General features: G+C 40.2%; 2 protein-coding genes across 2 annotated transcripts; both read left to right on the forward strand.

Annotated features, from left to right (window-relative positions):
• The first annotated feature begins 7,307 nt into the window (after positions 1 to 7,307).
• On the forward strand, positions 7,308 to 9,496 carry LOC122045330 (pentatricopeptide repeat-containing protein At3g61520, mitochondrial-like). The gene has a single exon (XM_042605508.1). It carries the CDS (start codon positions 7,387 to 7,389, stop codon positions 9,376 to 9,378), a length of 1,992 nt encoding a protein of 663 aa, XP_042461442.1. The 5' UTR covers positions 7,308 to 7,386; the 3' UTR covers positions 9,379 to 9,496.
• An 11,317-nt stretch (positions 9,497 to 20,813) lies between these two features.
• Positions 20,814 to 21,853, forward strand: LOC122048158. Its single transcript, XM_042609756.1, has 3 exons — positions 20,814 to 20,856; positions 20,910 to 21,400; positions 21,782 to 21,853. The coding sequence occupies exons 1-3, from the start codon at positions 20,814 to 20,816 to the stop codon at positions 21,851 to 21,853; spliced, it is 606 nt and encodes a 201-aa protein (XP_042465690.1).
• The last annotated feature ends 50,236 nt before the right edge of the window (positions 21,854 to 72,089 follow it).

Here is a 72,089-nt window from a genome sequence, read left to right on the forward strand (position 1 = left end):
CGCCTTCATTTCTTCAACCGGTCGGTGGGAGAAGTTGTGATACTTCTGGCATGAAAGGCATGTAGATACTGTCCGAGCGGCATCTGTTTGTAAAGTTGGCCAAAAGTATCCGGCCAAGATGATCTTCTTGGCCAATGAGCGCCCGCCCGGATGACCCCCGCATGATCCTTGATGTACTTCCTGGAGGATGTAAGCTAAGTCCTCCGAGCTTACACATTTCAGCAACGGGCGCGAGAAAGCTTTCTTGTAAAGCTGATCTCCGATGAGTGTAAACCGACCGGCTCTTCTTCTAAGGAGCCGGGCTGCATATTCATCGGAGGGTGTGGTGCCCGAACGGATAAATTCTATAATAGGTGTCCTCCAGTCGCTTGGAAACGTGAGGCCTTGCATCCGATCAACATGCGCCACCAGCAGTACTTTTTCAATTGGTTGCTGAATGGCAACTGGTGTTATTGAACTCGCGAGTTTGGCTAACTCGTCTGCTGCCTGGTTCTCCGTTCGGGGGATCTTCTGTATAAGAACCTCTCGGAAAGTGACTTTGAGTTTTTCAAAGGCCTCAACGTAGAGTTTAAGCCGAACACTGTTAATTTCAAAGGTGCCAGAAAGTTGTTGAGCGGCCAACTGCGAATCCGAATAGAGAGTCACCCGACCGGCACCCACATGCCGGGCTGCCTGCAATCCGGCTATAAGGGCCTCATACTCTGCTTCGTTGTTGGTTGCTTTGTAATCCAGTTGGACGGATAAGTGCATCTTCTCTTCTTGAGGTGAGAGCAGCACTATTCCAATCCCACTTCCGAGCCGAGTGGAGGACCCATCTACATATATTCTCCACATTGCTTCCGGCTCTGGCCTTTGCACTTCAGTCACAAAATCAGCCAAGGATTGCGCTTTGATCGCCGAGCGGGGTTGATATTGGATGTCAAATTCACTTAATTCTGTCGTCCACTTGATGAGCCGTCCGGACGCTTCTGGATTCAACAGTACTCTTCCGAGTGGACTGTTTGTCCGAACAATGATGGTGTGCGCCAAGAAATACGGTCGAAGGCGTCGAGCGGCTAAAACCAAAGCAAAGGCCAACTTCTCAAGCCCGGTGTAACGAGATTCAGCATCTTTTAAAATGTGGCTTAGAAAATACACCGGCTGCTCTTCACCGCTTGCCCTCACAAGTGCTGAGCCTACAGCATGCTCAGTCGATGACAAATAAATATAAAGTGACTCACCCCCGATCGGCTTGGCTAACACTGGCAGAGAATTAAGATATGTCTACAATTCTTCGAACGCTTGGTCACATTCTTCATCCCACTGGAACTTAGTAGCCTTGCGCAGGATCTTGAAGAATGGAAGGCTCCGGTCGGCGGTTTTGGAGATGAATCTGGACAAAGCAGTTATCCGACCGGTCAACCTCTGCACTTCTCTTGTATTTCTTGGGGGCGGCATGTCTTGCAGAGCTTTCACTTTGCTTGGATTTGCTTCGATTCCCCGCTCGGTCACTATGTACCCCAAGAAACGCCCTCCTTTTGCTCCGAACAGGAACTTCTGGGGATTTAGCTTGACTCCATATTTGCGCAGCGTTCGGAAGGTTTCTTCCATATCCTTGACAAGATCGGTCGCTCGGACGGATTTGATAAGAATGTCGTCCACATAGACTTCCAGATTACGCCCGATCTGCTCCTTGAACACCTTGTTCATCAAGCGTTGATAGGTGGCCCCGACATTCTTCAATCTGAACGGCATCACATTATAGCAATATGTGCCGTCGGCCGTTACGAAGCTTACTTTTTCTTGATCTTCCCGGGCGAGCGGCACTTGATGATATCCTTGATAGGCGTCAAGCATGCAAATTAATTCGCAGCCGGCCGTAGAGTCCACCAGCTGATCTATCCGGGGCAGAGGATAGAAGTCCTTGGGGCATGCTTTGTTTAAGTCCCGAAAGTCGATGCAGACTCTCCACTTGCCGCCCGGCTTGGAGACTAATACTACGTTAGCCAGCCAGCTCGGGAACTGCACTTCGCGTATGTGGCCGGCCTCCAGAAGTTTTTCTACTTCCGCCCGGATGATGGCGTTCTGCTCGGCACTGAAATCCCTTTTCCTCTGCTTCACTGGTCGAGCGTCCGGTCGGACATGCAATTCATGCTGCGCCAGGCTCGACGAAATTCCGGGCAACTCATGTGTCGACCAGACGAAGACATCATGATTTCGTTGGAGGCATTGGATCAGTTCCTCCTTCTGCTCCTCCTCCAGATCAGAGGCGATAAAAGTCGTGGCCTCCGATCGGGTCGGATGGATCTGAACCTCCTCCTTTTCATCATAAATTAAAGCAGGAGGTTTCTCGATGATAGCATTTACCTCGATTCGAGGCGCCTTCCGAGCAGAGTTGGATTCTGCTCGGACCATCTCGATATAGCATCGCCGAGCTGCTAACTGATCCCCCCGTACTTCTCCCACTTTGTCTTCGACGGGGAACCTCATCTTCTGGTGGAAGGTTGAGACGACTGCTCGGAATTCGCTAAGCGCTGGTCGTCCCAAAATGACGTTGTAGGACGAAAGAGAGTCGACCACCACGAAGTTTATTGTCCTGGTCCTCCTGAGCGGCTCTTCTCCCAATGAGGTAGCCAGCCGAATTTGTCCGACCGGTTGTAGAGGGGGGTCGTCATGGGCTGCAGCTCGGCTCGATCAATTTGCAGCTGGTCGAACGCCTTTTTGAATATGATGTTGACCGAGCTCCCTGTGTCAACAAACACGCGGTGAATAGTATAATTTGCTATTACCGCTTTAATGAGTAGAGCATCATCGTGGGGCACTTCAACTCCTTCTAAGTCCCCGGGTCCGAAGGTGATTTCCGGTCCACTTGCCCGCTCCTGGCTGCAACCGACCGCGTGGATCTGGAGCTGCCGGACGCCCGCCTTTCTGGCTCGGTTGGAGTCTCCTCCGGTCGGCCCACCAGCAATAACGTTGATCTCGCCTCGGGAAGTATTGCTTCTATTTTCCTCTTCCCGCGCGGACGGCCGGGATCGTTCTCTTGACGCTCGGCGATTCTCCTGCCTTGGGGATCGGTGCCAATCGGGTGTCTGTTGATGTCGCCTTTCGGTGCGGGTCCGGTCAGCTTCATGGGTCCTTGGTCTCCTGCCGATGGGAGGAGACCGTCGTTCGGCATTCCTGGGAATGGGATTGGCCACGAAAGGAAGACTTCGACAATCCTTCGTGTTGTGCGTATCCGTCTGGTGGAAGGAGCAGAACATAGGGGTCCACCTCTTTTTTGGCTTGGGCCGAGCGGCAGCCACTTCTTGTACGTGCGACCTGGCGTGGGGGGATCGGATTTCTTCGGCCCTTGGTCCTCTAGGTGGCGGCGTGCTATTTCCGCTCGGCATGAATAGGTGCCCGCTCGGTAGGAGTTTCCTTTTTCCGGGCGGCTTGTGCTTCTTCCACGTTTATGTATTCGTTGGCCCGATGTAGCATATGATCATAATCTCGGGGCGGCTTTCGGATGAGCGACCGGAAGAAGTCCCCATCCACAAGGCCCTGCGTGAAGGCATTCATCATCGTCTCCGATGTGGCCGTTGGGATATCCATCGCCACTTGGTTGAATCGCTGGATGTAAGCTCGAAGCGATTCTCTCGACTCTTGCTTGATGGCAAACAAGCTGACACTTGTCTTCTGATAACGCCGACTGCTAGCGAAGTGGTGGAGGAAGGCCGTTCGGAAGTCCTTGAAGCTAGTGATGGATCCGTCCGGCAGCCTCCGAAACCACCGTTGAGCCGATCCCGAGAGAGTTGTAAGGAAGACGCGGCACTTTACTCCATCTGTATATTGATGGAGTGTAGCTGTGTTATCAAACTTACCCAGATGATCATCCGGGTCCGTTGTTCCGTTGTACTCGCCGATCGTCGGAGGCACGTAGTGCTTGGGTAGAGGGTCTCTAAGAATAGCCTCCAAGAATTGGCGATTGATCCGCTCGGGAGATGAGTCCGCCCGGGGAGCTTTCCCTTTTCTGTCATCCCGCCTTGGCATCTCGTCTGAAGAAGATCCCCTATCTCTTCGAGCTGGTACGGCTTCAGGGGTGCGAAACAAGGCTCGATGGAATGCGACGGTGGCTGGAGGTGCTTCCACTCGGCCACCTGACGCAGATGTTGCTTGTTGCTCAGGCCGCTCGGCTGCTGCTTTCTGTTTTTGTTCCACAAGTTTGGCGGCCCTTATCTCGACCAGAGCTTCGAGTTCTTCCGTCGGAAGCGCCACCGTGTGTTGTCGTCTAGCCTCATCCATTGTTTCCAGTCGGATGCAGGAGCGTTCCCACAGACGGCGCCAATTTGATCCTGTCCAAACCAGGAGTCAACGGACACTGGGCACGTGGCGCTCCCTGCTGAATCCTCGAGCGCTCCGGCGAACCTGCAGCAAAACCGAGCCGGGAGGGGTGTCCCGGCGACGGCCCTCCGACGCTCAAGTCAGGCGAGGAATCAAGAATAGGTGGCCTCAAGATGAAGACTTTTTTTCATACCTCCGGTGAAGAAATGGAGATCTTATATAAACCTCTCGAAGAAGCCTGGGCGCGCCAGTCAAAGCAACCACCTGCCTTTGACCATGCCCAGGTATGGGTCTGTCAGAAGGGCCATGCCCAGATATGGATCTGTCAGGAAGACGTCCATGAGGCCATACTGCTACTGTATCAACCTTCCCATGATGTGACGGCAAGATCCTCCATCGTGTGATCTTGTGTACGGCCTAATCATCAGACATGCTTCTGCTGATATCCCATAACCCGAGCCGAGCGCATAGGCCGCTCGACCACCTTTGTACCCTCGCCCCTATCCTGGCCGAACGGACCACCCGATCGGCCCTTCGGTCCCAGCCGAGCGGACTTCCGCTCGGCCCTTCGATCTTCCTGCCTTGGCGTCGGAAACCCAAGCCCATGGATGGGTTATCTCTAGCTCCGCTCGGACCATTACCCGCTTGGCCAGCCCTCCATCCGTCCTTAGGTTGGGACCCTTCAGAAGGTGGGCCCCCCATTCTTACCGCCGGATCAACTGGATAATCAATTGTAGATATTTGAACATGTTTCAATTTGATATATTATGAGTCTCGTGATTTAACCTAAGTCAAAAGTTATTACTTCTAAAACTTTGAATCGATTCTACCGATTCTACGAATCTTGCTATGATTCCACTACAAAAAATGATTATGCATAATCCATGATTGATTCAGTGTTCTGGATCATAGGATTGTACGATCCTACGATCTAGGATCAGGATTTTGCAAACCATGGTCTTATCTGAGCATATAATTTTCCATTTTTTTTTTGATAATTTAGGTATCCAGTTATTATGATCCAATTAATCCTGAAGTTGACCAACTCGGCCCCATAACCATCAAAGTAAATTGGGAAGTACAGATGTGTTATGACGAATAGCTCAATGTGATAATTTTTTCAAACTCCCCCGATGTAATATACCTTGAGTGAGATTTGAACTCTCATTGCCTAGGGAGCTCATCCCAACTATCACCATCGCACTATAGTCAAAGGGAGGATGCCCCCACGACAATAGCTGAGGTGGTAAGTAGATGAAGATTTGCCACTGAGGTTGAGGGGTAGAATTTTGGGACTGACAGAATGTAAATTCCTACACTCCCTCTAACTTACCCTCTCATCTACTTATCTTTTCAGTCACTATGATTTATCTTCTCCATGTTGATCCTAGGGAAAATTGGTGGGGCACTAGAGGCGAGCGCTTTGTTGTTGCCACTATAGTCCTGATGACATAATATATCTTTTCGTGATTGAACAAGTAATTGTTGGAGTTTCTTTGTTGTGATTTACTCAATGATCAAATTCCCTTGGAAAGAAGAAACAAACAAGTTGCTAGTTAATTCTTATGGTTGCACTTGCCCCTCGGCCATGATCCAGTTGTAAGAGAAGGATGATTCACATACAATGAGGGATTCAAATTTCACGTTGGATATTTTTTAATATCCATAAAGTACGAATCACTGATGATGATGAGGTGTCAGGTCAGGATTTACCTATATTTTTCAGATTTACCTAGTGATTGATCAATGGGGTTGATTGTCCATTTTCAAGATTAATTTTATCATAAGAATTGAATACTTGGTTAAAAAAAAACATACAGTTATATTTACATATATAAAAATGCCCTAGGCATCACATGTCATTGTAAAATTCATCATTGTATATTCCTGCTATTTAAGTTTGGTTTAAAAGAAATAAGAACAAAGTTAAGAGAAGAAAATTTAAATTTCTCGTGCACAGTATTGACTGTGCGCGTCATGAGCTTTATTTTTTTTTTCTTTTTAATTATTTTTTAAATTTTGAATTAAAAATAATTAAAATAATTCATGCTTCTCAATTAATTTATAATTTATAAATTATTTTTTTTAATTAAGTCTATAGGATTCAGACTTTCCAATTGAATTATATTATTTAATAAAAAAAATTAAAAATAAAATAAATTTAAATATTTATGAAATATTATAATATATTTAAGGGATATATTTATGAATTAAGGATTTATATATGAAAATATTGATTTTTTAAAATTCAAAATCTAAAAAAATAATAGATATCATCTATTATTATTTTTTTTAAAATTTGAATTAAAAAAATTGATTAAAATATTTTTTAAAATTTTATTTTAGATTGAGATTTCTCAATTGGATTATAATTTTTAAATTATTTTTTTAAGATTTATCTCTTAAATTAGACTTTCCAATTGAATTATATATGTATGCTTTGTGAAGATCCGCGGGGTAAATATTGTTCCCTTGCCCAAACGGGTTAATCACGTTCATTGCTCGAATCTAATGGCAGTATGGACGTTGACGACGCCTTCCAACGGATTCCTTTTCGAGTATAAGAGCATCGAAGGAGCTCCCACTGTGAATGTGACAGTACGAAAGAAGCTCCCTCCCATAGTGGGAGGGAGCTTCTTCCCCATTTGGCAAGGAGCGGCTCCATACAGATAGAGCCGCTCCTTCACCATTTTTTATTTTTTTAATTAAAATAAGTTTTTTTAATTTAAATATAATATTAGAGGTGTTTTTTTAATTAGGAAAAAATATATATGATTTGGAGGTTTAAAAAATATGGGATCATGAAGTTTCATGTTAGTAGTTTAAAATTTTAAATTTTATAAAAATTTAATAGTGTATAATATAAAAATATGAAAAAAAATAGAAATTATATATAATGAAAAATGTAGGATTCATAAAAAAAAATTATTGAGAGATTTTTTGATAATAAAAATAGATATGAAATTTTTAACTTTGATATGGCTCAAGGAGCTTTCAAGCTCAAACTATTGTGGATGCCCTAAGAATCCAGGTTGTTGCGAATCCAGGTTGTTGCTAACGCAGCCGCGTCGAGTGGCCAAACGGAAGATGAAGCTGGTGAAGAATCCGTGTTTGCGTTTGATGGCTCTCCGCCTCCGCCACGCCGCCTCCTCTTCTACCGCCGTCTATTGCGATGGTGGCGTAGGCACACGGAGCGACGTGAAGCACCTCTTAACTGAGAAACCCTCTCACAATGCCTCACTTCGGCACCCTAACTACCAGCTCCGCTCCCTGCTCGGCTCCGCTTCTCCCGGCCGCCTCTCCGCCGCCTTGTCGATCCTCCGCGGCATGCTTTCCCCCGACTCCGCTTCCCCGCCTAACGCCGCCACTCGGTCGATCGTTTTCACCAGCCTGACCACGCGAAGCCAGCCCCTGGACGAGGAGTCCCTCGCCCTCCTCGTCGAGATAGCCAAGATGGGATTTTTTCCGCACGACGCCATCCTGTTCACTCAGTTCATCGACAAGCTGTGCCGCGGCGGCGCCACCTCCGGGGCCTGGGATTTCTTCCACGCGGTAAAGGATGCTGGCGGCTCGATCGAGGCCCCTGTGTGCAACGCCCTCTTGACTGGCGTCGCTACAATTCGAGACTTCGGAAGGATGAATCTTCTGTTTTCAGAGATGAAAAGCTTGGGCGTGCGCCCCAGCATAGTCACCTTTGGTATACTCATCAATCGCCTCTGCAAATCCCGTTTCCTCGACGATGCACTGAACGTGCTTGACGCAATGTCAAGCCCAGATTCGGGAGTGTCCCCTGACACAGTCATTTTTAACACTCTCATCGATGGGCTCTGCAAGGCAGGAAGGCTTCAGGATGGTCTCTCCTTGCTTGATAGGATGAAATCAAGCCATGCTTGTGATCCTGACTGTGTGACTTACAGCAGCTTGATCAATGCCTTCTGCAAGGCTGCAGAGTTGGACATGGCTCATGAATTGCTTACCAGGATGGAGAAGGAAAGGGTGGCTGTTAATGTGGTTACGCTGAATACATTTGTAACTGGAATGTGCAGGCATGGGATGATCGGAAATGCCCTTGATTTCTTTCAAAAGAAAAAGGTCGAGTGGCCAGAAGTTAAAGGCAATGCTGTCACCTATATCACCCTTATTAGTGCTTTCCTTCATTCCAACAATGTAGGAAAGGCGACGACATTGTTTGATGAGATGATCAAGGAAGGAGTTTCCCCAGATTCTACGACATACTTCACTCTCATCTCTGGGTTGACTAAAGTTGGTAAACTGGATGATGCTTATTCGAATGTGTTGTTCATGAGAAAGAATGGTTTTAGAGTAGACATAAAGAGCTATAACACTTTGATCAGTGGGTTTTGCAAGAAGAAGAGGTTGGATAAGGCATTCGAGATACACAACGAAATGTGCGAGGCAGGTCTTACTCCTGATATCTGGACATACAATACTTTGATCAGTGGGTTTTGCAAGAAGAAGAGATTGGATAAGGCATTCGAGATACACGACGAAATGTGCAAGACAGGGCTCAGGCCTGATATCTTCACATACAATAGTTTGATTGATGGTTTCTGCAAGGCTGGTGATTTTTCGAAGGCTAATAAATTCCTCAATAAAATGGTCGACGATGGATGCAAACCTGATGTTGTCACTTACAGAACTCTGGTCAATGGTTTCTGCAAAGCTGGTGATCCTGACCAGGCCATGAAGATCTTCAGGAGCATGGATGTGTCAGTGGTGCCGGCTAACACTGTTATTTATAACATCCTCATTGATTCTTATTGTAAGAATCAAAAAGTTGATGCCGCAATAGACCTTTTCGACGAGATGCAGAAACAAGATATATTGCCCGACGCCATGACCTACACCTCCATTTTCAAGGGTCTTAAGGACCATAACATGTCTGATAAAGCCTTAGAGTTTATGGACAAGATGAGTTCACAGGGATGCAAACCAAACTATGTGACAATGGATGTTCTCATGGACTGGTTAACTACGATTGGTGAGATCGAGAGACTGAGACTATTTGTGCAACGGACAACATCTTCTGATATGAACTCTGGCAATCCTGATGTTTAATCTTATAGATGCTTCTTATTTAATGTTGAGTTGTACCATACATGAACAAATGAAACGAGAGATTTTTTAGTCGCAGAATTTATTATTCGGTATGCAAAAGTTATGCATAAGCTTCTACACAGTATGATTTCTGAAGCTCATTTTCATAATTCAAACAATAACCTGAATCTACAAAGAAAATTAGGTGGAAATTGGATTTAGGAATTCTGTTGCAGTTTTTTGTTGGACAAAATCTTTGTATAATTGCACATTTTAATTTGTAATCTCAAAACTGTTTAGTTCCATAAGTGTTTCCTTTTCTCATCCTAATCATTTTCTGCCCTTCAAAGATTTCATAAAGTTCAATGTCCCAAGTTGCAGTTTTTCTGTGCTGTCTGTAGAACGGTATTAGTGCGAAGAGTTCGATTAGGACACTTCACATCTACCTGGAAGTTAGATTTTCTGTAGATTTTCCTTTGAATAGAAGTGCCATATTATAGCCTATTTCGATCGAGTCATCTAACCGCAACGATCCTATCATCTTTCTTCTCAGGCATTCAATTCTTGCTCGTCTCTAGGGCTTTCTTGTTTTTTTCTTTTCTTTCACCACATGACCAACGATATTTGACGTAGATAGCACTAAATCTATTATGGTCAGATCGATATCTGATCAAATATGCTTTTCGGGAATGTGTTCCTATAGTAAGCTAGCTTGGGCAAAATATGAGGGATCATAACTAGGAGTGCAATTTGAAGTTCATCGAGGTTGCACTAAAGGTCATGATGGTGTCCTTCACCTGCACGGGCTCCTCCTCTCCTTCCTTTGGAGCTATCGCAATTTTGTTGTCCGGTTGGTCCGCTCCAGGTGTTTTGTGATTCAAAGTGTCAACTAGGGGTTGGCATTGCGTAACCCCTCCGATGGTCAAGTTAGCACTGGGCCGAGATGTCAAGCTCACTTGTGTGTGCAAGAAAGTAAAAGAGGTCAAAGAAGAAGAAAATAACCTTCATACCTTCGCTTACCTTTGTGGAGCCTTATACATCCGCGGAGGTAAAAGGTCCATGTAGGCTACCATGCGAGCCTTATGCCAACTATGTGGACGACCACACAAGCAGAGTGTCGCCTGCTAACCAACCACACTCATGGTAAGGGCGGCAGTGGTTGGCTCGTATCGTTGATACTATTGGGCTATTAGCTAGGTGTCACCCTTTGGGCAAGCAACCTCGCTAGGGCTAGCCTCGTGTTAGGGGATGTGGAAGGTTGAGGTCGAAGAGAACCCTCTCAGCAAGAATCCTTCATTGTCCGAGAACCATCCTTTCCTTACCTTGAAAGTGCATTTATCTGGGTTAAGCTTCATTTGGTACTTCTACAGAGTCATGAAGGTCTCATCTAAGTCGTGCACCAGGTTATTGATAAACATGATTTTGTTGTGAAATGAGTGCAAATAAAATACTGAAACCTCTCTCTATACTAATATAGCATAGAGAATGATCCGAATTATTTCTCAAAGAATGTACACGGCATGTGATAAATCTTAAGATCAAGTTATTTAGAAATAGAGTTTGGATTTTGTAAAGCAAAAGCCTGAAAGTAAAACAATAATTAAAAAGGATGAATGTAACTAATGGGCAACCAAATAGAGTTAAACGATGAATGCAAACAACTCATGGAAATGAAAACAAAGCAATCTAATAACCTAATCTATATGCATCATCTTATCCAACTGAATAATAACAACTAAACAACCCTATGAAGCAAGAGTTAAAGAAATCCAACTACAATGAGCAATTGAGCTAATGGAACATGAACTTAAAGAAATCAAGATCTACCCTATTGCAACAAATAAGGAACCAATAGTGATCTAAAACACGAAAGCAATGAATCCTATCCATCTAACCCCATTCTACTTACTCCTAACATCAATGGAAATAATGGAGGAATCAAATAACAAGCGACCAATAATCCAAAGTAAATAACAAGTATAGGAATGAAATCAATAGATCCAACTTCAATTGCATGAGGGAATTGATCTCAATGTATTTCGACAAACAAACAGATCAAGTAGAAGTAGAAAAAACTATAGATCAATCTATAATGTGTTCCCTAGATTGGAATTTTGCTCACAAACCAAGATAGGATTTTCTCTTAACTTGTATCAGTTGGTACGACTGATGGATGGTGAAGAAGAAGACTCTGATGATGCTATGTTGAAGATCCGATTGCTGATGGAGATTATTTGATGCTAAGCTATGAAGAAGGATGGAATTATGGTTTCGGCTAAGCTGGAAAAGCCCAAGAACTTGGTAGCCCAACGATGGTTGGCGTTAGGATGAATGAAGAGATGGCAGGACTTTGATTGGCAGCTTGGAGGTTGAATCTGAGAAGTAAGAGACCTTGAACCTCTTGGTAATAGATCTGGTGGAATCAGATCCGAAAATGGTGTTGGCAGCTAGTTTGCATCGGAAATAGTGGCAGAGAAGTGGAAGTCGAGTTGGAAAGGATCAAGGATAGCTGGAGCTTCAATGGAGGTGGCGATAAGTGAGGGTGAGGAAGGAAAAACCCTTGACTTTGGTGGTGAGAAGGAAGGTGGAGAGCTCCCCTATTCCCGCGCATTCTTTTCCCCTTGTAGTGATTGACAATCTCTAACTTCTCATTTAAATCTTCCAGATCTGAATCAATGGTCTAGAATTCTCTAGATCTTGATCAATAACTGGGTTAATTTAGATCTGAATCAAAAGCTTCAGATCTAGATCAGTGGTCCTGATCTACTATATCCTTGAGTTGGATGGACTAGATCATAATGGAAGACTTAGATTCCTTCGGATCCTAGATGAACAGTCTAGATTGATCCAAGTTTGTCCTTCTCCTTGATCGCCTACCAAATCAATTTCACAAATTAGCACATAATTCCAAAATTAAGATAAATCGTATCAAAACTCTAAATGAATTAAACTCATGAAATATGATATAAATACAAATTTAAACACACAATCAACTCAAAAATATTACTATATGATCCTAAATAATGGGATAAAATGATAATTATTAGTCATCAGCCAGCAAGGATTTGACCAAGATATCATTAACATACACCTCAACATTACGTTCCAACAACTTGATAAAGACTCGATCCATGAGTCTTTGATATGTTACCCCGACATTCTTCAATCTGAACAGCATAACGACATAACAAAAAGTGTCGTCTGCAGTGATGAAGCTAACTTTGCTCTAATCAACTTTGGCCAAGGGGATTTGATGGTGTCCTTGATAAGCTTCCATCGTTGACATGAACTAGTGGTCTGCATTGGAGTCTACTAGCTGATGAATGCACAACATGGGATATCAATTTTTATTGCAAGTTTTGTTCAAATCTTGGAAGTCGACATATGTGTCATTTCTCGGATGGTTTAGTTACCAATAGTATATTTGACAACCAGTTCGAGTATTATACCTCCCGCACATGCCCAGATTCTAGTAGTTTTTGCACGTCATCGTGTATGACCTTGTCCTTTTCTAGGCCAAAATGATGTTTCTTCTATTTGAACGACTCAACATTCTCCCTTACATGCAAATGATGTTCCATTACCCACTAATGGACTCCTATCAAGTTTTTTGGGGACCAATCAAAGATGTCTTGATTCCACATAAAACAATTGATAAAGGTCTCTCTCTTCTCGGGTGAGAGATCTTGAGAAATGTGAATGGTCCATTCTGAACAGGATGGAACCACTCTAACTACTTCAGTTTTCTATTTAGATAAAAAAAAGAGGGCTCTCCCTCATGCACGACATATACTTCATCCATAAGCTGTCTTATATTGCTCATTATCTTTTGGTTTGCTCATATCATCTCCACATGACACTTTCAACCAGCCTGTTGATCTCCCCTAACCTCACCAACTTCGTTCTCAACAGAGAATTTGATCTTCTAGTGATAAGGGGAGGTCACTTCCTGTAAGGCATTGAGTGTCAGTCGATAAAATATGATATTGTAGGACAAAGAGGCATCCACTATAATGAAAGTGGCCAAAGTGGTCCACTATATAGGCTGTATTCCTAAGGAGAGTAACAGTTTAATTTTTCCAAGTAGCTAAACTGCATGTCTAGAGAACCCAAATATAGGAGTATTAACGTCCTATAAATCTTCCATGGTTATGCCCATTTACTCTACAACCACCCAAAAAAGAATATTGACTGAGCTACCTATATAAAAAAAATCGAGTAACATTAAAATTAGTGACCATTTCTTGAATTACCAAGGTGTTGTTATGAGGGGTGAGGATGCCTTCCAAATCTCTTGGCCGAAATCCCGATACGGGTCCAGACTCAATGATGACATAGTGATGACCATATATTCTGCTTAGCTATGTTGGAGTCATTATCAATCCTTTAGAAATCATATTGATGACTCCCCTGATAGGTGGATTATCCTAAGCTAGTGTTCCGTATTTTTTTAGCTCTCGGGTTTGTAAGGGATCGGTGGCCGGCTTGAAGGGGGGTTGGATAGACGGCACCCCCAAATCGAATGCTTCCTACACTATGTTAGCTTGCACAGCGGAATAATACAAATAAAATAAACAAGCTAAACTAAAACTAAGACAAGAAATGGAATGCAAACCAATACACATCCGTTTAACGTGGTTCGGAGATTAGGGCTCCTACTCCACGGTTGTCTGTAAGGTGGACGATCCCGATCCTTCGGTGGATTACTCCCCGGCAAACTCCGGCTAGCTCACATAGCTCCTTATGGGTGAAGAAACCTCACCACAATTCTCACAAGAACTCTTTTGACGCTAGGGCACAGGTAGACTACTAATAGAGATTAACCACATCTATTTTGTCAACTATAATCAAGCTCCCAAGGCTTGGTTATATAGGCCACGGGTTGGAAACCCCGCCTACCAGTCGACTGTCAAAACATGCAGTCGACTGCCCTCTGTGGAAATTTGACCGTTACATCCTAACGGCTCGATACCAGTCGACTGCTAAAACTACCAGTCGACTGCTCCACACTGACCGAATGAACAAAAATATTCTATTCACTCCCAGTCGACTGCACGGTTGACTGCACCAGTCGACTGCTAAAACATGCAGTCGACTGCTACAGTAACGTTATAGTACTGCTATAGTAATGCTACAGTACTGCTACAGTAAAATCCTAAAACTAGGATTTTACTCCGAGTACAATCTCTCGTGCACTCGTACCCTCACCCTTATGACTCACTTGACGCTCCTTTGTAGCCTTGACCTCTTGCCTTCAAGCCTACTTCCTTTGGCTCTCGTCCCTCGGATGCATTCAAGCCCGCAACTCGTCCCCAATGCCATCCTTCGCGTATGCCTCGAAGTCTCTTCCCTTGGCCTTTGTCCTCGCTGCTTTGTCCACGGTCCCTCGGATGCTCCATCCTTCACCGGACCCGAAGCCATCAACCTGAGTCACATGTGTATCCTGCAAACCTGCACAACTCAAGTACATATATCAAATATAAGGGTGAGCCTAACTTAAACCATTTTCCCAAACACCAAAACACATGGTCGCACGGACCATTGGGATTGCTCCAACAGGGTTATCATTGTTGGAGTAATTTGGGTACCATAGGTTTTGATATTTGGGCAAAAGTTAAGTTAGGTTTATTATTATACTTGATATGCATTATGAGTGTGCAGGATATAGGTACAATAAGTAGAGTCCAAGTGTGATCTTGACAAAGGAGAAAAGTCCAAGGGTGAGTCGACGGTGTAAGTCCAAGTCTGTAGTCTTGGCAATATAAGTCCAAGTGTAACTTGGCAATGGATGAAGTCCCGGAGGCACAGCCTCTTGGCAAAGGAAGACCCGACAATAATGACAAGACCGATGGAAGCTCTACAAGGCAAGGTGTGAAGAATGGGGAGGAATCCGAGGGATGCGAGACTGATGGAGGAGACTAGAAGTCTAGGTCTAGGTTGTGTGGGTAAGGATGAGTGTATGAGAGACTATATTCAGGGTAAAATTATAGGTTACTGTAGCAAAAAATGTAGCATTACTGTAGCGATACTGTAGCATTATTATAGTGTTATTGTAGCAGCCGACTGATGTTTTTATCAGTCGACTGATAGTGAACTATTGCTTGGATATTATTAACGAAATTAGTGGTGGTTAACCCTAATTAGAGTATCTAAGTGCTCAAGTGATATAATGTGCCCTTGTGCGAGTTGTGGTGGGGTTTCTCCACCCATAAGGAGCTACGCGAGCTAGCCAAAAGTTCTCCGAAGAATCATCCACCGACGAATTGGGATCATCCACCTTACCAACAACTGTGGAGTAGGAGTAAGTGATCTTTAAATCACGTTACATAAACGTGTTATAGGTTTAATTGTCTTGGTTATTGCCTCTAGGTTTAACTTTCTATTTGTTAGTTTTATTTTGTATTTCCGCTGTGCACTAACAAGTGTAGAAAGTGATGATTTGGGCGATGAGCTATTCATCCCCTCTAGCGGCGTCAAAGTTCCAACAAGTGGTATCAGAGCTTGGTCGCTCTTTGTTCGACTAATCGTCAAAGGAGCGACTGTTAGAGAAGAATATGGAGTCAGAGGGACCTCTCTGATGGGACATCCGGATCCCACCTCCATATGAGCACGAAGACTTCGGCTATTAGAAGTCACACTTGGAGATATGGTTCTAAATAGATTGGAACCATTGGAGGAGCCATTTGATGTGCGCAAATATTATGATCATTTACGCATATTTTAGCGCACATTCACGTACTTTGTGCATATGTATTCATTGCATGATTGCCTATTTCATCTTGCATTCATTATATATGCTCTTTTGTTTGGATATCTGCTCTTTGTTTGGTTTCGTGTTGACAGGAACAACTTTTGGAGTGAAAATGGTGATTATCGATGTACCGGTACAAGCCAAAGAACATGGTCGTGCGATCTCGCACAGCTGTGTGACCAGACCGAAGAGGGGAAGTGCACAACCGTGCAACCCTACACGGCCGTGCCACTGAGACCGAAGCAGATCAACACACGGCCGTGCAACCCTGCACGGCCGTGCCACCCCTTGACCGAGACCAGGAAGTGCCCGGCTGTAAATCCTTGCACGGCCCTGTGGCAGGGACCGAGGCCAGACACCACACAGCCGTGCCAATTGGCACGGCCGTACAACGCCGCCAGAGAAGAGAATGAACACGGTCGTGCCATCTTTCGCCGCAGTCGAACCCTAGTTTATATAAGGGTTTTAACCCTTTTTCTCGGGGGGAGCGCGGGGAAGCGAGCCGTCAGTTGGAGAAACGTCTTGAAGTCATCCCATGTCGTCTTGGACCTCCGTCCAGCGATCTTCCACCACTGAATCGACACCAAAAGCAGAGGATTGGATCTGAAGGTCATTCGTCGTCATTGGATAAGCATATTCTTACTTTCTTTCTCTGTGTCTGAAGATTGTATGTTTATCTACCATATGTCTTTGGATATCTCTCTGACACTTATGGAGTAGATCCTTTATTCTAGGACTAGGGAATAGTTATGGTTTGGTTTGATGTAAAACTCGTATTATGCTTATACTCATTAGATGATCTTTTATGCTTTGTCTCAATTGCATGTTGCTTGATTGTGTAGAACATGTTAACCTCGTAGAGGGATTATCCCTAGATCGTACACCTGAGGGGCCCTAGTGATAGGGGTAACCCGTTCACGGACATCTAGGATACTTCCTTGAAAGGAGAGGCAAATTCTCCTCAAGGAAGTGAGAGACCAAACTTAGCTCTTAACCACTATTATCGACTTACCAATTAGAGTTGTGTCGTCAAGATTTGCCGAGGTGCCCTAGTGACAGGGGTAAACCGTAACAGGCCTTCTTAGGGTCCTTCTTTATTCTGGCATTTAAGAATAGCCGCTTTAGCTTCCAGCAATTGCATGTTAAAGGACAACGAGTGTAGCATAAAACGTGACACATCAATACCACCACAACGAAACTGACCTCCTAGAGCTCCTCATAGCCAAGTGAACACTTCGACTCACCAGTTCTCGATTCTTCTTCCCGACCTTTCTTCCCCAAATTACCCACAACCATTGGTAGTCTAGCTAACTCTTAGTGAATAATTGCTAGTGCTTATAACCAGCTCATGTGGGATCGATATTTTTATTACTAACGATGAATCCATGCACTTGTGGTTTGTAACAAGTTTTTGGTGCCGTTGTCGGGGACTGCGTCTATAACATTACCAAAATCATATTGGATTAGACTAGGCTTTCTTACCTTCTTACTGCATTTCAATTTTTTTTTTTGTTTCACTTAATATTCCATATCCTATTCTTGCATGCAAACTAGTCTTGCAGGAGATTTAATCGCCCACATGACTGTTCATTTTGAGCTTCTGGTTGGCCCGGATAGGACATGATGTTTAAACCGCTGAAGGATTACGGAACCCCGAAGTCTGTAAAAGAACTGGGACCAATTGTGTTCCCAGAAATCCCAGCGAAGAATTTTATGCTCAGACCCTCGTTCATCTCGAAGGTTCAGGAAAATCAGTTTGGGGGATCAGATTCGGAGAATCCTTACTTGCATCTATTGCATTTTCACAGTTATTGCAACACACTGAGAGTGGAGGGGGTTCCGGCTGACTCAATACAACTCATAATTTTTCCATTCAATCTAAAAGGCAATGCAAAAGTTGGGTTCAACACTCTGCAACCGAGAAGCATCAAGACATGGGATGAATTAGAAAAAAAGTTTCTAGATAGATATTTCCCACCAAAAAAGACTAATCATTTGAGGAATCAGATTCTGCACTTCAAGCAACGGGAAGGAGAAGCATTGCATCAAGCTTGGGATAGGTACTTGTCAATCCTATATCAGTGCACACATCATGGTATTTAGAGTTGGTTGATTTTTTACATATTCTATATTGGACTATCACTCCAAAACAAAAGCCTTCTGGATGCAGCGGCTGGGGGAGCACTCATGAAAAAAGATCTGGATGAAGCACAAGAAATAATTCATATAGTGACATCAAATCTTAGCGAGTGGTCAGGACAAGATGTACTGAACTTATCTCTATACCCGATCGCAGCAGGGGAAGATAGGGGAGTGCGGACAGATGAAAGCAAGTTAAGACATGCAGGAAACGAGGTTCAGGAAGGATTAGAGGAACCCATCAGGGTACAGTGCAAGGATGCGAAAACAATCTTTCCTTGGTGCGGAGAGGCCTTATTAAAATCATCGGAAGGATTGATATCTACCTCGACATCCATTATGGTAGAGGACCTGGATGGTGACAATGACGTTGAGAGAATGGCTCAAGAAACTAAGGAAGCACCAGAGGAGGCTGAGGAAAACAAGGAAATACGACTATTAGAACAAGAACCAGCCTTGCCTGAGATTGTGCCACCCCAAGTGGAGTTAAAACCTCTACCGCCTAATCTTAAATATGTGTTCCTTGGTCCAGATTCCACATTCCCAGTAATTATTAATGCAAACCTGACCAAGATAGAGACTCAAAAATTGATCAAGGAGCTGAGAGCACATAGAAAAGCAATCGGATACACCATTGACGACATTAAAGGGATCAACCCTTCAATCTGCATGCACAGGATTTTACTCGAAGAAGGATATAAAAACTCAATTGAGCATCAAAGAAGACTAAACCCGAACTTGAAAGAAGTAGTGAAGAAAGAGGTGTTGAAACTCCTTGATACCGGAATCATCTATCCTATATCAGATAGTGAATGGGTGAGTCCAGTCCATGTGGCCCTTAAGAGAGGGGGGATGACGGTGGTAAAAAATGAAAACAACGAACTGATTCCAACAATGACAGTTACAGGATGACGGATGTGTATTGATTACAGGAAGCTTAACAAGGAGATTAGGAAAGACCATTTTCCCTTACCATTCATTGATGAGATGCTGGAAAGATTGGCGAAACATTCCTATTTTTGCTATCTGGATGGGTACTCTAGTTTCTTTAAAATCCCAATTCACCCCCTAGATCAAGAAAAGACCACCTTCACATGTCCTTTTGGTACCTATGCTTATCGACGAATGCCATTTGGACTCTGCAACGCAGTAGCTACATTTCAGCGATGCATGATGGCAATATTCTCATATTTCACAGAAAAGATCATGGATGATTTCTTAGTATATGGTAACAACTTCGACACCTGCCTTCTAAATCTTTCCAGAGTTCTCCAGAGATGCGAAGATGTAAACTTGGTTTTGAACTGGGAGAAATGCCACTTCATGGTCAAAGAGGGGATTGTGTTGGGACATAAGATTTCGGAACGTGGGATTGAGGTAGACAAAGCTAAAATTGAGACAATTGAGAAACTATCCCCACCTCTTAACGTCAAAGGGGTTAGAAGTTTTCTAGGGCATGCTGGATTCTACAGGCGCTTCATCAAGGACTTTTCAAAAATTTCCAAGCCACTAACTAATCTATTGATCAAGGATGCTGAATTCTATTTCGATGATGATTGCAATGAGGCATTTAAGAAGATTAAAAATACTCTCATCTCAGCTCCCATAATTCAAGCCCCAGATTGGGAACTCCCATTAGAGATCATGTGTGACGCCAGCGACTTCGCAGTAGGCGCAGTTTTAGGACAAAGGAAGGATAAAGTTCTACACGCAATCCACTATGCAAGCAAGACATTGGATGCAGCCCAGATGAACTATTCTACCATTGAAAAAGAATTGTTGGTCATAGTATTTGCAATCAACAAGTTCAGGTCCTATCTAGTGGGCTCAAAAGTAATAGTGTATTCTGATCATGCTGCCATAAAATATTTGTTTAATAAGAAAGATGTCAAACCTCACCTGATTAGATGGATCTTGCTTCTTCAGGAGTTCAATCTAGAAATCAGAGACAAGAAAGGGGCTAAAAATGTCGTGGTAGATCACCTATCCCGAGTCAGGCCGAATTGGCGAAAAGGCGTGGATTTTGATCCGCCCAATAATGATGTTTTCCCTGACGAGCACCTGTTGGCAGTAGGTTTTGAAAGAGTTCCTTGGTATGTGGATTTTGTAAACTATCTTGCAAGTGGAGTGCTTCCCCCGAAACTCACCTGGCAACAGAAGAAGAAGTTTTTCTCAGACGTCAAACACTACATATGGAATGAACCATTACTTTTTAGGAAATACGGAGACACAATCCATCGAAGGTGTGTACCGGAAGAGGAGATCAATGACATCTTATTTCACTGTCATTCATCATCTTACAGTGGACATCTGGGAGTGTCAAAGACATCTGCTAAGATTTTCCAAGCAGGATTCTTTTGGCCAAATCTATTTAGAGATACGAAAAATTTTGTGCAGTCTGTGACCAATGCCAAAAGACCGGGAACATTACTAGAAGAAATGAGATGCCGCTGAATTGCATCCTTGAAGTGGAACTGTTCGATGTATGGGGGATAGACTTTATGAGACCCTTTCCTTCATCATGCGGAAACAACTATATTTTAGTTGCAGTAGATTATGTATCGAAATGGGTAGAAGTCATAGCCTCTCCTACCAGCGATGCCAAAATGGTGATTAAACTATTTAAAAAGGTGATTTTCCACGGTTTGGTGTGCCTTGGTAGTTATTAGCGATGGGGGCTCACACTTCATTGAAAGGCAGTTTGAAAATTTGTTAAAGAAATACAGAGTCAGCCACAAAGTAGGGACACCTTACCATCCCCAGACAAATGGACAAGCTGAGATTTCAAACAGGGAGATCAAAGCAATATTAGAAAAGACAGTGTCCAACTCCCACAAGGCCTGGTCGTTGAAATTGGATGATGCTTTATGGGCATACCACACTACTTTCAAAACTCCAATCGGTATGATCCCATTTCGACTTGTGTACGGTAAGCCGTGTCATCTCTCGGTGGAACTGGCACACAAGACTTACTGGGCAATAAAACAGTTTAATATGGACTTGAAGCTAGCTGGAGACAAGAGAAAGCTACAATTAAATGAACTTGATGAGTTGAGGATGGATGGCTATGAACATGCCAAATCCCACAAAGAGAGGACAAAGAGGTGGCATGATCAACATATCATGCGAAGGGAATTCAAAGAAGGGGACTTAGTGCTATTATTTAATTCAAGATTAAAGCTCTTCCTTGGAAAGTTGAAATCAAGGTGGACAGGGCCATTCCAAATTAAAAAGCTTTACCCGTTCGGAGCCGTAGACATTTGGAGCTAGGAGCGTGGAGAATTTAAAATAAATGGGTAGTGTTTAAAAAAATATCTCCATGATGTGCCGACGGAGGATGTTATGTGGATATACTTCTTGGATCGCGACCACCCGAATAAACTGAAATGGGGTCGAGCTAAAGACCTAAAACAAGCGCTTCTTGGGAGGCAACCCAAGGATTTTTCTTCCATTTTAGTCCATTATTCCTTTTTGTCGTTCTATTTCTCTAGTGACTTTTAGTCTAGTATTTTATTTTGGGTATTTCATTTTCAGGATGTGCATAGCCTCCACGAGCTGGCCATGGGTGTTTTCATGGGTGTGGAGGCGATGGAGGAGCTAAAATAATGAAGAGCGAATCACTTTGAGCTTAAGGAAGCAGCCGGCCGTGTGAGGTCGCACCTCACACGGCTGTGTGACCTCACACAGCCGTGTGAAGCCAACGTGGAGACTAAAGCCACGGGACGTGTAACTCTGCATGACCGTGTGGCTTGTGCAGAGAAGGAAGAGGCATGGGCCGTGCCAATTGGCACGGCCGTGCAGCCATGCCAGAGAGGAAGAAGACCCAGGCCGTGCCAATCAGCACGGCCGTGTGACTTTAGCCGAGGAGAGGAAGAAAGAGGCCGTGTCGAATGGCACGACCGTGCAACGAGAAGGGCGGTTGTGCAGCGAGAAGGGAGGCGTGCAACCCTATGCAGCCCAGCCTAATTCCCCTCTATATTAGGGTACGGGGGTGCGGAGGTTTGCACGGCCGTGCCGCCCCCTTCACCTCCTTCCCCATATTTCCTTCCTTCCTCTCTTTCCCTCCAACTCCTCAAAGCACAACCACTCCTCCCCCACATTCATCCAACTTAAGTCTACCCTTCTTGTCATCTGCAACGTCAAGCTCTCGCCAAAGGAAAGGGAAAGAACCATTGGTTGTCTCAAACGAGGAGGATGCACGCTCCAAAGGTACATTAAACAACTTCGGCATTATTTTCTCTAATGATGAGCAATTGCATCGTTATCGTGCTTTATGTAAACGTTCCATCTTGAGCACTAGGTTTATAGACTGAGACACCTTAGAAGTATTAGGGCTTGGGAATGATATTGATTGGTTGCTTGATAGAATAGGTTGGACTAACATAATGGTCCTCAATTACCCAACCTATCCTCGGGTCGTCTTAGAAATTTTGAGCTCAATTAGTGTTCATAATGTTCAAGGAGGAGGAAAATTAAAATTTTATTTATTTAATGAAGATTACGAATGGAGTCTTGAGGATTTTAATATATGCTATGATTTACCTAGGCAGGGAACTTACATAATCTTACCCGCTTTTGAGAATTCAAACTTTTTGGAGCAAATTGGTGGATAGTCTTGTTTTAATCCCCATGTTGCTAATAGTAGTAATATCATTAACCCGATCTTTCAATATGTCAATATGTTGATGAGGAATACGATATCTGGAAGGGGCGGTAGAGATGGAATTGTGAGACTCTCGAATTTGTATTGTTTATGGGCAATGATAGAAAATGTGTCTGTTAATTCTAGGTATTTCTTTTTAAGACACTTGATAACATTAGGAAGGGCTTCTTCCTCCACCCCTATTGTTTTGGGAGGATTGCTTACTCATATTGCGGTTATACTAGGATATGATCTGAGTAGCCTCGAAATGATTGAGGATGTTTCTCGAATGGATTTGAATTTTTATTTAACCAATCGCTTGATTCGCCGAGAGGAATATGGGTATAGTCTGGTGATCAAGGATAGTTTTTCCCTTAGATTGCCCAACCCGGCTTTGACCATGATTCATGTTAAGGAGAATTGGTGTTTGACTTTGGCAAAGCAATAGATTAGCCCACCTCCAACCTCCTCTCTTAGAAATATGCCTTCGGTTAGTAGAGATATTCTGCAATTTGATTTCCAAGAATTTCACCCTATCATTATTCATCATGGCTTAGAACAGAATAATGAAATTTTCACTAGTGTTGTTCACGCAGAGGACGAGCAGTTTAAGTGTCTACAGCAGTGCTTTAAGAGTGAGAGAGAGTTATGCCCACGAATACTTGAACTTATAGAGACCCACAAAAGGAGAATGCTTTGGAACGAAGATTTTAGGTGGTACATGAGGAACTTTCATAGCAGTATTAATGAGTTATATTCGTATCATAAACTAGTAAGGGGCTCAAAATGAGTGGCTCGGACTTATCCTGAGCTCCCAGATCTCCCCGACCTTCGGCCTCATCGACCGTTTTGATTTCATCGGGACGATTAAAAGTCTAAGTCTGGGGGGGGGGGGGGTATTGTTGCACAACCTGAGTCGAATCGAGTCTTTCTTTTGTTTTTGCATATTTTACTTACTTTGTTCTATTTAGTCTTGTTTATTTATTCGCATTTTATTCTACTTGCACCTCATTTTCATTTCTCTTTCCTATCTTTAATTTTGTGGCATATTTGAGAATCAACTATCCACTTTTTCCACTACTTGTCCGATAGCAAAATAGCTAGCATTTTCTTAGTTCATGAGTTTCCAGATGGTGTTAGTATATTTGGTGTATCTTCTTTCTCTATCTTTAGTAGCATGAAATAAGCTAAGTATTATATGGAGTTGGGTATAAGATTTGGCTTAACCTTAAGGACCTTATTTTCACTACACTTAAGTACTTAAGCTTGAATGGTAGATATACTTTTGAAATAGTTATGATTCATCCAAATTGTTTAATACTTTTGTTCCCATGGTGATTCCTTACTTACATTTTGGTTACTGGATAATCTCAGATCATGGAAGCTCATTTGGAAAAGTCCAAATCCCAACATATGCATCGCATGTGTAATAAGTACTACACCTCTATAGCACCCCAAAAAAAATGAAAAGAAAAAAAAAAAGAAGAAAAAAATAATAAGAGATAAAAAAATAGTTGTCGTGAGTGGAAACTAATAATTCACCCCTTTGAGACCGAGTTAGGTTACTGGGGAAATGAATGTTATGTTTCTCATGATTTCGAGAAGTACCCTTTGAGACCTTGTGTAAATTAAGAAAAATGAACCAAGTGTGTGGCAGGTAAGTGTCTATCACCGGGAACATTAGAAACTCAATTGTATGACGACTTAACTAGGACAAAGAATTGAAACTTGAAGAGTTTGAGCTACTTACTGCATCGAGCACAAACGACTTATGCTTAGGCCATACTTAGATTACTCCACAGTCATGCTTATCAATGAAACTAGTTAATAGAGTTAGGCGAATGCACTAGGAATTATGAAGCACTGCAGGAACTTATGAACATAGTTTGTAGCATTTTTCTTAAGGACAAGCAAAGGATCAAGTCTCGGGATGTGATGTACGCAAATATTATGATCATTTACGCATGTTTTAGCACACATTCAAGTACTTTGTGCATATGTATTCGTTGCATGATTGCCTCTTTCATCTTGCATTCATTATATATGCTCTTTTGTTCAGATATCTGCTCTTTGTTTGGTTTCATGTTGACAGGGACAACTTTCAGAGCAAAAACGATGATTATCGACGCACCGGAACAAGCCAAAGAACATGGTCATGTGATCTCGCACGACCGTGTGACCAGACCGAAGAGGGGAAGTGCATGACCGTGCAACCCAGCACGACCATGCGGCTGAGACCGAGGCAGATCAACACATGGCCGTCCAACCCTGCATGGCTGTGTCACCCCTTGACCGAGATCAGGAAGTTCCCAGTTGTGCATCCTTGCACGGTCGTGCGGTAAGGACCGAGGCCAGACACCACACAGTCGTGCCAATTGGCATGTCCATACAGCGCCACCAGAGAAGAGAATGAACACGGTCGTGCCATCTTGGCACGACCGTGTCGCCGCAGTCGAACCCTAGTCTATATAAGGGTTTTAACCCTTTTTCTCGGGGGGGAAGTGAGCCATCAGTTGAAGAAACATCTTGAAGTCATCCCACGCCGTCTTGGACCTCCGTCCAACGATCTTCCCACCACCATATCGACTCTAGAAGCAGAGGATTGGATCCGAAGGCCACTCGTCATCATTGGATAAGCATATTCTTTCTTTCTTTCTCCGTGTCTGAAGATTGTATGTGTTCTACCATATGTCTTTGGATATCTCTCTGACACTTATGGAGTAGATCCTTTGTTCTAGGACTAGGGAATAGTTGTGATTCGGTTTGATGTAAAACTCGTATTATGCTTATACTCGTTGGATGATCTTTTATGCTTTGTCTCAATTGCATGTTGCTTGATTGTGTAGAACATGTTAACCTCGTAGAGGGATTATCCCTCGATCGTACACCCAAGAGGCCCTAGTGACAGGGGTAACCCGTTCACGGACATCTAGGATACTTCTTTGAAAGGAGAGGCAAATTTCCCTCAAGGAAGCGAGAGACCAAACTTAGCTCTTAACCACTATTCTCGACTTACCAATTAGAGTCGTGTCCTCAAGATTTGCCGAGGTGCCCTAATGACAGGGGTAAACCGTAACAAACCTTCTTAGGGTCCTTCTTTATTCTGGCATTTAAGAATAGCCGCTTTAGCTTCCAACAATTGCATGTTAACAGACAACGAGTGTAGGATAAAACGTAACACATCAATACCACCACAACGAAATCGACCTCCTAGAGCTCCTCATAACCACGTGAACACTTCGACTCACCAGTTCTCGATTCTTCTTCCCGACCTTTCTTCCCCAGATTATCCACAACCATTGGTAGTCTAGCTAACCCTTAGTGAACAATTGCTAGTACTTATAAATAGTCCCTGTGGGATCGATATTTTTATTACTGATGACGAATCCATGCACTTGAGGTTCGTAACATCATTCAAGACTCTAATCGACAAGAAAGGAAAATGCCTCTGGCCTTGATATTAAATCGAGGAGCAAATGGAGCAATCAGAGCCGGACAAGGACGTAGCTAGAATTTTAATTAATTTATTACCTCCTAATGTGGTATTGAATGTAAGTGAGTACAAGAGTGCTCATGAGCTTTAGAGCAAGATCAAGGTGATTGTGCTCCATGAAGATACTACATAATTCCAATGAGTGGAGGAACCCAAGGAGAAGGGTTTGTTGGTGATCTCGTGACTGGCTAGAACAAGGGGGGGGGGGGGTGAATAGACTAGGTCACCCCCAACATGGTTTCTTCTCTACAAGGTTAGTGCGCAAGAGGAAATACTATTAACTAAAGAAAACAATAAGAATAGAACACAAACTCTAACACGATCGATGTAACGTGGTTCAGAGATTGCTTGCTCCTACTCCACGACTTGTCCTTGAGGTGGACGATCCCTTAATCCGTCGATGGATTAGTACCCAGCAATCTCCAGCTAAACCTTTCTCCTTCTCGGTGGAGCAAACCTCTCACAAGGCACTCTTCTTCTTTACAAGATTGAGAATAAGAATTGGAAGAAGAGTGTTAGGCTTTGGAAGCTTGGAGGCCAAGACTAGGAGTGTATCAACAAGATCAGTAACCTGCATCAATGCCCCAAGCTTCCAATATATAGAGAGGAAAGAGTTGATCACAAGATAACTCATTCCTTGCACACCAATCGACTGACACTTCCATCAGTTGACTAGTGTAATCGTTGGACAGAGCCAACGACTACTTGGTAGAATCAGGGTTTCTATCAATGGTCGCCAATGGTCACTTACCAGTCAACTGGTGAAAGTACCACTCGACTAGTCACTGTTGTCTGAGTGAACAGAATACTTTTGTTCGCTCCAAGTTTACTGTACTAGTCGACTGCAACTTCCATTAGTTGACTGATCCTGGTTACACACTTACACTTATCCTTTCCGAAGTCGTTCCTTGAAGCCCTCTTCCTCGGCCTTCGTCTCTCAGATGCACTCGAGCCCGAGGCTCCTCTCCATGACATCCTTCACATTGCCTTGAAGTCTGCTTCCTTCAGCTTCACTCCGTTGCTCCTTGTCCGGCGGTCCCTCGAATGTCTTCCACATCATCCTTCACTGTCTCAAGGACTTGAGCCCCAGGATGAGCTTCCCAAGCTTAGTCGTACCAAGCTCCTCATGTGTGTTTCACCAAGTCCTACATGACTCAAACATACATATCAAACCAATATGAAAGCCTAACTTAAACTCTTTGACACACACATCAAAACCATGATTGTACTTATCAAACTTAGGTCAATTGCACTAACAATCTGTAACACCCCAAATTTCATGATTTAGAGTTCTAAAAGACCTTATTAAAATCTAGAAATGTTTTATAAAAATTCTAGAGATTTTTAGGAATTTATAGAGTATTTTTATGCAATTTTTGGAGTTCGTTTGGTATTTTTACCAAGAGGAAGAAGTTAAAAAAAAAAAAAAGGAAGAAAGAAAAATGTTGAAACTGGGTTTTGAACCCAAGACCTCGGGCTTGATCCGAGTCTTAACCGAACTCAGACAACCAGCTGGTGCACGGCTATTTTGTTATAATTTAAGGGAATTAAATATGATTAAGCAGTCTTAAGAAACGAAATAAAAATTCCGTTTAAAAAGGAGACGAGGGCGGCTCGAACCCAAGACCTTCGGGAACTTATCTTTCCAGCGGACCAAGCGCGCCAGCTGGTATTTCGTAAACAAATTTATAACGAATTGGTCTTAAGCTGTAGTTATAAAAGGACAAGTTACAGAGAGGGTTAAGTTATATTCTTTTCTCTCCCGTGACCTAATTCCTTCGACCTTCCCTCTCTCGCGACCTAAGCTTTCCCGACCCCGATTCTTCGAGCGGCGCTATTTTGTGCTCGGGCGAAGACGAAGCCAAGAAAGGGTTTCTCTCCGGCGGCCGGTGAAGGGCAAGTCCCGGGAGCTCTTCACAGAATAGGGACTCTCCTGTCGAGGAAAATCCGTGGGCTCGAAGGGGCGGCCGAAGAGTTGCGATCTCAAGCTCGCCGAAGCCCTAGAAGCTTTCTTCCGGCTGTGAGTTCAAGAACACAAGGTAAGTCGCTTACTCACCTGCAGTAGGATAGCTCCGAGGTTTATTCCGTGTTCTTTTTCCGAAAGTTTTGGGATAAATTGTAGGTGATTTGTTGCTGTGAATTTAGGTTTCAGATTTAGTTTTCTTCAAGCTTTGATGTTAGCAATTCAGCTTTTGATTTGGGCTTCCTGTTTGTTACCCTAATTGGCATGTTCGTTTACACATGAGTCCTGCAAGTTTCAGAATTTAGCTAGTGTTTTGGTTTAGAAAGGTCTGATGTTCTTCAGAAGCTTCCCTGTGGTATTGTGTTGATCGATTCATCTATGTATGGACTTGGATTTGAGTTTCTTCTGTGAGGATTTAATTGCCGGGTTTTCTGCATACCAACTGCTTGTTTGAAATCTTACAGAGATGTTAGCTGGTGGAAGGAGGTTTGAATTTTGCATTCCTGTACAGATGTATTAGATTAGAGTTATGAGCACAACTTAGTATTACTAGATTTTCTTTAGGAACATGTTTATGCTTGCTGCCATGAACCCTAAAGAAAGAAAGAAGATGATCGGTTTAGATTAAGCATGTAGGTTAGTGTTTTTGTGGATTATAGCATTTCTGCTATAGAGTTTTCTGTTAAACCTGAACAGGAACAACCATGAAGCTTAGTATGGTTTTTAGTTTTAGTTCTTAGAACAATGCATTTCTCTTTAGTGCAGTTTTCATTTGCCAAGAAAGAATTTACCCTAGTTGTTAGATTTAAAGATTTGGCATTCGGCTTAAGTCTTGTTGAGTAGTTCCCATCTGCTATGTGAATTGATTCCTCAACCTGTAAGCATACGGTTTTGTATATATAACAAGTTCTAGATGCTAATTATGCACTGAATCCTTTGAATTGAGACTAAAGATGATTTGAATTGATGTAATGAATTTAACAGGTATGCAGATTTTTAATAAGTAGATTTTCATAAGTAATACTTGCAGATTTTGATAAATATTGTATGTGCAGATTTCTTTTGTATTCTATGCATGATTATGTGTTACATAGTTAGTTTCATTCATAGATGTATACGAAGGATACCCTAACAGTATTTTGGGTTTAAGAAAAGTATAAGAAAGATAAAGAAAAGTATAAGAAAGATAAAGAAAAGAAAGAAAAGGGCAAGGCCTTAAGTAGATCCCAAAGTCGAGACTTTAGGAATTTTTGGCACACAAGGTGCCTATTAAAATGCCAAGAAATTTAAAGAAGAAGTAATTAAGATTATAAGTATTTTACTTTTAAGAAGAGGCTAGTACCCGACTTCCGAGGTTGTCGTTAAACAAATCCAGGTGTCCAATTCCGAGGTCTTGGCCCTGGTAGACCGAGGTCTGCTCTTTTAGGATTGGTGGCTCGCTACCCTAACCTATTAGGGAACGCGCATAAGATGGTACTACGCCTGGGCCCAAGAAGAAGTTGATTATTATTTTGAAGTATTATAAGTATAAGTTTTTGAACAAGTAAAGCAAGTTTTACATAAGTATAAAGTATTAAAGAATAAGTCTTTAAACAAGTTAAATAAGATTCAGAAAGTGTTTAGAATTCAGTAAGTTTAGTTCTTTATTCTACCATGTTTATCTAGTAGATGAGTAGATTTCATGTTTACCTATTAGATGAGTAGCATGATTAGCCATTAGAATTACATGAGTAGATTCCTTAGCCTTTCTTTGCTATTAGTTTGACATGAGCAGTTATGTTTATGCTTTATTTCTTTTTAGAGCATATAGTTTCCAGTTCTTTTCGTATACATGCACATTCGTGATTTTGTGAGTTAGATAGCGCTTACTAAGCAAATTTTGCTTATAGACTACACTTCCTCTTACTGCAGATAAAGGAAAAGAAAAGATTTAGCAAGGAAGGCGACAAGGTGGCGCGGATGGTGTGTGATGCCAGGACTATGGAAGCCTTGGGACTTAGTTTAAGAATTTATTAAGATTTCCATTTATTAAGAATGTATTAGATGAGTCATTTAGTCTTCCGCTGTTAGTTAATTGTATGTTTTTATTTTGTTTCCGCTATTCATTACTTGCATGATTTGATTTCATTAAACTGCGTGGTGATGTTATTTCTTTTGTGTGTTTGATATGTGTACCAGTCGCCTGTGGCTGTGTATATTATGTTATGTATGTCAGTTTAAGGTCACCGGTATAGGGGAGATTCTGCCGAAATTTTTCGGTAGGGTTTCCATGTGATTTTTAATCATACCGGTTAAGTAGAGTTAGTAGTTAAGTAACGGTCATTCTTAGAGAGTTGTAGTAGTAAGAAGGGTGGTTGTTACACAATCTCCCTCTTTTTGATATATGGCAATATGTTTAAGTTAGGTACAAATAATACTAACTTAAAAATTACAAGCAATATGGAAACATGAAGTGTAAATCCAAACTCCCCCTTAACATATGCTCTCAACCTTAATTTTCAAGTTTTCACACATATGGAGAATTAAGTACATTCTAACTTGAACTTTCCCATTTCTCCCCCTTTGGCACCATCAGAAAGATTGTACCAAATAATTACACATACTATGACATCAATTTTTAGACTAAGTTAACAAAGACCAACTTCTAAAAGTGCTGGAAATCATGTACCAGTCGACTGGTATCTGATGCAGTCGACTGGTACATATGTTGTTCAAATTTTAACATTCTGAAGCCAACTTCAGAAATACATAAAAAAAATTTCAAAAAATTTGAAAAATCATGAAATTTTAAAAATATATTTATTTTAAGGTCCTCTATCAAGGAAAAATATATTTTCATATAAATCAAAGTATTTTTAAAATTTTGACCAAATCTCAAAAAATCTTGAAAACAAGCAATTGAGTATCAATTTAAAACCTAGCTTTGAATTCATATGTTTTAAAATATCTATATCACAATAAATAGAACATAGAATTATTTTCAAAATATTTGAAATGTCCAACTATGATCTATGGGCAAGATGTCTATTAATTAAACATTTACTTTCCCCATAGTTGACCTATGATCACTAAAAATTGATACATTTCATAATTCATCAAAATGTCATAAGCATAAGTGAATTATTAGTATCATCCTATCATCTCACATTTATGTTTAGAAATAGAATATAATTCATTATGAGATGAAATGAAGGTAACCTCTACTTAGCCTGCTTTATCATGAATTTCTATTAAGGCTAAGTGTTCCCTTTTATGTCTTAAGTCAACTATTTTTTTTTTAAAAAAATTGAATTATGGCTACCATGCTTGACTTGACCCAAAATCTTCGAACCCGTGAGGATTGATTTTGGCACCCAATAGAAGTTCTTTCTAATTGGGTTGATCAAGTACTCCTTAGGGATCAATTTCCTATCTATGGTCTTTGTCTTGGATTGCCCCCTAGCAAGTAAAAAATGGTAGGCTTTCTCATTTTTGGGTTCATTGTATCCTAGCCCATTTTTATTAAAGCTTGCCCTTTGGATCCCAATAATCATGCTTAGGGTATTTGAACCAATTTTAAATTTTCTAAGGGCTTTGGTAAGGTGTTCTACCTTTTCCCTTAAGGCCTTATTGTCTTCTTCTAAGCATGATACATTTAAATAAGAAGAAGTAGCATGCATATTAGAGTTCTTAACCTTAGAGGACATGAATTCTAATTTTTCTTCAAGCATACAAATATCATGCCTCAATGATTTGTTTTTCCTTTTTGCCTTAAACAAATCTTTATTTGTACTTTTAATAATTTTAATTAAAACATGAGGAGGAAGATTGTATACCTCACTTACCGAGACGTCCGAATCCAATGTTTGACCTCCCCTTCACTTGAGCTCCCTTGTTCATCTTCACTTGAGCTTTTTCCCTCTTCATTTTTGGATGAGGTGGAGGCTACATCATCAATTCCCATTAGAGCAAAATAGGACACATGGTGTTCTTCTTCCTCCAATGACAATGGATCATCCCATGTTGCTTTTAGGTTTTTGACCTTCTTCCCTTTTTCTTTTGACTTCTTCTTCTTTTCTTCTTTCTTCTTCAAGAGAGGGCATTCATCTCTCATGTGTCCTTCTCCTTGGCAATTGTAACAAATGACCTTCCTTGTTCTACTCTTGCTTCTTGAATTTTCCTAGCATGGGATTTGTTAGTAGAAAAAGTTTTAAATGCTTTTCTCATCTTCCTTACCATATATACCTCTTGATCACTATCCATTGAGATGCTTGATTCTTTGGAGTCGGAGGATGTTGGGGATGAAGACTTCTTCTTCTTACCCTTTCCCTTGTTTTCCACAAGGGCTACTCCTCTTGATCTATGGTATTCTCCATCTAATCCTTCAATCCGAGTCTCATGGAGCTCCATTGTTGAGAAGAATTAATCTAGAGAAGATTTCTCTAGGTCTTTTGAAATGTAGAATGTGTTAGAGTGTATACTAAAAGCCTAGCTTTTGTAACATTTATTTTTAAATAAAGAATCACATTGGTCAAATGTCTACATTTATATACTAAGTATAGTTGTTTAATTAATTTATATTGTAGATAACATGGTGTGTGGTGTCACACACAGAAGATCATGTTATCAGTTCCTTATAAATTATAAATAGTAGCTCACGACTAAGATGGATAGGAACAAACCATTGGAATAAGTCGTAGTGTAATTTGGTATTATTTTATCTTGACTATAAAATTACACTAGAATACTCTGAGTGTATTGAGCAAGACCATTTAAGGTAGTTTCTTTTTATACTGATTACATAAAAGAACAAGATCTTTGTTATTATAGAAGTCTGTGCTCTTAATCCTGATATAATAGCAAGCACATATATTTTGTATTTATTTCTTTAATTTATTAGTGGGTGAGATTTAGTTGGATAAATCAAGAGGCCCGATAAGTTAGAAAATAATATTATTTATAGAGTGTGTTGTTGATTATAGAAGGAAATTGTGTCCTAGCAATCTAAGTTGATGATGTCCCCAAGAGGAGCTCATAAGAATTGTCATGTAAACCCTGCAGGTGGACTTAGTCCGACATGACAATAAGATTGAGTGGTATTACTCTTAGAGTTAGATATTAATTAAGTGAGTTGTCAGTAACTCATTTAATTAGTGGGCATTCAATATCTTAAACACAGGGAGATTAACACACTCATGATAAGAATGAGCCCATATAGTAATATGAGATTGGTGCGGTAATTCAATAATAACTCTTTAGTGGTATGAGTTATTATTGATAAACTCGAGTTGGGTGTTCGGGGCGAACACGGGAAGCTCAAGTTCATCGGGAGACCAAAACCAATTCCTCCTCTCGGTCCCTGTCGTAGCCTTTTATTTATAAAGTCGTATATCCACCCAAACCCAACTTCTTACCCACCTTAAGGTGGTCAACCAACCCAAGCTTGGAGCCCAAGCTAGGGTCGGCCAAACCAAGGCTAGATGGGTTCAAGTGGTCGTCGGCCCTAGCTTGGAGCCCAAGTAGGGTGGCCGACCACATTAGATTAAAAGGAGTTTTAATTTTTAAAATCTTTCCTTATGTGGAAGCCATGGTTTTAAAAGAAAGTTTAAAATTTAAATATTTCTTTTTATAGCTTTCTACAAAAGATTAAGAGAAAGATTTAATATCTTTCTTTATTTGTAGTTGAAAAGGAAGATTTTAATTTTGGAGAAAACTTTCCTTTTTCGTAATTGTCCACATATTTTAAAAGAGATTTTAATTTATAAAAGTTTCCTTTTATAACCAACCATGAAGGGAATTTTAAAAGAGAAATTTTTATTTTAAAAATTTCCAGAAAAAAATAAGGAAGTTTTAATTTTCTGTTGAAAACTTTCCTTGTTTGGAGCTCAATGAGGAAGTCGGCCATAGAAAGAATAAAAGGAAATTTTTAATTAAATTTTCCTTTTATTCATTGGCAAGGAAAATAAGGAAGTTTTAATTATGTCTAAAACTTTCCTTATTTGCCATGACCAAGGATTATAAAAGAGAGGGAGGGGTTGCCCCATGAGACAACAATTATTCCTCTCCTCTCTTCTTTGGTGGTGGCCGGCCCTCTTCTTCTCCTATTCTTCTTCCTTGGTGGTCGGCGGCATCTCATCTCTAGGAGTTGTTGGTGGTCGGATCTTGTTAGAGGAAGAAGGAGAGATAGGAGGCATTGTTTCTTAGCATCCCTTGGAGCTTGGTTGGTGGTTGGAGTTCTTCATCTTTAGGAGATTGTTGGTGGCCGAAACTTAGAAAGAAGAAGAACGTTTCAGTGGATTCTCATCTCGGTAGATCGTCGCACACACGACGTCCGAGATAAGAAGAGGAATACGATAGAAGATCGTGAGGTCTATAAGCTACAAAAGGTATAACTAGTTTTGTTTCCGCATCATAACTAGTTCATCTTTTGTATGGATTTTGAAATACCAAACACAAGAGGCTAACGATTCTAGTTTCGGATTTATGATTCGATTTTGTGTTTCTTTTATTTTTCAATCTTGTGATTCGATTGTTCTTAATGGTTAAACCTAGGGTTACTATAAGGAGATTAAATATTGAATTTCATTGAAAGACTTTATCTAGGAAGTTGTAACGCCCGAAAATTCTATAAACTGCATTATAAATATTCTATGATTTTTCTAGAATTTTTAGATATTTTTCCGGAATTTTTCGAGTAGCGGAAGCAGCAAAAATAATTAGAACCGCAAAATAGCTTAGGCGGGAATCGAACCCGGAACCTCTCGGATCCGATAACTTTTAGTTAGCCTTAGTAATTGGTGAACCCAACAGGGCCGTGCTGAAAGAAAGAGGAATCAATTATATTTATATTAGAGTTGGGTTCAATTATCCACTTAATATAAATAGAAGAGTTAGGTTGGGTTTGGTTTATTTTAGAATTTGGTTCGGCAAACTCCTCCCCTCCAAACCCTCACGCCGAACACCCTTCTTTTCTCCTTCTCTCGGCGCCAACCACAAGGAAGACCTAGGGTTCTCTCCCTAGGGCCCCAAGGACATCTTCCGGCAATAACTCCGGCACGAGGACGCTCTCCTTCGCGAGGGGAACGCTTAGACGCGAGAAGATCGTCGAGAAGTCGTCTCCACCGGAATTCTAGCGAATAGAATTGTAAGGAAATTAGCGTACGAGGTAAGAAACCCCTCACCTGCAGTATAAGTAGCTCCATTTGGGTTTTCTACGCATTAGTTTAGCTATAAGCAGATTTTTATCAACACATAGCGTGAAATTGACCCTCCTCGCAGGTTTAGGGATTTAGTGAGCACTTCTAGATGGGCCAGACACGTAATCCCTCTTCAGTGGGGGTTTCTAGACGTTGTCGGGTGCCTAGAAGTGGTCTCCCTAATAGAGAGGAGAGTTGGGGCACACTAAGTGTTCGATAAAATAGCTAGTTAAGTAAAAATGCAAACTAGGCATTTTAACAGCTCAGTTGAATGCATTAGAAGCATCTAAATCAGTAAATCAGTTTATTCTAGCTTATATGGGACTACGGTCCAATGGGTGGGCTCCCACAGTCGCCTCTGGGTTCAGACAACCTAGCTCTAGGTTCAGATAACCTAGAAACAGTAAATTAGAACAGTTTAGCTATATTCAATATTTTACTTTTCAGTTGGCACTGTACCGGATTAGATATCCATTGGGTTGGACTCCCAAAGTCGTCCCTAGGTTCAGATAACCTAGTAAACCCTACTAAATTCGGGACTTGCAAACCCGGGTTTAGTTAGGGATGCGCGCACAGTAAGTACAGTTGCCGGGCCCAACAGCACATGATTATTATTTTGATCTACTATGCTATTAGTTTTCAAAACTCATAAAATCAGTTATGTTAGTTGAGTTTGATTTCAGCTTCAGGTTAGCTTCAGTTAGCTTAGTTCTCTATTATTGTTCTATGTGATTAGACTGCTATGTCATGCTTCAGCTTACATGTTCAGTTATTTCAGTTTTTGCTTGCAACCATAGTATGTCATGCCAGTACATGTTTTCAAATAGCATTCTTTAAAAGCATGTTTGCATCGTTGCATGTTTTAGTGAGGTAGTTGGTTTCTTACTAAGCTTTAAGCTTACAGATTCTACTTTCCTTATACTGCAGATAAAGGTAAAGGGAAAATGGACTAGCAGAGGAAGCTGGAGTTCAATGCAAAGATGGTGTGTGTGGCAGGAACTGGAATAAAAGATCCTCAGGGGTTTTAGCAAGCTTAAATGGTTGAATTCTTAGTATTTCTTCTTTCATGCATTTTTAGACCTTAGAATGTTTAAACCATGGGAGATTTATTTAGTTTGTTAGTAATTATGTTAGAATGCTGGTTAATAGTTGCTAGAATATATTCCAATTGATTTTAGAATTGTTGTGTGAGGTTTTGTACGCAGATCTGAAATCATAGTTTCGTGGTGAGATCGAACCCGGATCGGTCGCGACCGATCGAGCCGGGTTAGTTGGATCGGTCACCGACCGATCCAAGCCAAAGAGTTTATGGATCGGTCACCGACCGATCCAATGCCTTAGAGGTTCCCAGCCCTAACCGACTGTTCGCATCTGGATCGGTCTACCGACCGATGACCGATCCAGTGGCTCACCGATACTGGTACGGTAGGAAACTCCGGATCGGTCAACCGACCGATCCAGAGCCTTCTTCCGTGCCAGTATCAAGCTGGATCGATCACGGGATCGATCCGACAGCCCAATCGATCCATGGATCGATTGAAATGCCTGATTACAGCTAGCAGGACATCCGAAAGGCATAAAATATCTCCCCTAGCATGTGTACGACTCCTAGGTACACCTAGAATATTAAGTTCAGTTTATAGTAATTAGTTTAGTAAAAATTTTAATCAATCCAGATTTTCTGCAATAGTAATTAGCACATCATTACGTAACGATCGGCCTCGCAGCCTAGTCAGTAGGAGGCGGGTCGTTACAGAAGTGGTGGATAATCCCATACCCAAGAAGGCCTAGTGCCTCGCCATGTTTAACCTGGAAGCCAATCTCTGAAATAAATATTTAATCAAATTTGTAACATGAGTGAATTTGGATTAATAATGTTAAGCATCGTTTGCGATCCAAGTCTAAACCTCTAAGAACAGATAAGTTAAATTTGGAATCAATAATGTTAAGTTCTGTTTGCGATTCAAAGTTTAATTTCTAAAGAACATAATAGGTTGTTAGGAAAGGTTCGAGACTTGTACAAAATTTTTATACAGGGGAACCAGTACGATATTCCGAGTAGCAACCAACAATTGATATTAGAGCTAGGGTTTGCCTCTGTGTGTTTGATTTTCAGTTTAATTATGCACATGTCATACATAATTTAGGCATGATAATAGTAGGATATGCTAACTCTGTGGTTGCAAACTCCAACTATTATGACTTATTGTGATTATGTGTGATTAGACCCTTGGACATATCAAGGGCATTTTGTGTGTGTACATGATTATATTTATTAAATACAGCAGGAGTTGTATTAGCCCTAGGATTTTTACTTTTTTGTTCAATCTAGACTTCATGTACATTCTCTTGTGGAATATAGGATCGATATATGTAAAATTTTATTTTTTTCGCGGATCGTATCCTTATGAGGCGTGGTACTATTGGAGGACCAGAGGCGCAGCAGAAAAGGGAACCCGATGGACCCGACAACATGAACCCTAGGGCTGGTATCACACGAAGGACAGTGATGGAAGAAGGCATAATAGTTGGAAAATTAATTTCCATATTTATTGCTTTTATTTACTGTGACGTGTGTGATGTGTGCTTACATGGTTAAAATTTCTCACCTTAAAAAAAACTAAGTGAGAGAGGGGTTTTAAATAAATTCCACGGTCTCCATTACTGATTTGTAAGTGATGCAAACAAACGTGTGTGTTGGCTCTGAGTGCCTTCCTCCACAACGGATGAGTTTGTTTGTGGGTCACTAGATCAAACTTCCTTTTTGGATGATTATAGGAAGTTATTTAGGAGCGTGTGATCTTCTCCATCTGAAGGGGCACAATCCTATTTAATGGACTAAGTATCAAGTAATGGTATACACTTAGGCGCATTTAATAGTATCATCTCCATCGGAGTCACTGCTATTATTTGTGTGCCCGAACGAATACCAACTATTAATTTTATTTTTCATAAAGTTAGGTTGACAAGAATAAAATTAATGGGTAAAACCTCCTCTTACAAATGTTTGAATTTGTATACATCCATACTATCGTGGCATACAAAATTCCTGGTGTTTTGAGGTGTTGGTGAATTTAAATGATATTGTTTGAGGAATCAATATTATTCTAAATTCTTAAGTTTTGACCAAAACTTATTTTATGATTCTTAGGATGACTTTCAACCCACTTGCTATTATTTTGAAAGAGAACAAACTTACTGGTCCCAACTACATAGATTGGAAAAGAAACCTGGACATTTGTCCTAACTGCTGAAGGCTATAAGTTTGTACTGTTAGAGGTCTGTCCTAATGTGCCTAATAGTGATTCTAGTGAAGAGGAGATTGAGTATCATAAGAAATGGATAAAGGCAGATGAGATGGCGCGGTGTTACATTATGGCTTCAATGTCAAATATGCTGCAACATCAACATCAGGACTTGCCAACTGCCTATGACATGATGAACAATCTCAAGGAACTCTTCGGACACCAGAATTGGGTTGCTAGGCAAGAGGCTATGAGAAATTTAATGACAGTCACCATGTCTGAGGGGACACCCGTAAGGGATCATATCCTAAAGATGATGGCTTACTTGAATGAAATACAAATCCTTGGAGCTGAAATCGATGGGGAAACCCAAGTCGATATTATTCTCCAAAAGCTACCCAAAAGTTTTGAGCAGTTTCACCTGAACTACAACATGAATAAAAGGATTTATTCATTGGCAGAACTACTAACAGAACTTCAGGCAGCAGAAGGGTTATTTTGTCATAATTCTCAAATTCACTTTGCTGGAAATATTTCTACTTCTAAGTCATAAGGTAAGAAGAAGAAGAAACAGGCTGGCTCAGTAAAGAAGGTGAATAGACCTCTAGGTACTAGACCAAAAGCTGGAGTGAAGAAGCCAAAGGGCAAGTCTTCATCTACAAGTAGTCTGGACATTGGAAGGCGGGCTGTCCTCATAGAAAAGAGAACAATAAAGGTATATCTTATTCTCTAGTAGTTGAAACATGTTTAGCGGTGTTATTTACCAATACCTGGTGTGTAGATACAGGAGCCACTGATCATGTCTGCAATACATTGCAGGGGTTCCAGGAAACCCGACAACTATATGAAGGAGAGATAACCGTTTACATGGGCAATGCTACGAAAGTGGCGGTTGTTGCAGTGGGAGACGTCTACTTATCATTCAATAGGAATAGAACTTTGATTTTGAGAAATTGTCTTTATGTACCAACTTTTAGAAAGAATTTAATTTTAGTTTCTAAACTGTTTATGGATGGATATTCTGTTTCTTTTGATGACAAAGTAGTTATCAAGAAAAATAGAGATATTATCTGTTTTGGTACATTAGTAGGCAATTTGTATACTCTAAATCTAATTTCTCCCACAAAGCAACAAATGAAAATTAATAACACATCTTCTAATTCTAATAAGAGAAAGAAACCTTCAGAAATGAACCAAATATATCTTTGGCATCTAAGGCTTGGTCATATTAACTTGAGTAGGATTCAAAGGCTAAGAGACGATGGACTCTTGGGTTCATTAGTGTTGGAAAACTTTCCAACTTGCAAATCTTACTTGGAAGGGAAAATGACCAAGAGACCTTTTAAGGCCAAGGGGTATAGAGCCAAAGATATGTTAGAACTAGTTCATTATGATTTGTGTGGTCCTATGTCTATCCAGGCAAGAGGTCGTTTCGAATATTTTATCTATTTTATAGATAACTATTCGAGATATGGGTACATTTACTTGATGCGCCGTAAGTCTGAATGCTTTGATAAGTTCAAAGAGTACAAGGCTGATGTGGAGAAATGTCATGGTAAAAGTATTAAGACACTATGGTCTGATCATGGTGGTGAATACCTCTTTGGAGAATTTAGGAATTACTTATCAGAGGCCGGAATTCAATCCCAATTGTCTGCACCTAGTACACCCCAACAGAATGGTGTGGCAGAACGAAAGAATAAGACTCTTATGGAAATGGTTAGATTGATGATGAGTTATTTAGAATTACCAAATTCATTTTGGGGATATGCTCTGGAAGCAGCAGTGTACATTCTGAATATGGTACCTTCTAGATCAGTACCCTTTACTCCCATAGAATTGTGGAATATGCGTAAGCCTAGTCTGAAATACATTCGGATTTGGTGTAGTCCAGCACATGTGTTGAAGGGAGACACTGATAAGTTGGAATCACGTACAGAAGTTTGTTTGTTTGTGGGATATCCTAAAGGAACAAAAGGTGGTTTGTTTTATAATCCTAAAAATTAGAAGATCATTGTTAGCACCAATACTCGATTTTTAGAGAAAGATTATGTAATGAACTAAAAGCCCATCAGTGAAATTGTTATAGAAGAAATAAGAGAGGGCACGTCTAGTCTAGTACCAACAGTACAAGATGAAATATTATAAGAAATTGCAACACGTATCACAAATGATGCACAGTTACAAATAGTGTCTCATCGTAGTGGAAGGGTTGTGAGGCAACCTGAAAGATTCATGTTTTTGGGAGAGTCTTCGGACTTGATCCAGTTGGTGCGGTTTGCACTAACGATTTAACCCAGGTTTTGATGAATGACAAACCAGGTTAAGTTAGCTTGTTGTTGTCTAAACACTCTGATCGAGTGTGCAGGAAAAGTCCAGACAGGTCGACGGGCTGATCAGATGTCTGGCACGAAGCCCAGCTAGGTCGACGGGCTGACCAGATAGTTGGCGAGAAGTCCAAGCGGGTCGACGGGCTGACCGGACGCTTGGCGAGAAGTCCAGCTAAGTCGACGGGTTGACCGGATAGCTGGCAAGAAGTCCAGACGGGTCGAAGGGCTGGCCGGGCGTCTGGCAGGTAAGTAAGGTAAGTCACTGGAGGGAAGTGACTGTGAGGACGCGTTCCCGGGAAGGGAACATTAGGCGTCGATCCGGCTTAGATCCATTTCGGATATCTAAGTCGAGATCGTGACTAGATTCCGGTCTCGGAAAGACGGAATCTAGGTCATACTTTGTTTTGCTAAGTCATACTTCTTATACTAAACTCATAAACTGTGCTAACACTTTATTTCGCAGGATCTATTTGTCTCGGACTAACCTTGTTTTGCAGGAAAGTTGTTCAGTGGAAAAAGGTGGTCCGGGCGCCTGGAGGTCCGGGCGCCCGGGAGGCAAAAATTATCCTGACCGCGCGTCGCCACTTGGAGCTCGCTAGTTGGACTTGCCACGTCTCACCAGGGCGCCTGGAAGGGATCCAGGGCGCCCCGAGCTTCATATAAAAGATGGGGCGTAGGCAGAGATCAGAATCAACTCAGAACTCTTAGACTGCTTGCTCTACTGCTCTGCGCTCCTGCGACGCTAACGAAGATCCGACAATACGCTCTTTTCCTCGTCTTTAGTTCTTGTCGGTATTTGTTTTATTTTCATTAGCATTTCTATACTTTAAATTGTAATAATATTCGAACTGCTAGTGATTGCCCAACAAAAGTACTCAAGGAGTACGGGCCTTCGAGTAGGAGTCATCACAGGCTCCGAACGAAGTAAAAAACATCGTGTTCATCTGTCTAAGCTGTTTTATTTCCGCTGCGCTTAACTCTTTTATACTCGTTGTTTTTAGAATCGATATTCACCCCCCCCTCTATCGACGTTTCACGATCACAAGTGGTATCAGAGCAGGTACCGCTCTGATTTGGTGCAACCACCAATCAGACAGGGGGTAAAAAAAAAATTTCTTTTTCTGTTTCTCTTCTTAATTCTAATCTGATATTATTATTAATTTGGAATTTTTTTTTATCGTCGCAATTAAATCTATATTGGTGCAACACTAATTTAGATACTGCTATAATCTTTTTCCGCACTGCTAATCCAAGACCAAGTCTTGGAATATTTTTTTCCTTGTTTACTTGTGTGCAGGATGTCTCAACTAGAAGGCTTTAGCACAGTACGTTCTCCCCTATTCAACGGGGATGACTTCTCGTACTGGAAGAAAAGAATAGAGGTGTACCTAAAGACAGACTACGATCAATGGTTCAGTGTTATAAAAGCGTACCGAACTCCAGTCGACAACTCCGGAAATCCACTAGACCCGGAACAGTGGACTCCGGACATGAGGAAAAAGGCATCAACAGAAAACAAGGCAATCAACACGCTACATTGCGGCCTAACACGAGAAGAGCTGAATCGCGTCAGACCACATCAGAATGCTAAAGAGTTGTGGGACAAACTGATCGAGTTGCACGAAGGAACAAGCGACGCGAAGGTAACAAAAAGAGACCTACTTTTAAATAAAATATTTAATATAAAAATGCAGGAAGGGGAAACGGCAAGTCAACTGCATGCAAGAATCAAGGACGTCCTCAACGGACTCAACGCGATAGGCCACCAGATGGAAAACAGAGATTTAATAAGGTACGCACTAAATGCTTTTCCTCGTAATAGCTTGTGGGCATCAATCGTAGATGCCTACAAAATTTCGAAAAATTTATCTAAGTTAAAATTAGACGAGCTTTTTTGTGAGTTAGAATTACATGAACAAACTAATGCTGGAGCCGAGAAAGGTATTTCTTTATTTGCAGGCTCATCCAAAGAAAAGAAGAACAAGCTTGAAGCTGAAGAAGCTAAGATTCTGATCAAGATGCCGAAGACGAAGAACACCTGGTGAACCTGGTAAGAAAAATGTTCATCGGGAGAAAAAGAAGCTTCAGCAAGAAGGACCTTCAAAAGATCAGTTCTCCCTCGGAACAAAAGAACGTCACGTGCTTCGGATGCAACAAAAAGGGGCACTACAAGAACGAATGCCCAAGACTGAAGTTCGAAAAACCGAAGCCAACCAAAAAGAAGGCCCTCAAAGCAACGTGGGACGACTCCTCGGACAAATCGGAGGCAGAAGAGCAAAAACACCAGAGCCATCTCACGTTGATGGCCCGCGAAGCTGAAATGGAAGACGAGTCGGAAGATGAAGACGGGTCTGAACCCGAATCAAGCCACGAGTCCGGACTCGTTTCCGAAGGCCTGGATGAGGTACATTCTAATTTAAATAAAAAGTTTTTTAAAATTATTTCCTGCTTAAATAGTAAGTTAATTAAAATAGAAAATGAAAACAAATCACTCCTTGAGGAAAATCAAGGTCTCAAGGAACAAATAAAAAATTTAAATCCAACTCAAGATCTAATACTTGAAGAGAATTCATCATTAAAATCGGAAATTAATAACTTAAAAGAAATACTAGAGAAATTCACTACAAGATCAAAAAATCTAGACTTAATCCTGAACAATCAAAAAGCATGTTATAATAAAACCGGACTTGGATACAAGTCGAACTCAAATAAAACCTTTAAGTCATTAATAACCCAATACAAATCAACTAATCAAGCTTGGGTTCCGAAAGCGTGTTTGACCACGCAAGTAGGAATTAATCAATATTACATACCTAAAGAAAAAATATATTATATAAACTCGAATAAACTAAATCAAAAACCAAAACACAAATCAAAGAAATCAAAATTTAAAAATATTAAAACTCAACAAAATATAAATTATCACCAAGCTTAATTATAACTATAAAAGGAATCGACACAAACCTAAAACGAAAATTTAAATTAAACTCCAATAATTCAGGAGGAGGCTCCAGAATAGCTGACACCTCCAAAACTAACTTACCCGACAGGGTAACCTAAACAAACTAACCCGGCAGGGTAATTAGGATTAGTTAAAAAGAGACCAAGTTTAACTTGAATCATGGTACTGGTGAAGTTTTTGGATGATAGTACGTTAGGGATGTAACGACCACCCTTCTTACTACTACTACTATTCTCTAAGAGTGACCGTTACTTAACTACTAACTCTACTTAACCGGTATAATTAAAAACCACGAGGAATCTCTACCGAAAAATTTCGACAGAGTCTCCCCTGTACCGATGACTAAATCATCAATACAAACAAACTATACTCAGCCACAGGCGGCTGGAACATATATCTTCACAACCACGCAGTATAATATCACAAATAAAGGAAGGAAACTACCCTAATAATAGCAAACAACAATATCACTCCATCAATAGAACCCAACTACAAATGCGGAATAAACTTAATTACAATCTTGACTCATAATAGCATTTAAAGAAAACCAAAGAACTCTAAACAGAAAAGTCTTAACAATTCCTTAGCAAACTCTTGATCTCCCCATAGTCCGGCCATCACACACCTTCATCACCACCATCTTGTCGCCTTCCTTGCTAAATCTTTTCCTTTCCTTTATCTGCAGTAGGAGGAAGTGCAGTCTATAAGCATAAAGCTTAGTGAGCGCTATCTACTCACAAAAACTCGATATGCATGTATGTAAATAAAAACATGCTAAAACTGAATGCTAACATGTAAAGCTACTCATGCTCATAAATAGCAAAGGAATCATACTATCTGAAATACTAAACATGTATAGCTAATCATGCTCATAATCCAATGAAGGAATCATACTAACTGAAATACTAAACATGTATAGCTAATCATGCTCATAATCCAATAAAGGAATCATACTAACTGAAATACTAAACATGTATAGCTAATCATGCTCAAAATCCAATAAAGGAATCATACTAACTGAAATACTAAACATGTATAGCTGATCATGCTCATAATCCAATAAAGGAATCATACTAACTGAAATACTAAACATGTATAGCTGATCATGCTCATAAACCAATAAAACTATAACTGCATGCTGAGAGCAAATAAAGCTAAACATGCTGAATAATCTAATAGCAAGAAACAAATAAAACTACTACTGCATGCTTCAAATAACAAGAACTAAACTTTCTAATTCTAAACATATTTAAAGCTTGTTTCATTTGTTTCAAAACTTATACTTTAATACTTCAAAATAATAATCAACTTCTCTTGGGCCCGGCATTGTACCACTTTGCGCGCATTCTTAATAAGAATCGAGGTAGCTAATCCCGAAACTACTAAGATACTTCTAGGCCTTGTGCCTAGGGGCAACTTGGAGCCCATCCCTTGGACCTTGTGTCCGGTACATGCCCTTTAAAAGTAAAATACTTATTATCTTAATTACTTCTTCTTTAAATGCCTTGGCATTCTAATAAGCACCTTGTGTGCCAAAAAAATCCCTAAAGTCTTGACTTTGGGATCTACTTAAGGCCTTGGCCTTTTTCTTTCTTTTCTTTATCTTTCTTATACTTGTTAATACTTCTAACAGAATACTTCTTTAAAGAGAAACTGAAATGTTTAAGCAAATTCTATCTTTGAAATGCTTAAACCAAAAACCTGCCTAATATACCAATAAAATTCTGCATATTAAGTTTAATAAAAATCTGTCCTAAAATTGAAGTTCTGCATGCAATACTTATCAAAATCAGATAGCAATACTTATGAAAATCTGCTTATTAAAAATCTGCATACTATACTTATAAAAATCTGCATGCTATACTTATAAAAATCTGCTTATTAAAAGTCTACATACTATACTCAACAAATCTGCTCATGCACATCTATTAGCAAAGGAAAAGAAATCTGCTCATGCTCGAATATTAGCAAAATGGTAAACTGATCATGCTTAATTATTAGCAAATGGAAAATTTCTCATGCTTTACTAACAGCAAGTAAAACTAACTACATGCTCCAAAATTTAATCAAGCTATCTTATGTTCATGGCTTATTAAAGTAGCAAATGAAACTAAGGATAGATCTACTCATGCTTCACTCAAAACCTGTTCAAAAACCCAACAGCAGTAACGTTAGCAAGGAAGAAGGAAACCCAATTGAAAGTATTCTTAAGCCTGATCAATTGTATAACAACAGTAACCCACAAAATGGAAACAATAGATCTATCCAAATATACTAAGGTACCAAGTTGTGCATGCTCATTAAGGAAACTACACTACTGTTCATGCTCAATTAATTAGCAAGGAAGAAAAATCAAGAAAATCAACACTGCAAGCTAAAGGCCGGCTGTTCATTCTCGTGCAGTAGCAAAGAAAGGAATTTAAAGATATCAATGTTGCAAACTAAAGGATCTAGGAACCGAAACCACATGTTAAACCTAAACAACTTATTCATTTATCTCAGATTTCAACAAAACTAAATCTGCACTAAACATGCTCAACTGAACTAACACTTCCCTTTCTTTCTTTAGGGTTCACGGCAGCAAGTAAAAAAAACAAAAGCTCCATGAAACATGCTCCGAATTCAACACAATAACTAACATAAATCCGAAACAAAAGACATGCTGCGGATGATAAGGAATGAAATCGAATTCCGAAATCAAAAGGAAAAGAAGATCGATGTCGCGAAACTACTCCTACTGCAGGTGAGAAGCAACTCACCGAGCAATCTTGGACTTACAACCGGAAAGGAGAAGTCTAGGGTTCCGGATAGGTGAAGATTCCCGTGATCCCTTGCGGCGACACCTTCTCCTCAATGAAGGGGACTCGCGATTGTGAAGATCTCACCGGGAAAAACCCTCGCCGGCCGCCGGAGACGAAGCTAAAGCTTCGTATTTCCTTCGCTCAGCAGAAGCGGCGCCGTCGCACGCAAGGAGAAGAGGAAAAGAATTTTGAGAGAAAATTTTAGGTTTTCGAAATAAGATTTAAATCTTATACCTTAGGTTATTTTCATTTCTAACTTTACCTTATATACTTGTTGCTGCATATCTGATCAGCAAAGACCGCTGGCGCAGTTGGTCCGTTGAGCTAGGATTCGATTCTCAGCCGCGCCCCTTTTATTTCCAATTTATTTTACTGTTCCTAACTACTAGTTAAATAAATATCGCTCCATATATGATTAACAAAAATCGTGTAGCTCAGCTGGTTGGGTCAGTTTTGCTTGGGTCAGTCCGACCCGAGATCGTGGGTTCGAATCTCACCTTCAACATTTTCTTTTAAAACTTCTTTCTTTTTGTAACCCTACTAAACGACCTCCAAAAATTACGTAAAAATACTCTAAAAATTCCTAAAAATCTCTAGAATATTTTAAAAGTATTTCCAAATATTTTTATGGACTTTTAGAACTTGAAATAGGGAAAATTGGGTCGTTACAATTCCCCATACCTTATAAAAAGTTCGTCCTCGAACTTAGAATAGCTCTGGATACTTCTGTCTCATACTGTCCTCCCGCTCCCAAGTGACTTCCTCGTGCTTCTGGTTCTGCCAGATAACCTTCACTAGTGGCACTTCTTTATTTCTTAGTCTCTTGACTGCTCTGTCCACTATCTGTGTAGGTCTACTCTCATAACTAAGATCCTCTTGGATCTGCACTGACTGAGGCTCAATCACTTGACTAGGGTCGTGGAGGCACTTCTTTAACATGGAGACATGAAACACATTGTGTGTTGTTGACATGTCTTGTGGTAAATCCAGCTTGTAAGCTACTTTCCTAATCCTTTCTGTGATCAGGTAAGGTCCTACACAACGAGGACTTAATTTGCCCTTCTTGCCAAATCTCATCACTCCCTTCATAGGAGCGACCTTAAGAAAGACTGAATCCCCTACTTGGTATTCAAGTGGCCTACGGCGTGTGTCAGCATAACTTTTCTGCCTACTCTGGGCAGTCTCAATCCTCTGTCTAATCTTCTGGATAGCCTGAGTGGTCTCATCTATCATCTCAGTCTAAATGCCCAGCTCTACTTCCATTTCTTTTCTTTCACTCGCTTCTTGCCAGCAAATAGGTGATCTGCACTTCCTGCCATACAGTACCTCATAAGGAGCCATCTTGATGGTGGCTTGATAGTTGTTGTTGTAGGCAAATTCAGCTAAGCATAGATACTTGCACCAACTTCCTTTGAAATCTAGTGCACAAGCTTTGAGCATATCTTCTAGAATCTGATTTACTCGCTCTGTCTGTCCATCAGTCTGAGGATGGAAGGCTGTGCTGAACTTGAGTTTGGTGCCTAGTACATTCTGAACACACTCCCAGAAGTGTGAGGTGAAGCGTCCATCTCTATCGAAACAATAGATTTAGGAACTCCGTGAAGTCTCGATCACCTCTTTAACATGCCAACTGCTCTATAGAGTGGGACACCTTGATGGTTAGAAAATGAGCAGACTTGGTCAATCTGTCCACTACTACCCATATTGCGTCATATCCATTTGTAGTTCTTGGAAGGCCTGTTATAAAGTCCATGGATATATCTTCCCACTTCCACTCTGATATTGGAAGGGGCTGTAGGACTCCTCCTGGTCTCTGGTGTTCCCTCTGACATGTCAGGCAGGTACTGACATACTTAGCTACATCTCTTTTGAGTCCAGACCACCAGAACCTCTGTTTCACGTCTTGGTACATCTTGGTAGAACCAGGATGCATGGAGTAGGGTGTACTATGAGCTTCTTCTATAATCTTCTTTCTCAACTCTTCGTCATTAGGGACACAAAGGCGGTTCCCCTGGTAGAGGATTCCACTATTTGATACTCGAAACTCTGAATTTTCTTCTTCTTGTATCCCTTGCTTGATCTTTTGGATATCTGGATCTTCACTTTGCTTTCTCTGTATATCCTCAAGCAGGGTTGACTCTAAGGTCAATGCAGGTTGCCCATAAATAATTTCGACTCCCAAGTCGACAACTCTTCTGCAGTGACAGGGCTAATGATGACAGAGACATCAGGGATGCACTGGACTTTCTGCTTAGTGCATCTGCCACTTTGTTAGCTTTACCTGGGTGTATTACTTCCTTCTGCTTTCAACTGATGGTTCCCAAAACGCAGGTATATTTTAGGGAACACTGTTGCCCTCTTTAGCTGATCAAATAGATCATTTATTCTGGAAAGAGGGTACTAGTCCTTAACTGTTACTTTGCTCAGCACTCTAAAATCTATGCACATTAGCATAGATCCGTCTTTCTTCTTGACAAACAATACAGGAGCTCCCCAAGGTGAGTGACTAGGGCAGATGAAACCCTTGTCAAGTAGCTCCTGAAATTGTTCTTGTAACTCTTTTAACTCTGCTAGAGAAATTTGATACAGGGCTTTTGAAATTGGGCTGGCGTCAGGAACCAATTCAATTTCAAATTCCGCTTCTCTGTTGTGAGGTAGTCCAGGTAGCTCTTCTAGAAATACCTTTGGATACTCACAGACTACCCGAACATCTTCCTGCTTGGGTCTTTCTTGTTCTTCTGTACTCCAGTTCTGATTACTTGACTAGGGTCTCTGTTTCCCCACTGTATTGTCTTCTATCTTGACTGGCTTGTGTTGTGTTTGTTGTGCCTTGTTGCTGTTCAGATAGTGCTCACTGATGCCCTGCTGACTAGCTCTTCACCAATCTATGGTCGGTGAGTTTCATTACATCACATTAGGTGTTATTTTTGGTCTCAGCATTAGGAGCATCAGTCTGACTCATTCTTTCACTGTACTTACTAACTCTAGGCAAAGGTGAGCTAGCCTGTTAAATCTTTTAACCGCTTCTTCTACTGGTAGGTCACCTTATCTGAATTCCATAAGCTCCTCATACTGTTTATTGGTGATCCGTTGACGGAAGACTTCTTCGTAAAACTCTGTCTCGAAATCAGCCCAGCTCATCTGGTTGACTGCTCTCTTACTCTTAACTCGCTCCCACCACATACGAGCATCTCCAGATAGGTAGAAAGAGGCACACTTGACCTTCTCGACTTCTGGCCAGTCAAGAAGCTTCATGGTGCTCTCCAGTGTCTTGAACCAAGCCTGGCATCCCAGGGCTCAGTCGTGCCTGAGAAGCTTTCTGGTTTCAGTTTCAGCCACTGGATGAGGTATGCTTCTTGTCTTCTAGGTGTTGTGGCGACTTCCAAGGCAACTGATGGGACTTCAGTCACCACTGGGGTCTCCACAGAAATGGTTGGGGGGAGTGGGAAGAGCTGACTTCTGATTGGCCATTAGATTGGCAATCACTTGCTGCTGCTTGCTACTTGTCTCTGAAGTTGAGCAACAACTGCAGAGAGAATAGGCCCAGTTTCTGGGCTCTTCGTTCTCCTGAACTCGGTCCTCAGTACGAACAGTACGGGAACGTCCTCTTCTTGCCATCAAGTCAGGCAGAGGAAAAGAAAACTTAAAATTATCACTATACTTTCTAGATATATCTTACTTATACATGATTCTTGACTATCAACACCTATGAGTAGGTACTTCTAAACATTTCTCTATCCTTTCTAAACATACATATTTGTATATGAAGAAAGAAAACAGCAAAAACTCTTATCTTACTTAAGCACTTATAAGCAATCACTCTATACTGCAAATAATAATAAAGGAAAGCAATAAAGAAAGAACTTAAATACTTTCTTACTTGAAGACGGCAAGGATGATGCTGATATGTGTCTGATGCTGGAGAATGGGAACTGCTCTGATACCAACTGTAACGACCACCCTTCTTACTACTACTACTATTCTCTAAGAGTGACCGTTACTTAACTACTAACTCTACTTAACCGGTATAATTAAAAACCACGAGGAATCTCTACCGAAAAATTTCGACAGAGTCTCCCCTGTACCGATGACTAAATCATCAATACAAACAAACTATACTCAGCCACAGGCGGCTGGAACATATATCTTCACAACCACGCAGTATAATATCACAAATAAAGGAAGGAAACTACCCTAATAATAGCAAACAACAATATCACTCCATCAATAGAACCCAACTACAAATGCGGAATAAACTTAATTACAATCTTGACTCATAATAGCATTTAAAGAAAACCAAAGAACTCTAAACAGAAAAGTCTTAACAATTCCTTAGCAAACTCTTGATCTCCCCATAGTCCAGCCATCACACACCTTCATCACCACCATCTTGTCGCCTTCCTTGCTAAATCTTTTCCTTTCCTTTATCTGCAGTAGGAGGAAGTGCAGTCTATAAGTATAAAGCTTAGTGAGCGCTATCTACTCACAAAAACTCGATATGCATGTATGTAAATAAAAACATGCTAAAACTGAATGCTAACATGTAAAGCTACTCATGCTCATAAATAGCAAAGGAATCATACTATCTGAAATACTAAACATGTATAGCTAATCATGCTCATAATCCAATGAAGGAATCATACTAACTGAAATACTAAACATGTATAGCTAATCATGCTCATAATCCAATAAAGGAATCATACTAACCGAAATACTAAACATGTATAGCTAATCATGCTCAAAATCCAATAAAGGAATCATACTAACTGAAATACTAAACATGTATAGCTGATCATGCTCATAATCCAATAAAGGAATCATACTAACTGAAATACTAAACATGTATAGCTGATCATGCTCATAAACCAATAAAACTATAACTGCATGCTGAGAGCAAATAAAGCTAAACATGCTGAATAATCTAATAGCAAGAAACAAATAAAACTACTACTGCATGCTTCAAATAACAAGAACTAAACTTTCTAATTCTAAACATATTTAAAGCTTGTTTCATTTGTTTCAAAACTTATACTTTAATACTTCAAAATAATAATCAACTTCTCTTGGGCCCGGCATTGTACCACTTTGCGCGCATTCTTAATAAGAATCGAGGTAGCTAATCCCGAAACTACTAAGATACTTCTAGGCCTTGTGCCTAGGGGCAACTTGGAGCCCATCCCTTGGACCTTGTGTCCGGTACATGCCCTTTAAAAGTAAAATACTTATTATCTTAATTACTTCTTCTTTAAATGCCTTGGCATTCTAATAAGCACCTTGTGTGCCAAAAAAATCCCTAAAGTCTTGACTTTGGGATCTACTTAAGGCCTTGGCCTTTTTCTTTCTTTTCTTTATCTTTCTTATACTTGTTAATACTTCTAACAGAATACTTCTTTAAAGAGAAACTGAAATGTTTAAGCAAATTCTATCTTTGAAATGCTTAAACCAAAAACCTGCCTAATATACCAATAAAATTCTGCATATTAAGTTTAATAAAAATCTGTCCTAAAATTGAAGTTCTGCATGCAATACTTATCAAAATCAGATAGCAATACTTATGAAAATCTGCTTATTAAAAATCTGCATACTATACTTATAAAAATCTGCATGCTATACTTATAAAAATCTGCTTATTAAAAGTCTACATACTATACTCAACAAATCTGCTCATGCACATCTATTAGCAAAGGAAAAGAAATCTGCTCATGCTCGAATATTAGCAAAATGGTAAACTGATCATGCTTAATTATTAGCAAATGGAAAATTTCTCATGCTTTACTAACAGCAAGTAAAACTAACTACATGCTCCAAAATTTAATCAAGCTATCTTATGTTCATGGCTTATTAAAGTAGCAAATGAAACTAAGGATAGATCTACTCATGCTTCACTCAAAACCTGTTCAAAAACCCAACAGCAGTAACGTTAGCAAGGAAGAAGGAAATCCAATTGAAAGTATTCTTAAGCCTGATCAATTGTATAACAACAGTAACCCACAAAATGGAAACAATAGATCTATCCAAATATACTAAGGTACCAAGTTGTGCATGCTCATTAAGGAAACTACACTACTGTTCATGCTCAATTAATTAGCAAGGAAGAAAAATCAAGAAAATCAACACTGCAAGCTAAAGGCCGGCTGTTCATTCTCGTGCAGTAGCAAAGAAAGGAATTTAAAGATATCAATGTTGCAAACTAAAGGATCTAGGAACCGAAACCACATGTTAAACCTAAACAACTTATTCATTTATCTCAGATTTCAACAAAACTAAATCTGCACTAAACATGCTCAACTGAACTAACACTTCCCTTTCTTTCTTTAGGGTTCACGGCAGCAAGTAAAAAAAACAAAAGCTCCATGAAACATGCTCCGAATTCAACACAATAACTAACATAAATCCGAAACAAAAGACATGCTGCGGATGATAAGGAATGAAATCGAATTCCGAAATCAAAAGGAAAAGAAGATCGATGTCGCGAAACTACTCCTACTGCAGGTGAGAAGCAACTCACCGAGCAATCTTGGACTTACAACCGGAAAGGAGAAGTCTAGGGTTCCGGATAGGTGAAGATTCCCGTGATCCCTTGCGGCGACACCTTCTCCTCAATGAAGGGGACTCGCGATTGTGAAGATCTCACCGGGAAAAACCCTCGCCGGCCGCCGGAGCTTCGTATTAGCGGCACCGTCGCACGCAAGGAGAAGAGGAAAAGAATTTTGAGAGAAAATTTTAGGTTTTCGAAATAAGATTTAAATCTTATACCTTAGGTTATTTTCATTTCTAACTTTACCTTATATACTTGTCACTGCATATCTGATCGGCAAAGACCGCTGGCGCAAGCCACAGGTCTGGGATTCGATTCTCAGCCGCGCCCCTTTTATTTCCAATTTATTTTACTGTTCCTAACTACTAGTTAAATAAATATCGCTCCATATATGATTAACAAAAATCGTGTAGCTCAGCTGGTTGGGTCAGTTTTGCTTGGGTCAGTCCGACCCGAGATCGTGGGTTCGAATCTCACCTTCAACATTTTCTTTTAAAACTTCTTTCTTTTTGTAACCCTACTAAACGACCTCCAAAAATTACGTAAAAATACTCTAAAAATTCCTAAAAATCTCTAGAATATTTTAAAAGTATTTCCAAATATTTTTATGGACTTTTAGAACTTGAAATAGGGAAAATTGGGTCGTTACAATTCCCCATACCTTATAAAAAGTTCGTCCTCGAACTTAGAATCGCTCTGGATACTTCTGTCTCATGCTGTCCTCCCGCTCCCAAGTGACTTCCTCGTGCTTCTGGTTCTGCCAGATAACCTTCACTAGTGGCACTTCTTTATTTCTTAGTCTCTTGACTGCTCTGTCCACTATCTGTGTAGGTCTACTCTCATAACTAAGATCCTCTTGGATCTGCACTGACTGAGGCTCAATCACTTGACTAGGGTCGTGGAGGCACTTCTTTAACATGGAGACATGAAACACATTGTGTGTTGTTGACATGTCTTGTGGTAAATCCAGCTTGTAAGCTACTTTCCTAATCCTTTCTGTGATCAGGTAAGGTCCTACACAACGAGGACTTAATTTGCCCTTCTTGCCAAATCTCATCACTCCCTTCATAGGAGCGACCTTAAGAAAGACTGAATCCCCTACTTGGTATTCAAGTGGCCTACGGCGTGTGTCAACATAACTTTTCGCCTACTCGGGCAGTCTCAATCCTCTGTCTAATCTTCTGGATAGCCTGAGTGGTCTCATCTATCATCTCAGTCTAAATGCCCAGCTCTACTTCCATTTCTTTTCTTTCACTCGCTTCTTGCCAGCAAATAGGTGATCTGCACTTCCTGCCATACAGTACCTCATAAGGAGCCATCTTGATGGTGGCTTGATAGTTGTTGTTGTAGGCAAATTCAGCTAAGCATAGATACTTGCACCAACTTCCTTTGAAATCTAGTGCACAAGCTTTGAGCATATCTTCTAGAATCTGATTTACTCGCTCTGTCTGTCCATCAGTCTGAGGATGGAAGGCTGTGCTGAACTTGAGTTTGGTGCCTAGTACATTCTGAACACACTCCCAGAAGTGTGAGGTGAAGCGTCCATCTCTATCAGAAACAATAGATTTAGGAACTCCGTGAAGTCTGATCACCTCTTTAACATGCAGCTGTGCCAACTGCTCTATAGAGTGGGACACCTTGATGGTTAGAAAATGAGCAGACTTGGTCAATCTGTCCACTACTACCCATATTGCGTCATATCCATTTGTAGTTCTTGGAAGGCCTGTTATAAAGTCCATGGATATATCTTCCCACTTCCACTCTGATATTGGAAGGGGCTGTAGGACTCCTCCTGGTCTCTGGTTTGACCCTCTGACATGTCAGGCAGGTACTGACATACTTAGCTACATCTCTTTTGAGTCCAGACCACCAGAACCTCTGTTTCACGTCTTGGTACATCTTGGTAGAACCAGGATGCATGGAGTAGGGTGTACTATGAGCTTCTTCTATAATCTTCTTTCTCAACTCTTCGTCATTAGGGACACAAAGGCGGTTCCCTTGGTAGAGGATTCCACTATTTGATACTCGAAACTCTGAATTTTCTTCTTCTTGTATCCCTTGCTTGATCTTTTGGATATCTGGATCTTCACTTTGCTTTCTCTGTATATCCTCAAGCAGGGTTGACTCTAAGGTCAATGCAGAGAGTTGCCCATAAATAATTTCGACTCCAAAGTCTGACAACTCTTTCTGCAGTGACAGGGCTAATGATGACAGAGACATCAGGGATGCACTGGACTTAGTGCATCTGCCACTTTGTTAGCTTTACCGGGTGTATTACTTCCTTTCGCTTTCAACTGATGGTTCCCAAAACGCAGGTATATTTTAGGGAACATTGTTGCCCTCTTTAGCTGATCAAATAGATCATTTATTCTGGAAAGAGGGTACTAGTCCTTAACTGTTACTTTGCTCAAGACTCTAAAATCTATGCACATTAGCATAGATCCGTCTTTCTTCTTGACAAACAATACAGGAGCTCCCCAAGGTGAGTGACTAGGGCGGATGAAACCCTTGTCAAGTAGCTCCTGAAATTGTTCTTGTAACTCTTTTAACTCTGCTAGAGAAATTTGATACGAAGCTTTTAAAATTGGACCGGTACCAGGAACCAATTCAATTTCAAACTCCACTTCTCTGTTGTGAGGTAGTCCAGGTAGCTCTTCTAGAAATACCTTTGGATACTCACAGACTACCCGAACATCTTCCTGCTTGGGTCTTTCTTGTTCTTCTGTACTCCAGTTCTGATTACTTGACTAGGGTCTCTGTTTCCCCACTGTATTGTCTTCTATCTTGACTGGCTTGTGTTGTGTTTGTTGTGCCTTGTTGCTGTTCAGATAGTGCTCACTAATGCCCTGCTGACTAGCTCTTCACCAATCTATGGTCGGTGAGTTTCATTACATCACATTAGGTGTTATTTTTGGTCTCAGCATTAGGAGCATCAGTCTGACTCATTCTTTCACTGTACTTACTAACTCTAGGCAAAGGTGAGCTAGCCTGTTAAATCTTTTAACCGCTTCTTCTACTGGTAGGTCACCTTATCTGAATTCCATAAGCTCCTCATACTGTTTATTGGTGATCCGTTGACGGAAGACTTCTTCGTAAAACTCTGTCTCGAAATCAGCCTAGCTCATCTGGTTGACTGCTCTCTTACTCTTAACTCGCTCCCACCACATACGAGCATCTCCAGATAGGTAGAAAGAGGCACACTTGACCTTCTCGACTTCTGGCCAGTCAAGAAGCTTCATGGTGCTCTCCAGTGTCTTGAACCAAGCCTGGCATCCCAGGGCTCAGTCGTGCCTGAGAAGCTTTCTGGTTTCAGTTTCAGCCACTGGATGAGGTATGCTTCTTGTCTTCTAGGTGTTGTGGCGACTTCCAAGGCAACTGATGGGACTTCAGTCACCACTGGGGTCTCCACAGAAATGGTTGGGGGGAGTGGGAAGAGCTGACTTCTGATTGGCCATTAGATTGGCAATCACTTGCTACTGCTTGCTACTTGTCTCTGAAGTTGAGCAACAACTACAGAGAGAATAGGCCCAGGGGTTCTGGGCTCTTCGTTCTCCTGAACTCGGTCCTCAGTACGAACGGTACGGGGACGTCCTCTTCTTGCCATCAAGTCAGGCAGAGGAAAAGAAAACTTAAAATTATCACTATACTTTCTAGATATATCTTACTTATACATGATTCTTGACTATCAACACCTATGAGTAGGTACTTCTAAACATTTCTCTATCCTTTCTAAACATACATATTTGTATATGAAGAAAGAAAACAGCAAAAACTCTTATCTTACTTAAGCACTTATAAGCAATCACTCTATACTGCAAATAATAATAAAGGAAAGCAATAAAGAAAGAACTTAAATACTTTCTTACTTGAAGACGGCAAGGATGATGATGATGTGTGTGTGATGCTGGAGAATGGAAACTGCTCTGATACCAACTGTAACGACCACCCTTCTTACTACTACTACTATTCTCTAAGAGTGACCGTTACTTAACTACTAACTCTACTTAACCGGTATAATTAAAAACCACGAGGAATCTCTACCGAAAAATTTCGACAGAGTCTCCCCTGTACCGATGACTAAATCATCAATACAAACAAACTATACTCAGCCACAGGCGGCTGGAACATATATCTTCACAACCACGCAGTATAATATCACAAATAAAGGAAGGAAACTACCTAATAATAGCAAACAACAATATCACTCCATCAATAGAACCCAACTACAAATGCGGAATAAACTTAATTACAATCTTGACTCATAATAGCATTTAAAGAAAACCAAAGAACTCTAAACAGAAAAGTCTTAACAATTCCTTAGCAAACTCTTGATCTCCCCATAGTCCGGCCATCACACACCTTCATCACCACCATCTTGTCGCCTTCCTTGCTAAATCTTTTCCTTTCCTTTATCTGCAGTAGGAGGAAGTGCAGTCTATAAGTATAAAGCTTAGTGAGCGCTATCTACTCACAAAAACTCGATATGCATGTATGTAAATAAAAACATGCTAAAACTGAATGCTAACATGTAAAGCTACTCATGCTCATAAATAGCAAAGGAATCATACTATCTGAAATACTAAACATGTATAGCTAATCATGCTCATAATCCAATGAAGGAATCATACTAACTGAAATACTAAACATGTATAGCTAATCATGCTCATAATCCAATAAAGGAATCATACTAACCGAAATACTAAACATGTATAGCTAATCATGCTCAAAATCCAATAAAGGAATCATACTAACTGAAATACTAAACATGTATAGCTGATCATGCTCATAATCCAATAAAGGAATCATACTAACTGAAATACTAAACATGTATAGCTGATCATGCTCATAAACCAATAAAACTATAACTGCATGCTGAGAGCAAATAAAGCTAAACATGCTGAATAATCTAATAGCAAGAAACAAATAAAACTACTACTGCATGCTTCAAATAACAAGAACTAAACTTTCTAATTCTAAACATATTTAAAGCTTGTTTCATTTGTTTCAAAACTTATACTTTAATACTTCAAAATAATAATCAACTTCTCTTGGGCCCGGCATTGTACCACTTTGCGCATTCTTAATAAGAATCGAGGTAGCTAATCCCGAAACTACTAAGATACTTCTAGGCCTTGTGCCTAGGGGCAACTTGGAGCCCATCCCTTGGACCTTGTGTCCGGTACATGCCCTTTAAAAGTAAAATACTTATTATCTTAATTACTTCTTCTTTAAATGCCTTGGCATTCTAATAAGCACCTTGTGTGCCAAAAATCCCTAAAGTCTTGACTTTGGGATCTACTTAAGGCCTTGGCCTTTTTCTTTCTTTTCTTTATCTTTCTTATACTTGTTAATACTTCTAACAGAATACTTCTTTAAAGAGAAACTGAAATGTTTAAGCAAATTCTATCTTTGAAATGCTTAAACCAAAAACCTGCCTAATATACCAATAAAATTCTGCATATTAAGTTTAATAAAAATCTGTCCTAAAATTGAAGTTCTGCATGCAATACTTATCAAAATCAGATAGCAATACTTATGAAAATCTGCTTATTAAAAATCTGCATACTATACTTATAAAAATCTGCATGCTATACTTATAAAAATCTGCTTATTAAAAGTCTGCATACTATACTCAACAAATCTGCTCATGCACATCTATTAGCAAAGGAAAAGAAATCTGCTCATGCTCGAATATTAGCAAAATGGTAAACTGATCATGCTTAATTATTAGCAAATGGAAAATTTCTCATGCTTTACTAACAGCAAGTAAAACTAACTACATGCTCCAAAATTTAATCAAGCTATCTTATGTTCATGGCTTATTAAAGTAGCAAATGAAACTAAGGATAGATCTACTCATGCTTCACTCAAAACCTGTTCAAAAACCCAACAGCAGTAACGTTAGCAAGGAAGAAGGAAATCCAATTGAAAGTATTCTTAAGCCTGATCAATTGTATAACAACAGTAACCCACAAAATGGAAACAATAGATCTATCCAAATATACTAAGGTACCAAGTTGTGCATGCTCATTAAGGAAACTACACTACTGTTCATGCTCAATTAATTAGCAAGGAAGAAAAATCAAGAAAATCAACACTGCAAGCTAAAGGCCGGCTGTTCATTCTCGTGCAGTAGCAAAGAAAGGAATTTAAAGATATCAATGTTGCAAACTAAAGGATCTAGAAACCGAAACCACATGTTAAACCTAAACAACTTATTCATTTATCTCAGATTTCAACAAAACTAAATCTGCACTAAACATGCTCAACTGAACTAACACTTCCCTTTCTTTCTTTAGGGTTCACGGCAGCAAGTAAAAAAAACAAAAGCTCCATGAAACATGCTCCGAATTCAACACAATAACTAACATAAATCCGAAACAAAAGACATGCTGCGGATGATAAGGAATGAAATCGAATTCCGAAATCAAAAGGAAAAGAAGATCGATGTCGCGAAACTACTCCTACTGCAGGTGAGAAGCAACTCACCGAGCAATCTTGGACTTACAACCGGAAAGGAGAAGTCTAGGGTTCCGGATAGGTGAAGATTCCCGTGATCCCTTGCGGCAACACCTTCTCCTCGATGAAGGGGACTCGCGATTGTGAAGATCTCACCGGGAAAAACCCTCGCCGGCCGCCGGAGACGAAGCTAAAGCTTCGTATTTCCTTCGCTCGGCAGAAGCGGCGCCGTCGCACGCAAGGAGAAGAGGAAAAGAATTTTGAGAGAAAATTTTAGGTTTTCGAAATAAGATTTAAATCTTATACCTTAGGTTATTTTCATTTCTAACTTTACCTTATATACTTGTCGCTGCATATCTGATCAGCAAAGACCGCTGGCGCAGTTGGTCCGTTGAGTTTTGCTCGAAGCCACAGGTCTGGGCTTCGATTCTCAGCCGCGCCCCTTTTATTTCCAATTTATTTTACTGTTCCTAACTACTAGTTAAATAAATATCGCTCCATATATGATTAACAAAAATCGTGTAGCTCAGCTGGTTGGGTCAGTTTTGCTTGGGTCAGTCCGACCCGAGATCGTGGGTTCGAATCTCACCTTCAACATTTTCTTTTAAAACTTCTTTCTTTTTGTAACCCTACTAAACGACCTCCAAAAATTACGTAAAAATACTCTAAAAATTCCTAAAAATCTCTAGAATATTTTAAAAGTATTTCCAAATATTTTTATGGACTTTTAGAACTTGAAATAGGGAAAATTGGGTCGTTACAAGGGAAGCTTGGGCATCGCATGTCTAGAAAGATATGGTTTCGATCTGGTGCATTTGGCCAAGTGGAACTGACCGAAGTTACCCTTAAATGAATCCTAACCAGTTAGACCAAGGATTAGTACTAAGCTCCGTGGATAGGACTATTCGGAAAACCTCGAAAGTTGGTTACTTCTAATGACGTCCATGTGACTCACCAAGCTTAGAAGTTTATCCGAAGAATGTCTGTTTGTAGAGACCAAAGCTAAACCTGAATCTAACACAAGTTAAACCAAAACTCCATAATTAAAAATCCAATTCATCTCACAAAATTATAGGATTCCCTGATTGAAAACTTAGATCGGGTGAGATGACTAAGGATCAAAATCAAATTAAATTAAATTTCGAATTAAATAAATTAATTAAATTTCAAATTAAGTTAATTAAATTAAATTTCAAATTAAATTAATCAAATTAAATTTCGAACTGAATTAGTTAAGTTAAATTTTGAACTAATCAAATTTCGAATTAAATAACTAAAATGAATTACGATTAATTTATTTTTAATTTTAAAACCAAAATAACCTCAAAAACTATTTTAAAAATTATTAAATTAACTTTAAAAACTATTTTAAAAAAAACTACTTTAAAAATTATTTTAAATTAAACTTTAAAAATTATTTTAAAACCAAATTAACCTGAAAAACTATTTTTAAGACTAACCTTAAATCCTACTCATTGTAGGAAACCAAGTGGATTTTGGACAGTGGTTGCTCCAAACACATGAGTGGAGATCACACCAAGTTCACTCAACTCACCTACAAAAGCTTAGGAACAGTTGCCTTTGGAAACAACGGCAAACTCAAGGTGATCGGAATAGGTAATATTGAACTAAAAATAGATTTCATAATTACAAATGTTCTACTTATCGAGAATTTTAAATACAATCTCCTGAGTATAAGTCAATTGTGTGATACTAGGTATAAGGTTAAATTTCTATCCACAGAGTGTTTAATCAAACATCTAGATAATCCTACTATAAGCCGAAAACGTTTTAGAAAAGACAACATCTATGCTATCAACTTAACCACCTCTTCAATTAAGTGTTATTTAACACAAAAAGAAGAGACTTGGTTATGGCATAGGAGAATGTCTCACACCAACTTTAGAAATATAAGCAAATTAAATGAACTAGTGAGAGGCTTATCGAAATTACCTAACCTAGATTCAACCATATTTAATGCTTGTCAACAAGGTAAACAAACAAAATCCACTCACAAACCAACCAATCAACCACAAACCTACTCGATATTAGAACTTCTACATTTAGACCTTTTTTACTCTCATGGGGTCAAATCCATAAATGGAAACTTATACTGCTTAGTAATAATAGATGACTATTCTAGGTTTACTTGGGTTAAATTCTTAAAACATAAAGACGAAACTTTTGAAATCTTTGCAAACTTTTGCAAACAAATTGAAAACGAAAAAGATAATAAAATTAAAAGAATTAGGAGTGACAACGGGGGAGAATTTAAAAATCATAATTTCAACAAGTTCTGTCTTGAGAATGGCTACCATCACGAATTTTCGTGTCCTAAAACCCCCCAACAAAATGGAATTGTAGAAAGAAAAAATAGAACTTTACTAGAAGCCTCTAGAACTATGTTAAATGAATATAACCTACCTAAATATTTTTGGGCAGAAGCTGTAAGTACAGCCTGCTATGTGCAAAATAGAACAACATTAAATAAAAGACATAATAAAACTTTCTTTGAAATATTTTATAACAAACAACCCAACATAAAATATTTTAAAGTATTTGGGTGTCCAGCCTACATCTTAAATACTAGAGAACACTTAGGAAAATTTACCTCTAAAGTAGAAAATGGAATTTTTGTAGGATATTCTCTAAACAGTAGGGGTTACAGAATATATAATAAAATTACGCTAAAAATCGAGGAAACCACAAATGTAAAATTTGAAGAAACCCAAGAACAAACTCAACTTCAACCTGTTGAAAATAATAATTCTGAAGAAACCAATCAATCCCTAGATCATGAAGAAGATGAACACACTCAAGCAAATCAATCTCCTAGAACTATAAGAATCAACCCTAACCATCCAACTGATCAAATAATTGGTGACCCAGACCTAAGGGTTCAGACCAGATCATCCTTTAGGAACCTAAGTCAAATTTCCCTGATTTCAAAAATTGAACCCAAAACTGTAGCTGAATCCCTACTTGATCCAGATTGGATCATCGCTATGCAAGAGGAACTAGCTCAATTTGAGCGTAATGAAGTTTGGGATCTAGTACCACCACCTAAAGATAAGAAAATAATAGAGACAAAATGGGTATTTAGAAACAAATTAAGTGAATCTGGGGAAATTACTAGGAATAAAGCTAGGCTAGTTGCCAAAGGGTTCAGTCAAGTTGAAGGACTTGACTACGATGAAACCTATGCCCCAGTAGCAAGATTAGAATCCATTAGAATGTTACTAAGTTATGCAGCCCATAAGGGATTCAAACTATATCAAATGGATATTAAATCAGTCTTTCTCAATGGACTAATAAAAGAAGAAGTTTATGTAGGTCAGCCTCCTGGATTTGAAAATCTAGAACATCCTGATTATGTTTTTAAATTAAAGAAAGCATTATATGAACTTAAACAAGCACCTAGGGCATGGTATGAAAGGCTGACATCTTACTTAACATCCAAAGGATTCAACCAAGGTCAAATTGACCCAACCTTGTTTGTTAAATTACTAAAAAATGACATATTTATAGCACAAATATATGTAGATGATATAATATTTGGTTCAACTAACTCAAACTTTTTAGAAGAATTTATCAACCTAATGGAACAAGAATTTGAAATGAGTTTAGTAGGAAAATTGACATATTTTCTAGGACTACAAATTAAACAAACAAATGAAGGAAATTACATTTATCAACATAAATACACTAAAGAATTACTTAAAAAATTCGGAATGGAAAATACAAAAGAAATAAAAACACCTATGGCAGTAAACATAATCTTAGACAATGACCCAAATGGAAAACCAGTAGATCTAAAGTATTATAGAAGTGCAATAGACAGTCTACTCTACTTAACTGCAAGCCGACCTGATATCTTATTTGCAGTTAGTATGTGTGCAAGATACCAAACCTGTGCTAAAGAATCCCATTTGACTCAAGTCAAAAGGATTTTTAGATATCTTAAGGGAACAACAAACGTAGGAATTTGGTATCCTAGGACCAATGACTTTGAATTAATAGGATATTCTGATTCAGATTATGCTGGATGCAAATTAGACCGCAAAAGCACGTGGTGGATGTCAACTACTAGGCCCATCACTTGTTAGCTGGTTTAGTAGAAAGCAACATTGTGTTGCACTATCTACAACTGAGTCAGAATACATAGCCATAGGAGAATGTGTAGCCCAATTATTATGGATGATGCACACCTTAAAAGATTTCAACTTAAAAATCACAAATGTAAAAGTTTTAATTGACAATATTAGCTCAATAAATCTAATAAAAAATCCAGTGCATCATTCAAGAACCAAACACATTGAAATCAGGCACCACTTTATCAGGGATCATGTTACTAAGGGTGACATTGAGCTCAAATACGTTGAGTCCAAGTCAAACTTAGATGACATATTCACTAAACCACTCCCTGAAAATGAATTTAACCATTTACGTAGAAAACTAGGAATGTGTCTAATAGACTAGGAGTTTCGAATTTCAAAAATATTTTCAAAAATGATTGTTTTCAACTCATAGGTTCAAACATGTGTCATTTTTAAAACCTTCCTATTTTTTTAGCCTTTTTGCTCAAAATGAATTTTTAGCATTAGACTAGTTCAAAATCCTTAGAGAACATGTACCCATAGGACTAGTTTTGAGCATCTCACCAAAACCCTAGGCTTACCTTGCTTGTGTTTAACGAACATAGAAAGGGGTGAGATGCATATGCCACTTGCCTAAGACTTAAGATGCTTATTTCAGTGCATCGACATAAGTCTGGGCGTTAAATACAAAATATATATTAATCAAGTTAAGGTTGACCTTAACTTGACTAACCAAGTGAAAGCTGCTATCTTTTGATAAGTCAGTCAGTAACAAACTGGTTAGACATTTGATTTAATGTCAGGTTCAGGGGGAGAAATAAAACTACTTCAGTTTTTCAAATTAAACTTTAAAATTATTTTTGACTCAACATGATTAAAAATATGCAAATTCTTTTTTAAAAAGTTGATTCTGAAAAAGAATTTTACAAAATTATTTTGAAAACTCCTTTGTCTACTTTGAATATTTTAAAACCATGTTTGCAAACTAACTCTTATACAATCAAGTTGTTTTGGGTTTCCCTTTTTATTGAAAATTGATTTTGAATATTAGATTTAACTTAGTTTTGAAAATTAAAAATCTACTTCTCAAAATTTGATTGTACTTAATTTGAAAGTTAAATTTTGCAAAAATTAGTTTTAAAAAATTGCTTTGTTATTGAAAATTGTGGAAATGAGATTTTTCAAAAACTTAAGTTTACAAATTAAATCTTTTACAAACTTAGTGTTGAAAAATAAATTTTAATCAGTTTTGAAATATAATCTTTTTCAAACTCAGTTTTGGAATTTTTGAAAACTTATTTGAAAAGCATTTCAAAATTGAAACTTGTGTTGAAAAATTTTAAATTTGATCTTGAAATTTAGAACTTATACACTTGTGTGTGAGATTTTTAGGTGGTTAAGATTTTATAAACTTTTAAATTTAAAAGTTTAAACTCCCCCAGATTATCTTGACATTTTTTTTGTCTAAAGTCTATGCTTAGTTAATTCATGCTTATTTTTGATGAATGCCAAAGGGGGAGGGTTAGGTGGTTAAGTTAGCTGAACCAAACTGAAAATACAAACTAATTTAAAAAACCACATTAAATGAATGTTGTCATATGTTTACACTAACTTAACCAGGTTGTCATTCCATCAAAAAAGGGGAGATTGTTGGTGCGGTTTGCACTAACAATTTAACCCAGGTTTTGATGAATGACAAATCAGGTTAAGTTAGCTTATTGTTGTCTAAACACTCTGATCGAGTGTGCAGGAAAAGTCCAGACAGGTCGACGGGCTGATCAGATGTCTGGCACGAAGCCCATCTAGGTCGATGGGCTGACTGGATAACTGGCGAGAAGTCCAAGCGGGTCGACAGGCTGACCGGACGCTTGGCGAGAAGTCCAGCTAGGTCGACGGGCTGACCGGATAGCTGGCAAGAAGTCCAGACGGGTCGAAGGGCTGACCGGACGTCTGGCAGGTAAGTAAGGTAAGTCACTGGAGGGGAGTGGCTGCGAGGACGCATTCCCGAGAAGGGAACATTAGGCGGCAATCTGGCTTAGATCCATTTCGGATATCTAAATCGAGATCGTGACTAGATTCCGGTCTCGGAAAGAAGGAATCTAGGTCATACTCTGTTTTGCTAAGTCATACTTCTTATACTAAACTCATAAACTGTGCTAACACTTTATTTCGCAGGATTTATTTGTCTCGGACTAACCTTGTTTTGCAGGAAAGTTGTTCGCTGGAAAAAGGTGGTCCGGGCGCCCGGGAGGCACACGGGCGCCCTGGAGGCAAAAATTATCCTGACCGCACGTCGCCACTTGGAGCTCGCTGGTTGGACTTGCCACGTCTCACCAGGGTGCCTAGAAGGGATCCAGGGCGCCCCGAGCTTCATATAAAAGATGGGGCGTAGGCAGAGATCAGAATCAACTCAGAACTCTTAAACTGCTTGCTCTACTGCTCTGCGCTCCTGCGACACTAACGAAGATCCGACAATACACTCTTTTCCTCATCTTTAGTTCTTGTCAGTATTTGTTTTATTTTCATTAGCATTTCTGTACTTTAAATTGTAATAATATTCGAACTGCTAGTAATTGCCCAACGAAAGTACTGAAGGAGTACGGGCCTTCGAGTAGGAGTCGTCACAGGCTCCGAACGAAGTAAAAAACATCGTGTTCATCTGTCTAAGCTATTTTATTTCCACTGTGCTTAACTCTTTTATACTTGTTGTTTTTAGAATCGATATTCACCCCCCCCTCTATCGACGTTTCACGATCCAACAGATCCTTGGTGTGTTGGGTTTTTCGGGCCGCGAAAACTGCTTTTTCGCGTCGCGGAAACCCCGAAAGCCCCTAGCCATGGATCCGTGTGAAGAAAATTTATGAAAAACTTACGAGTACAAGTTTACTATCTAGATCTTCACTTAGATCTACATGTTTAGAAATTTACCCTTGTAGTGAAGCCCTTCGCGTTCCCGCTCGTCCAAACGGTGCCGGATCTCGAGAGTGTCAAAATAGACACTCCTCTAGAAGTATCCACACGAACACACTAGGTGGAGGTGACCAAAAACCAAGGTGTGCTAGCACCTATGTGGTTCGGCCAAGGAAGGAGGAGAGGGAGAGCTTGAGAGGAAGAAGATGCAATAATAATCACTTGAATGAAAATGAATCCATTTTCATTCAAATTATGGCGGGCCACATTTCCCAAATGTAACCCCCTCATTAATGCATTAAGTTGTCATCAAAGAGGGAATGTAACCTCCATGAGGTGGCACTCACTAGTAACTCCCATGAGGTGGTAACCATGATGATGTGGTGCATCATCATTGGTCCACATCAATGCCAACTCACCAATGAGGTGGCATAAAGTCAAGTCAAACTTGACTTTTAATCTTCCTCTCAAGTCAAGTCAAACTTGACCAAATCTCTTCCATGGTTGATCTAATCTAACCATTTGATTCAAGCCAACTTAATATAATGAATCTAATTCATTAAATTAAGTTGATTTAATGAGTCATAATCTAAATTAGACTCATTGAATACATGAATCAACTTGAGTCCAACTCAAGTTAGCCCAATTAGGATTACTCTTAATCCAATTTGATTCATCAAATGAATCTAATCTTTTTGGTTCATCATATGAACCTAATCTCCATCTAATTGTCCTTAGTGTGTGACCCTATAGGTTCTTGTAACGTTGGCAATGCCCTAAACCCATTTAGGAGCATAAGTAATGAGCGGTATCTAGCAACACATCATTACTACCCAAGTTACAAGAATGTCGAGATCCGACATCACCTTGTGACTACTAATTGTGACTCCTCACAAAATATGACAAGTGTCCTTCTATCCTAGACATCTAGATTGATCAATGTGAGGCATAGACCGTGTCATCCTCTGACCAATCTAAATCTTGAACTCCAAGTAGACTCACTAAATCAAATGAGCTCAATATTCTATATTGACTCATTTGGGCATGACCATGCACTTCGTGGTCTCACTCTATCAAGAATACCGATGTCTCTCCCGTCATATAGGAGGGATAGATCTCATCTACATCACTCACATCCCTCTGCATAATTTGTTATATACCTAGTAATCACCTTTATACTCCACCCAGTTACGGGTGACGTTTGACGAAACCAAAGTACATAACTCCTTATGTAGGGATCTATGGTGACTTCAGGTCTAAGGACTAGTAGTCATACTAATAGCCACATAAGAAAGTATATGACACTCATATAACGATCCATGATACTTTCTCATGGCGGGTCATTCAGTATACATTCTCTAATGTATACCCATGTGTCAACTTGATATCTCTATATCCATGACTTGTGAGATCAAGTCATCGAGTTGACCTACATGCTAGTCTTATTGCATTAACATTGTCCCTGAATGTTAATACTCGACTAGGAATGATTAAGAGTAGTGTTCCCTATATCATCTCACTATCGGTTCAACTAACCGATTGATATAGGTGAGAACCGTCTACTCAAGGACATTATTATACTTAGTTTATTTGGCACCAATACAAGTAAGTATAATAACCAAAATCAAAATGCCTTTATTTATATAGAATATGATACAATAAGTCCAAAATACAATCATCAAATGATTGGCTCTAGGGCTTTAGCTAACATGGTGAACATGAACCTGATCCCCGAACATAAGACGAAGCACTCCAAGATAAAGATGTAGTATCTTGGCAAAGAGCGATGAATTATGAAATAGAATCTGTAACACCCCACCCTCCTCCCTAATAGTCTGTGAGGGTGGGAACGCTACTGGACTACTAACTTATCTTAACTAACATTGCACACATGTAAATATCAATACATAAACTCTCTAAACATGCAACTGATAGCAGCGGAAAACATAAACAACTTATCTCTACATTCTACTCCAGCATATGAACACAACTAAAACTATACATCAATCTAATCATGCTGAAATATATGTATTAATCTGAACATGCATGCAACCATTATACAACTCAGATAATAGGTCTAATGTGCATAACAATTTAAATGAAAGAATTCTAAATACATGGCAATCTTAATAATTTCTTATGCTAAATCCCAAGGCTTCTATAGTCCAGGCATCACACATCCATCCGCACCTCCTTGTCGCCTTCCTTTGCTATAACTTTTCCTTTCCTTTATCTGTAGTAAGAGGAAATGCAACTATAAGCAAAATTACTTAGTAAGCACTATTAAACTCACAAAACTCGAATATGCATGTGAATAAAATAAATCTAAAACTGAATTCTTTAAAAGAAATACTACACATGCTCATCTAATAGCAAAAGAAACAAGACATGCTGAAATGCTAAACATGTAAAGCTTATTTCACTTGTTCAAAACTTTTACTTTTATACTTCAGAATAATAAGTTTAACTGAACTGATACATAAGCTGAGCTAAACTGATGCTAGGCTAATGCTGAATCTGACCTGTATTCACGTAACTGATTTGTGAAGTTTTGAAAACTATTTTCATAATAGATAAAAATAATAATCATGCTGCTGATGGGCCCGGCAACTGTACTTGCTATGTGCATCCCTAACTAGACCCGAGGTAGCTAGTCCCGAATCTAATAGGGTTTACTAGGTTATTTAAACCTAGGGACGACTATGGGAGCCCAACCCAAGGACAACTAAGAGTCCAGCACAGTGCCACTGATAAAAGTAAAATACTAATTCATAAGCTGATTTATCTTATCTCGCTCTAACTAGGTTATCTGAACCTAGAGGTAGGTTATCTGAACCTAGGGACGACTATGGGAGCCCACCCATTGGACCGTAGTCCCATATAAAGTGAAGCAAGACTAAGCATGCTATTTATAAGAATTGTAGAATGAAATGCTAACTATAAGGACTGTTCTTTATGTTCAGTAACAAAGCATAATCCATTCTGCAGTAAGCTACCAAAAAAAAAAAAAAAACCTACAGGCTTTAGAAGAAAACTAAACTCTTTCTTGTTCCTTGCCCAGCGGCAGGAAATCTGAAATCCCCAAAGGTCATTCATGCTTAGTTATTCAACACAAAACTGAATCTATTTGAGGTCACAAGCAATCTATGTAGGGTTCGGATTATAAATCTATGTGAAACCTATGCAAAGCTTATACCTTTAAAGAGCAATAAAGTGTTGGTGCAACCTTAGGTCAAGGTTGACCTGGTTGACCCGACTCGAGTTGACCTGACTCGAGTTGTATTTTGATGTTTGACAAGAACAAAAGAGTTGTATTTTGATGGGAGATTGTGGGTGCAACCTTTGGTCAAAGTTGACCTGGTTGACCCAAGTTGAGTTGACCTGACTCGGAAAAGTCCAAGCAGGGGGTTTGGCACGGGAAAAGTCCAAGCGGGGAGCTTGGCACGGGAGAAAGTCCAAGTATGGAGACTTGGCACGGAGAAGTCCAAGTATGGGAACTTGGCAAGTGGAAGTCGGAGAGGGCTCGGTAGCTCGTTCTCCGAACTATGGTCAGAGAGGGCTCGGTAGCTCATTCTCTGGACCGGATGTGGAAAAGTCCTGGTGAGTGAAGCCAGGCAGTTGGTAAGTCCTGGTGAGTGAAGCCAGGCAGTTGGGAAGTCCTGGTGAGTGAAGCCGGGTAGATTGGAAATCCTGGTGAGTGAAGCCAGGTGAAAACCCTAGTGAGTGAAGCTAGGTGAAAGTCCTGGTGAGTGAAGCCGGGCAAGGGAAAATCCAGATGGATCAAGGGTGATCGGACATCTGGTGTTGAGAAGGTCAAGTAGGTCAAGGGAGTGATCGGATACTTGACACGAAGAGAAAAGTCCAAGTGGGTCAAAGCGATTGACCGAACACTTGGTGGAGAGTCTTAGCAGGTCAAGGGAGTGACCGGATGCTAAGCATGATGGACCAACAGGTCAAGGTTGACCGGATGTTGGTTTGGAAGGCTTGGGACTTGGTTTGGGCGAAAACCAAGCTCTGGATCGATCAATGGATCGATCCAGGTATCTGGATCGGTCTGGTGACCGATCAGTAACCACACAGTGAGCTTCTGTGTGTTATCTGATCGGACTGAAGACCGATCAGTGATCGATCAGTAGCATACAGTGAAGTCCCTGATCGGTCTGCAGACCGATCAGGAGACGATCAGAAGGAGACGATCAGAAGGAGGGAAAGGCCCTGATCGATCATGGGACCGATCAGGGAAGGACTTGATCGGTCACCATGACCGATCAGGACCCTTGTGGACCGATCAGGATGAAGCCTGATCGGTCCACATCCTAGCCGTTGCGTAGCAACGGCTAGTTTCTGTTGTGTCTTCTTCGCAGGTTATAAAAGGGGTTGAGGAGCTACTGTTCTTTCTTCTTCTTCTTCTTCTTCCTTCTCGAGCTGCTGTTCTTCTTCACTGCTGTAATCTGAGCTTTGCTGAGCTCGCTTCTGCTTGAAGCTTCGTGTGAGCTTCATCGGCTGGGTTCCTGCTGTTGTAGGCGTCGTTTGAAGCTGCTGCTTCATCCAGTCGACAAGAAGGCAAGCTAGGGTTATTACATTTTTGTATTGTACTTAGTTTCTTGCTGTATTCTTGTACTCCTGTTTATCTTGCTGTTGCAAGACATTGTGGCGAGGTTTCTCCACCCAGAAGGAGTGATTATTAGCCGGGTTTCCGGGGACTCATCCACCGACGGATTGATAGGCTTCGTCCACCTTACGGACACGCCGAGGAGTAGGAGTTTCATCTCCGAACCTCGTTACATCCATCGAGTTTGAGGTTTGTCTTTTTCCTTTACGTTTCTATTTAGTTATTTTCGCTGCGCTAACCCTAATCGTAGGAAGAAACGCGAAGATTTGGGGTCGGCTATTCACACCCCCCTCTCTAGCCGCGATCATCGATCCTAACAAGTGGTATCAGAGCGAGGTCGTTCTTCGCCAGATTATTACCCGAGGGAGCACAAGCTAGAGATGGATCAACTCGGAGAAGACATCACCATTCCACCCTTCTACGATCGCGACGACTTCGCGTTTTGGAAGGTAAGAATGAAATATTTTCTTATGACTAATCTTGAGAATTGGAGTTGTGTCCAATTAGGTTTCAAGCCTCCGACGGACAAGAAAGGAGAAACCCTAGAGAAGAAGGAGTGGACCAAGGAACAAGTTCACCAATCCCTAGTCAACGATGAGGTATTGAAGATTTTTG

This window comes from Zingiber officinale, chromosome 2B (assembly GCF_018446385.1).
Source record: "Zingiber officinale cultivar Zhangliang chromosome 2B, Zo_v1.1, whole genome shotgun sequence".
NCBI classification, from domain to species: domain Eukaryota; kingdom Viridiplantae; phylum Streptophyta; class Magnoliopsida; order Zingiberales; family Zingiberaceae; genus Zingiber; species Zingiber officinale.

What these genes read in the sequence shown, in the direction of transcription:
- LOC122045330 (XM_042605508.1), top strand. Translation starts at nt 7,387, where the DNA reads ATGAAGCTGGTGAAGAATCCGTGTTTGCGTTTGATGGCTCTCCGCCTC.
- LOC122048158 (XM_042609756.1), top strand. Translation starts at nt 20,814, where the DNA reads ATGGGTAGAAGTCATAGCCTCTCCTACCAGCGATGCCAAAATG. An exon ending in CTACCAGCGATGCCAAAATG is followed by an intron (nt 20,857 to 20,909) that starts GTGATTAAACTA and finishes GTGCCTTGGTAG; the next exon opens with TTATTAGCGATGGGGGCTCA. An exon ending in AATTCAAAGAAGGGGACTTA is followed by an intron (nt 21,401 to 21,781) that starts GTGCTATTATTT and finishes TTTCATTTTCAG; the next exon opens with GATGTGCATAGCCTCCACGA.